Raw genomic sequence first — 72,089 nt, forward strand, 5'->3', positions numbered from 1 at the left:
AACAGGGACAATAGAATTGCAGAATATGTCTTTATATTCTTTATTTAGCTAGAGTGAGAATTTTTAACATCTATTTACCTCACTTGTACTTCGATATTAAGAGTTGTACAAATTCCTACTCTATTCCATTGCAAAATAACTGAACTGGATAATGTCAGGATGGGAAGATGCCTTTCAGTTCATGTAGGCTAGTGGTCCCCGCCATGCTGAAGGATGTGAAATTTTTAAAGTACATTTTCAAAGTTGCGGGTACACACACATACACAAACACTTTACATATAATTTCAATGACTTAAGTATTCCTTGGAAGACATTCATGATTTCTCATCCATTCATGGAAGCCCATTAGTGAAATCTTGTATGTACCAACAAAGAAATCTGGATATCAGCTATGAAGTTTACTCCCTATAACAGTAAAATGCAATCAATGTCATATTCATAAGTTTATCAATTTCCCCAAATTAAATTGCATCCACTTCTAGCTCCTACTCACGAGGCTAGTAGAAAAGTCCATCTCAATCTACATTAAGAGGGCTGCAGCATTCATTCATCTGGGATTGTGTCCTGGGCCTTTCATAGTGCAGACCACCAAGGGAGTTTACAATAGGTATGGCTGATGTGCTCATGGTCCGGGGCCAGAAGCTTCTCTTGCCGTGCTTGGGTAGGCAATCTTTCCTGGTGGCTCTAGAAGCTCTCACTCCTCATATTCTATTACATCAGCATCACCAAGCTACCTCATCAGAAGTATTATCACCTTTTGGAGGAAAAGAAGATGGTAACCATACAGGAGGATGGGGCACTGCTATTGGCTAATCCTTGAGGCACCCAAACCCCCCAATTCCATTCCCAGTTCTAGGGGACAATCTGTAAAAATTTTCTTAAATCCTATAGCTTTCACCTCCCCTGCTTCACCTTCTGAGATAATTCAGCATAAATCATGTCAATTGTTTTTTGCAAGATAGAAGGCAGTATACCTTAATTATTGAGCACCTTAATTATTAAGCCCCAGCTTTTTTTAAAGATTTTATTTATTTATTTATTTATTCATGAGAGATAGAAAGAGAGAGAGAGAGACAGAGGCATAGGAAAAGAGAGAACAGGCTCCATGCAGGGAGCCTGATGTGGGAATTGATCCTGGGACTGGATGCTGGGACTTCAGGATCCTTGTCCTGGGACTCCAGGATAATGCCCTGGGCTGAAGGTGGCGCTAAACCCCTGAGCCACCCAGGGATCCCCTTAAGCCCCAGCTTTAATGCTTACTGTGAATGCATAGGTTTCCCCAGAGCTGCCATAACAAATTACCACAAACATGGTGACTTAAAACAACAGAAATTTATTATCTCATGGTCTGGGGGCCAGAAATCCAAAATCAAAGTGTCATCAGAGTGGTTTCTTCCACAGGCTCCAAGGAAAAATCTGTTCCTAGCTTCTGGTGGTGGCCACAATCACCAGCTTTCCTTGGCTTGTAGATGTGTCACTCCAATCTCTGCCTCTATCTTCATGTCACTTTTCTTCTTTCATAAGGACACTTCTTGTTCAGTGTTGAACTTAATGCAGAGTGATCTCATCTTAAGATTTTTAACCTAATTACATGTACAAAAAGCATTCTTCCAAATGAGGTAGGATCCACAGATTCTGGATGCCATATCCTTTGGAGGATCACCTTCCATCTCACTACAACAAACTAAAAGCAATTTTTTTAACTGTACAATGTCCATTGTGACCCATTGTATAATGGGGATGATGATGATAATAGTAAACTCCCTATAAGTTTATTTGGGATAAGTGAGTTTATACATGTAAAACACTTAAAGAGTTCCCGGCAAATAGCAAATATTCTTTGCTAAACAAAATTTGCAATGGGGAGTTAACTACTGAATAGGTATTAACTCCTGCTCCTGGGTCAATTCAAAGCCACATTAACAAAACTCAAGATAGGAACCACAAAGGCTAATAAACCGTTTATGAAGTTGGGGAGTTGGATATGCACACTGGAAAGCACTCTACCACATTTCTGTAGCTATTTTGCCTTAGTACTGTGAGATAGTTTTCATGGTGGAAATGTCAATAACCTGGTATGGCTGCCTTTTATTTACCCCAAAGAAAATAAAAATTTCCAGTGATAGGACACTGGGATGCAAAGGGGATCTAGTAAGGAAATCAGATCCACACCAGATTTTAGCATAGGGAATTTAATACAGGAAACTGCTTAATTAGGGAGGACTAAAAAGCCAAAAAAGGAAGCACAGAGGTAACACAGACAGTAATAATAGGAAACAGCTACATCTCCCAGTTAAGGGAACAGAGCAGAGGGATCATTCCCCTCACTTCGTCTCATCACACAGACATCTTATGACCTCACATTGTCACAAGAAGGGTCAATACAGTTCAGTAAGTTATTTTAAGAGAGAAAGACCACATTCACATAACTTTCATGACAGTATATTGTTATAATTGTTCTATTTTATTATTAGTTATTGTTAATTTTTTAGTGTGCTTAATTTATAAATTAAACTTTATGATAAGTGTGTATGTATGGGAAAAAACATGGTATGTTTAAGGTTTGGTACTATCTGTGATTTCAGGAATCCACTGAGAATCTTGGGACATATTCCCATGGAGAAGGGGTCATTACTGTGTGTGTGTGTGTGTATATATATATATATATATATATATATATATATATCATGTGATAATATAATGAGTCTTCGATTACATTAAAACAAACTAAACTACAATTAGGAAAGCCAAGTCCTTCAGCATCTAATGCTATTAAGTGGCCCAGTATAGTAACCAAGGACTATCTGACTTTAAAGACCATAGTCTTTTTAATCTGAGTTACCATCTGGATATCAGAGCTAAAATCTGAAATGTTCTCAGCAATCTGGAATACTAGGAAAAACTTAAAAAGCAAGCATTTCCTATACCAAACATAAATGCAACAGTCTGCACCTGAACTAAAAAATAAAAATCAAAATTGTCAGGGAAAGAATATATGCGCCTGTATAGCCCCCAAAAGGATTAATGTGCTCTAGCCTATTGCAATCATAATATTAATAAAGTGTGGTCCAGCTATCAAAAAATAAATGTGAGCATTTTCTGCAGTATCCAAAACAAGCAACAGGATAACCCGTCTTTATTCAGCAATGGCCAAGTCACAAGCGGAATATTTTATTCAATTTGAAGTATTATATCATCAGAGGAATTTTGAAAAATTGGACTTAACTAGATCAGAGTGCACATCATGATGACAAGATGATGCCACCATCCTGATTTCTGCCACCTTCTCTTGCTTCATAAAGTAACAGCCTCCTGACTGGGCTCCTGGTCTGCCATGCATTATCCATCCTGCAGGAGGGCGATCTGTCTAAATATAAATATGCTCATGTTATATCCACTGCAGTTCACTCCAAAGCCTTGGGAATGTTAAAATCACCTAATTAGGCTTTAAAAGTCCCCTTCTTGTACGCATTTACTTCTTCAGACACACACACACACACACACACACACACACACACACACCCCATAGCTGGATCTTGCTGACTCCTACTTCCTATCCTTTGGGCATTGGGCTTTTACTGGGTTACTTTCCTTCCACTGACTTCCATTTACACGGTTGCCCTCTACCCACCCATTGCCTGCTATTCCAGCTCCTTCTTCTATGGGTAAACTCCGGCTTCACTTTATCTTGAAAGCTCTCGAGAGCTCCTGCTCCAGATTTCAGGGTTTCTTGGCCCCTCCTTTATACCTCTATACCCCTCTGAGCTTCCCCTATCTTAGAACATATCACACTTTGCTGTAATTGCCATTTTCTTGTCTCCTCTACCAGATAGAAAGTTGTATGAGAACAAGAACAAGGTTTGCTTTCTCACCATTTTGCCTCCACCACCAAATATAGTACTCAATGAATAATTGTGTCTTGAAAGTCTTCATTCTTGAATAAAAGATGAAAGGACTTGAATGGAATAAGGATATTTGCAGATAGGAATGTGAAAGCCATCTCCTGGGTATAAAGCAGTATATACTGATTTTCTCATTTAGACCAAAAAGTAGAATTAGGACCAATGGGTAAAAGTGAACTGAAAACGGAGTTTAATTTAATATAAGAAAGAACTTCAAATAATTTGAACAATCTGAAAAATATGGCATGCTGGTGTTAGACATAGGGATTCTCTATCATTGAAATGTTCAAGTTGAGAGACAGGTTCTTGGAAAGCTAATAGGATACATGTTAAATACCAGCTCAATAAATTGGTGGTTTTCTAGAGTTGAGCTGTGTTAAGAAAGAGTCTGAGGGACAGGAAGAAAAAAAATTACAGAAGTTATAAAAATTATTATAAAATTGATTTTATTTGTGTCTATTAAGAGCTTCCTTAGGATTGAAAAAATGGGCAGGAATGGTCCATTTCTGTCCTTCTCCAACCCTTTTTCTGTCCTCCTTACCCCCTCACACACAGAGAAATAAACATTCATAAAATGAGAATCTTAATAGGGAGACTATTGCTTTGTCAGTCAAATCTCACCCCTGTCATTGGTTACATTGCTGGGAAACTTTCTTTTTTGAGTTAATGGGAAAATTTAATGTCCACTGTCCCCTCTTTTAACTAGAAAATGGGGAGCTTCAAGTTGGCTGGCACATCATAATTCCTTACAGTTTTTGTCTTGAAACAGCAAAAAGTAGAAGCGGGTAGATCACTGTGGGCAGAAATGATGCTAAGGAATCATGGACTCAAAGAATACCCAATGGCTTGTGCCTGAGGAGCAGCACCCAACAAGATTAGTAGATTTTGCTAAACATTGGCCTTGATCACAAAGCAAGAAAATAAGTCTCAGCATATGATATTTAAAGCACGCAGTTCTCAGGAGAAGAGTATCAGAGTCCACATTAGCCTGGTTAAGGCTCCAGCTGTCCCCAATATTGAGGAACCACTCTGGTCTCTGCATTTTGTACATTAAATAAAGATCTTGAAGTAGTTAGGGAGAAGCTTGTTTATTAGCTGTGATGTTATTTGCTTTCAGGGCTGCCTTTTCTTACCACATTAATCTTGGGTATGCTGCTAATGTCTTTTCTGCATTGAAGTCAGGAGGCCGGTTGATATGAGGGCAGTGAACCATGAAATGCCTGTGTGGGTAATATATGGGGTCTGGCAGCTAGACTCTTCAGAGGCACAAATAGACTCCTTTCTTGTTTGATGGGAGTATTAAATGCATGGGTGCAGGTATGGCACATAGACTGGATAAGTACTAAATATTAAACAAACGCTATTTGTTATTATTGTCATATTAATATTATTTTTACATATCGTAAAGTGTCAAGAGTTTTGCTCTCAAATTTTAGCTTCTAGGACAAATATAGGACTTTGATCTATAATTTCAGGACTGAAATAGTCCATGCCAGGAAAGAAAGTATGATTTAGAGACCAGGTACAGATTTTGGGACCACATTTTTAGATTTGAATCCTAGTTCACCTACTTATTAACTATGTAAACTTGAGGAACTTATTTGCTTCTCTGACTTCTTGTAGTGATTGGATTAAGTAAGATTGTGCATGAAATAGACGTAGCATAAAATACTAAGTACCCATATTTGTAAAAAAAAATAAAAATACAAAAAATATTAAAATTTAAAGTTAATAATCTCATGTTTTGTACATTTATTTTTAGTTTTTTAAAGATTTTATTTATTTATTTTAGAGAGAAAGCATGTGGGGGGTGAGGGAAGGGCAGAGAGAGAGAGAGAGGGAGATGGAGGCCCAAGCCAACTCCATGCTGAATGCAGAGTCCACTTGGGGCTGGATCTCACAACCCTGATATCACAACCCAAGCAAAACCAAGAGTCTGATGCCCAGCCAACTGTGCCACCCAGGTGCCCCTATAGATTTATTTAGCTTTGTGTTTCCTTTCCTTTGATCAGTTCACCATGCTGTACCCGAAGCTCTGTTTCTAAAGGATCAATTTGACCACATCAGTGCCCTTCCTCAGACTCCTTACTGGTCTTCCTTTACACTCGGATAATCATCACAACAGGCAGTATCAGTGGTTCTGTGTGAGTACTAAGTGCTGTTCCCTGGAATCCTTTTGGATGGATCTCTTCTAAACCTCAAGTATTTGACCTCACCAACATCCAGTATTTTGCTGGATATTCAATGGAGATGCTCTGTATGTGTGCAAAGTTCTCTCTTTGCAGGTTTCTCCTCTCCAGTACTTGAAAATATAGCCACTCAGACTGTTTTCTTCAACTCAAGGATTCTAAAGGCTTTGCCTATTTGGCTTCTTCGTCCATATCACAGCCTGAAAATTTTCTCACTGGGACAACTGTAGGCTTCACCAAATTTTCTCCTACATCCTAGAAACCACTGCCCTTCATTACCTGTCTCCACTGTCTTAAAATCATCGTTTCATCTATTTTTTTCCAATTTTGCATTTGTTTTAGGTGTTACTCTATCTTGGCTGAAGGCAGATCTCTAACAGCTCACTTTTCATGGTACTTTCTCAGCTTAGATATTTTTAAACTTGATTGTACCAGACAAAAGGGCTGAGATCTTCTCATTCCTTTGCCAAATATAGGTGAGCCTAAATTCCCACCAGATGGCAACTTTCTTTACCATTTTGCATACTCTGCCTGGATTTCTGCCTTGGTTTCCTCCACTTCAGCTCTGCATTCCTAGTAAAACCCTCCTCAGAAGCCATGAAGACCAGTTCCTACTTTTTCTAGTCAGGCCCCACACCTTGCACATAGCCTGTGATCAGTATTTATCCCAGGATGTTACTGGATGTTTGGTTGTTGTTGTACTGCTGTTTTTGGCACTCCCTACCTAACACATTAATTTTTTCTGGATTGAGTATTCTTTAATACTTCTTATTTACTCCTCGTTTGGATATCCATTGATATCAATCCTTACCAAACCAAGACAGGCTATTTTATAATGCCCTGGACTCTTGAGCCAAATCTCTACCCCCAGTGCTCTGCCTGTGATCCATTCCCTTACCAACATGTGATCATGAGGATCCAGCATACTCTGAACTCTCAACTAAGGATACTGAGAAGCTAAACGGTGACAACTATGTGTTTTGTCCTAGGAGAAAAATATTCAGGTGCAGAGAAACTCCTGTTAAAGCTTAGTGAGTTGTCTAGTTAAAACTTCGTTTGCTATCTCAATTTACAAGTTAAAAAAAAAAAAAAAAAAAAGCAAACAAACAAACAAAAAACAGGGCCAGCCAAGTTTAATTGAATTTCCCAACATCACAGAGCTAATTAATGTTAATGGCAGTACTCAAACTCAGGTCTTCTGCATCCTAATTAAAATTTCTTTTCTTCTGGATCACAAACACTTAGATAGTTTTTTTGGTAAGCTATTTATTATTAACATTGTTCCTGAATAAGAGGGGAAAAACCCCACACATAACAACCCAATAATTGTGGCCCTCTAATTTTTTCTAGACCTGACTTAGATGGAAAACGTTTTCTTAAAGATTTTATGCGCTACCTTTCCCTAATTCCTTTCTATTCTGTAACATGGTACTCTACAAGGGAAACAAGAGAGAAACTCTTGGCTTCTGTTTTCATAATTCCTTCTGTTTTCTTAACTCCTTCTGGCAGCCATAACATGCCACAAACTTTCAGGCATCGTGTTCTGGCCATGCCAGAATTTTTAAGTTCCCACTTACCTAATTTGTACATGTCAGAGAAACAGGGCAGCTTGTACTATAAATCATTATTCTACAGAAAAATGTTTTCCAAATCTGAGAAGATAGGCCTAGTGGGGGTCCTTGATTTTCTCTTTTTCTCCCCATGTCAGTATGATCTAAGCCACGGACATGTAACTATTGTGTTTAGAGAGTTGGTGTGATTGGCACACTGAAGAAAATCCCTATGTCATCACTTTTTACACTTAAGATTATTGAAGAAGCAGCTACCAACCCAAGGGGACAGTAAATAGAAGTTGGGCAGTTGAGCTCAGTGGATCCCCACCTGGATTAAATCTGAGCAGAATTCAGAGCAGAGTAAATATTGTAGTTCTCTTATCCCTTCTTGCCAACTCCCGCCTCATTCCCTGGAGTGTGCCTGATGTGGCAAAAGTGTGAAAATAATCCATAATATCTAAATGAGATAGAGACAGGTTTGGGTCTAAAACATAAGTGTCTCCTCCCACAGTGTCTTATAGCTTGGAGTCACTGTGTTCCATTCAATGCAGAGCCATTCCAGCAACTCACAGGACTAACTCCGCAAGTTCTCAACTTTGTCAAATACTGCAATAACATTAAAGATTACAGTGAGGGCATAAGTGGAAGGCGATAGAAGAGCTGTGTTAGAAATTAGTTGGGATATTAAGGAAAAAAAGTGATTATGAAATAAAGAACTATTTAAAGTTATTTAATCTTGTGTAAATAATAGCTCAGTCTTCTCTTAGACACACACGCAGATCCACAAGTGATTCAAAAGATTTCTAGCCTGTCCGGCTGGCTCATCTTCCTGTTTTGTCATTTTTTATTTTATTAGGATCAGTGTTGGCTTTTGTAGCATTAAGCCTTGGAATCCTTATTTGTTAATATCTCCCAAACATTGACAACAGCAACAATAATTTTAATTGCATAGTTACTAAAATTAGGCCAGGCACTACCTAAGTCCTTAAACACCTGTACCCAGACAATAAGCAGGTAGATATAATTGTGCCATTTTTTCCAGGTAAGGAAATAGAATCTCAGAGAAGGTGAGTAACTTGCCCAGGGTCACACAGCTGGCAGGTGGTGGGGGGGTCAGGATTCTGTTTGATACCAAAGCCCTTGCTTTTGCAGTCACTAGAATTATAGCTAAGGGTAAATTATTCTTCCCTGCTCTCTCTGTTCTCCCAAATCCAAGGGTGGTCATCATTATTATAATCTTGGAGCTGCTTCAAAGACCGGGTGGCTCTGCAGATTCAACTACAGGATAAGAAAAGCAAACAAAGTGAGTGCTCATTTTCAGCCTTTATGTGGGTCTTTTCATCTTCAAAGTCCTTTGTGAATATTAAACAATTAATCCCCCCGGAAGCCCTCAGCACTGGGGGAAGCGAACGTTTCCATTAACGTTGATGAATGTCTATTGCTATTGGTGAAGTTCTTCCTTTCAGCCTGTGCTTCTAAAGCCCGAAAGCCTTTCCATATAAATGAAGCACATTTTCATTCACATGTCTCTCCCAGGTGTATGAGGGAGTTGCTGAGATGTCTAAACACAGGGCTTTTTAAGTACCTTTGAGGAGTTAAAAAGCTTTGCTGGTTCTGCTTCCTTAACACATACACACACACAACACAGTTTTTAGATAAATCAGAAAAGTTGATGGTTGTGTGTGTGTGTGTGTGTGTGTGTGCACATTGCTGGGTGGTTGTGTTTCACTCCAGACAAAATGGCACGTAGAGGTGACTTCTTGGTTGGAGCTAGAGCCATAGCTAAGCAGTACAGTTGTCTCTATGGTGCACCTGGTTAGCACATTTGGTTGCTAGCTGAGAGGTTAGTAGTTCAAACTCACCCAGGGATAATTTGGTCTTCTCTTCAGAAATATGTGAGCAATCCATTGCAGGAATTTATTACTCTTTTGTGAAGCACTAGTTCAGTGTTCTCTAAACTGGTCTGCTAAACCCCACCCCAGGTGCTTATTAAAACCACAAGTTCCAGGACCTTGAGATTCTGATCCCGTTGTTCTCCTGAGGTGCCTGAGAATTGGCCTTTAAAGACATATCTTCTGCCCCCAGGAAATTATTATTATCATTCAAGTTGGCACAGAATTTGTGTAGAAGGTAAAATAATTGGCTCCAGAGCCATGCTGCCTGGGTATGTGTCTGCTTCTCTACCTATCGACTGAAAAGTTTTGCAACACCCCTCTAAAGTAGCTGCTGGTGGCACCAGCACAGCATCCCACTGTGATTGTCTACATGCTGGTATCGGATATATATATATTTTAATTGTTTGTTTGTTGTCTGTCTTTCCTACTTCACCACCACCCAAACCTCTTCATTGCCTCTATGGTGGTGCTGTGTTGTATCCATTTAGCAAAACTGGAGCTGGATTTTTCAGAATTTCTTTTCTTTAAAGAACCAGGTTGGGGTGCCTGGGTGACTCAGTCGGTTGAGGGTTGAACTTTTGCTTTCAGTTCAGATCATGATCTCAGGGTCATGGGATCATGCCCCATGTTGGGCTCTGCACTCAGCACAGGAGTCTGATTGTCTCTTTTCCTCTGCTCCTACCCCCACCCTGCCCCTGATTGCACATTCTCTCTCTCTCTCTCTCTCTCTCTCTCTCTCTCTCCCTCCCCTTCTCACTCAAATAAGTAAGTAATATCTTAAAAAAAAAAAAAAGAACCAGGTTAGGGCTGGCTCTCAGAACATTTTGCTGGACATCTGAGAGGTGGGAGTGGGTTGTCACCATTCTTTGAAGGTTATCATTGGTTAGAAGTGGTGAGGAACAGAAGCAGAGGGGAGGAGGGTCCAATTGTACTCCGGTTTCCTCACTCCATGTTCGTCCCTTGCTGACTTACAGCCCTGCTGACCAACCATGGGCCTAATGCCAGATCAAGCTCTGAGAACTCAATAGAGATGGGGCTGTTAAGAGCCAATGGCCTTCAATAGATTGCTATATCACTCTGGGAGCTGGTCTTGCCCTTTAACAGTGAATGAATCAGAGCCCAGCAAACTCCTAATGGTTTTACTTTCAAAGAATTTAAATTCTATGGAGTATGAGACCTCGACTATCTGCTCATCATGATTTCCTCAGTACCTAGAATACAGCCTGGCACTCAGTAAGCTCTCAGTATCAGCAGAGTTGCTGTTGAAAGTGATAGCTTCATCCATGAATGGTGGTTATGATACTTCTTTCATTGAGTTGTGTGAGGACAGATGAAATAACATTTAAAGAGCTCAGTACTGTTCCTGGCAGATAATGCACAGGGATACATCGTTGTTGCTGTTATTCATTCTGTTGTTACGGCTTTGAAAAGATCAAATCCACCACAGGGAGCCAACAACATTATCCATACGTGTGTGATAAAATCTGTCTCAAGTCAGTGGTCTCCCAACTGCCTGGGTTTAGTCCTGCCATTGAATCAAAATGTCATCCCAGAGATGACATTATAAAGCTAGAGAGGATGCTAAAGATTTCCAGTATAGCACCTGTGTTCTAAAGATGAGGAAACAAGGACCTGAGAAGTGAAAGATTTGCCTGAGCTTATCCACTAGTTAGAAAGACATGTAAAACTAAAACCATGTTTCATTGAAGGAGTCCAGAGTCCTTTCTATGATCTTATGAAAAATAAAATTTTAAAACACTTTATAACTATGCATATATGTATGTGTGTGTGTATATATGTATAGAGAGATGTATACATATACACACATGGTAATACATATGCGTATGTATATTTTGTATGCATACTGGTATAGGGTTATAGGGTCCTGCTTTTCCTACAGCTAGGGTGATGATACATCCAAGTCACCTGGGACCTTACAGTTTATGCTTATGCTGTGGTTTAGTTATTAATAGTACCCCTTTCACTCTTAAGTGAACTTTCTGTGTACGCATTTAGAATGAGGTAGCCTACAGAGATGGACATGTGTGCATTGGTTATAGTCAACCAGAACATCGCTTTCACTTGGCAACAGTGACCACTTTGGGGATGAGTCCATGGTGTGATCAGAGCAGTAAACCTTATGCTGGGACTGCCGAGTGAGAAGCAGGCTCTTTCTTCTCCCAGATGGGCCAATCAGTGAAGATGCTAAGCATCTGACACTGCTCCATGCTTCTCCAGGGAGCCTGAACATGAAGCCAACATGAAACGAAACACAACCAGGAGATGGGAGAAACCAAATCCTAATTACTTATATTGCAAGTGCTTGATCAAGGCCTCTCTGAAGCTACACAAACTCCGAATGTTTCTGCTGCAGTTAGATAAGATGAGTTTTCTGGCACCTGCAATTCAAAGCATCCTAACTAAAGTACTGACTGAAAAACATAAATGTAATAAAAGGGATGGGTCACTTATGCCATTGTCCCAGTCCTCCTCCAAAATTGTTTCTGAACCAGAGTTGCCCCTCTGATAAGTTAGCAGGGGAGGTATGTCCCTGCATATCCTAACCTTCCCATCCCACCCCCATGCTGTGTAACTCAGTCAAACTGGACTTTGCAATACTGACTAAGCGTTCATTCATCAACACACATATGTTGAGCACTTTACAACCCCTAAATGTTTATCTTCTACTTGAGGAAAGTATTAAACTGTGGAATGGCAACTGCCAAACAACAGTGGAATTCCAAAAGCTCACTGCAGGCATTATGACTGACCCAGATTTGGTATGAAAGTGAGCAGAAAGAAGGCCTCAGAAGGGAATGGAGATGGAATTAACTTTGAGAATATAGGCAGGAATTTACCATCTAGTTATGAAATGACAGGGAGTTCTAGGAAGAGAGAAGGTACGCATGATCATACAGATGACAGATAGTTCAGGAAAGGCAGCCATTTGCTAGGAGCTTGGAAGAAAAGTCTAGAGAGACAAAACCGGAAGTTCCAGGACACCACACTAAAATCCCTGGATTTCTACACTGTAAGCAATGGAAGCACACCACATCCCAAAGAAGCCCCTGGTCAGTGTGTCCGGCTTCTGTTGGGCCACAGTAACAAGACGGCTTTGCTCTCCTCTTGACCAGTAGTTCAAGAAACTGCACACAGACTTTGCATAGCCTTCTTTACTGGTGTACCCCTCTGGCACCTGTACCCCTCAGAGAAGGCGGATCACACAGGATTCCAAACTCTTCTCTCCTCTCTGAATCCTTTGGCTAATTGATAGACAGCTTCTGCTTTATTTTCCTCCTTCCTTCTGTCCCTAATCAATTTTCTCTTGCTTCAGACTAATCCTTCCCTAAGCTCTCATGCCACGTCCCTCTCTTTCTCTTTTACAGATCCAATGATCAGATTTGCATTTTAGAAAGACTGTTCTATGGGCAAGAGTTTCGAGAAGGGAAAACGGGAAGCAATGAGAGATGGAAAGTTGTTACAGAAATGCAAGGGAGAGAAAAAGGAGTCATGGGGAGGATGGAGAGGGGAAGATGCTTTGCAGTGATAGCCACCACACATGTGGGATGGGATGCATGCATTTGGGGTCTGTGTATCAAAAAGCAGTTAGCATATGTTCTGAGAGAAACCTCAGCATGTGGAGGCTTAAATGGCATTCAGAATTGAATTTCCAGGCTCAGTAAATTTACAATATGCTTCCTCAATCCATCCCACCTCCTTGTTCCTCAGCTCAGTGAAATAGCTAAATAATTAAATGCTAAAATGCTTCTTGGATATGCTTTGTTGTTGAAACACATCTGCTACATGTTGGAGGAACCCTTCCTGGCAGATGTTCCTTTCCTTTGGCTTGTTTGTTTATCTATGGAAATGAATATCTTAAACCTCCTCCCCTGCTAAGCTTAATAAAAAGGAATCCTTTCCATACTCATCTCCTTCACTATGCCCCTTGTGGTCCTTTATCAAACTATTAAGGACATATGCTGTGCAACCAATTATTTTTTTTTTCCTGCTACTGCACTGCCTTAATCCAAGGGAAGGCCATCTTCAGCTCAGGACTTAGTGCAAGGGAACTAATTCACACACTGCATTCTCCCCCAAAGAAAACAGAGTGTCTGTAGTTGGGTGAAAAGATACTGGAAACCAGGACTCTAAAGACACTATGGTCTCTCTCATTAGCCCTGGTACAATGCAGTCTATTCTTTGAGCAATTATGTACTTCATGGGAGTTAGAGTTGTCCACTGATAAACTAGAAGATGGAGAAAACAAAAAATAAATTGAGACGCGATAGCCTATATTCATCCAATTTGGGGAATATTGGGAGCTGTGGAGATCAAGGAGTAGACAGGATTCAATATGTTTGCCATAAAGACCATGAACATAAAGGAAGATTTAATAAACTTATTGGAGACATTCATGGCCTCTGAATTTATTGAAACCCCTTGGTGAAGGAGTCACTAGGGAACTCTTAAGGAAGGCATTTGCTTTCTGTTTGTGCATAGAGATGGTCAAGATTATATGGGCTCAATAAAAAAACGTAACTAAGACATCTTTGAAACACAGATAAGGGAGGAAGAAAAGGAAATTTTAATTAAAGTCACATATGGTACAGCTTAACAGCATCAGAGACCATAGAGTCGGTTTTAAAATTATTTGCATGTGTCATAATATTGAAATGGGAGAAATAGATATCTTTTCCTTTAGGGTGAGATATGCGTTTGACTCATGAGTTTCATTTTGCATAGCATTTAATTTCACTAAGTCCTCAGAACCTGAGCTTTTAATCATGGTTGAGTTTCCTTCGAAGCATTTGGCTTCTATTTTATAGATGAGTGTCCTGCTGTAACAGAAGTGTTGTATTATAAAAAGCGCTAGTTGTCTACTTTTTGTTCCTGTGTGAGGAAAACTTATTTTCTCTCTAGATGTTTGTAGGATGTTTGTCTCCAAACTGGAAATTCATATGTCTGCCAGGATGTGTCTACATATACGCACATATGACTCTGATTTTGTGGAGCATACATGACCTCTATCCACCTACATGCTTTGTTGTTGGCTCAGAGATCTCCTACATACTCAGAGATTTCCTAAATACTTTCATTGCATTTATCAATTTCCTTTGCAGACACAACAATTCTGTGAATATGGGCAGGCCATTCTCTTTCCTAAACTTGTGTAATTTCTCTCGTCCTCTTTATTTTCCCATCTTTGTTTTCTCATGTTCTTCTCTACCATCCTGATTTGATTCTCCACACTCTTGTCTTTTCCGCCTCCATTCACCTTCATTATGGGTCTGGAATTCTGCTACCAGAATTTTTGGTATTTTTGCCTTTTTTTTTTTTAGCTCACCCAACCTTGTTTTCATTCTAGTCTATTCTTCTTTTATTTTAGACTACCTCTCTTTTGTGAATGTCTGCTCCTATTGAATAAATATTTTTCTTTTTCTTGGTTTATTTGATGGAATATTCAATCTAAAAATTTTCCATTGGGTCAAGATTTCATTTTCAGAAACATGTTCTTGTATTTTTCTCTCCTTTTTACAATTTTATATGCCCAATATTTTCTTAATACTATTTACCCAGCCTTGAATAAAGCAAGGTATCTGCAGACCAGGAGTTTACCAGTAATGTGTGGATTTCTCTAACTTGACTACCTGTTTGTCTAATGTTGGATTTCCATTTCCAATCTATAACTGGAGTGATGATGGGCAGGACTTCTAAGCCATTTTTTTCTGGTTTCTGAAAAGATATCTAGGTAACATGCCTTTATTTTATCAAACTGGGAACCTTTCCATCTGCACTGCACACAGGATATATTCTAATCTCCAAAATGCACTGTTTCTACATATCTTTTGTATTTGCTTTCATTACTCACTGTTGACAGTCATACTTCTAGAATCCAAAAGTCCTGACACTTTCTGCTTTGCTTTGTTCTTTGGGGATAAAAGACATCGATGGATGAGGAGATAAAGATAACTGATTACCCACTGGGGGACAAGGGTGTGTGCATGGAATCAGTGCTCATGCATTAGAAGTATGCTTGTCTTGTTTTAATTTTATGGATACCTGAATGTCTTCATCAGGAGAATAATCTAAGATGGGAGAATTTCCTTCTAATCTTCTTTGAAGCACACTTTGAACATGAATAAAACTATTTGCTGAAGACTGGGTAGACTTTTTTTTGAATTTTTATTGCAATGTGTTCCATTGAATTTAAAAGTATTATGAATCTTTTCAAAATTTAAGTCTTAATTTCAGGAAGGATGCACTTTTCCCTTATTCACTGTCATCATGGGCAGCAAGAGAATGGACGAAGCTGAATTAGGAACTGCTCAAATGCCAGATGCCATTTTAAACTGGAAGGCACCCAGCAATTAGCATCTGCTCAGTGCTTGGAACATGGTAAATGACTTACATACAAATGAACCTTTGGGATATTACCCATTCATAATGCCGGCACCAAGTGTAATATAAATCACCTAATTTCCCTTATATCAGTCCACATTTTGGCTCTAAGCCAAAGGCTGCAGAATACTAATTCCTTTAAAAAAAGATAAGATGAGGTGAAATCATAACTGTCATCACAGATTTAAAGATGAGAAATGGATAAAGAAGGAAAAAACTCTTCTATTGTGCACATGTAATTCTCATACATGTAATTTTCACAATCATGTATGACTCGTGACCATGATCCCATTTCTGAGATGAGGAAAACAAAGTGCAGCAGTTAGTAACATGCTCTAGCTGACACAGCCACAAGGTGAGAACCAGAAGCATTAATTCAGACCCAGATTGGCTGGCTGAATTCAGAGGTCAATTGCTGACTCTTAAGTACCTCACTTACAAACTCAAGAAGCACTGGAAGGATTCCTCTCAAATGTATTTCTGGTGACCACATGCACATGGTACAAAGAAGTCCTGCCTTTGGGTCTTTACTGTCCAATGGAGACACTTATTCTTGCCTGTTGCAGTCTCTTCTTCCCTGGCCTGACATAAGCCCAAGAGGGAGAGAGAGAGGCTAGAGGCTGAACAAATAAAATCCTCCACTGCACTTGACACTTCTCTTCTCCTTTATTGTCCAGTCCTGGTCTTTGGACCAAGCATGGGCTAATGTCATCAAATACTTGAAAAGAATAATTGTTCTTCATACGTAAAAACTAATTCACCTACATTTCATGAATATTTGGATTTTCTTTCAGTGGATACAATGTTTTCTGCACTGCCTCTTCCATCCTACCACACCTCTACCCTTTGGGGATCGGTGTTGTTTAACTGAAACTTGGGCATGGAGAAAGGGTGGGTGCAGAAAGGTCTGGGGGATACAACCCTTTGTTAAGGAAAAGAGCGAATGTAACTGACTTACAACTCTGCGGAGGAAAGGAAATGTTGCTTAGAATGCAATGAACAGAAATCTCACAGAGGAAGACATAGACATGGCCAACATGCACATGAGAAAATGCTCCGCATCACTTGCCATCAGGGAAATACAAATCAAAACCACAATGAGATACCACCTCACACCAGTGAGAATGGGGAAAATTAACAAGGCAGGAAACCACAAATGTTGGAGAGGATGAGGAGAGAGGGGAACCCTCTTACACTGTTGGTGGGAATGTGAACTGGTGCAGCCACTCTGGAAAACTGTGTGGAGGTTCCTCAAAGAGTTAAAAATAGACCTGCCCTACGACCCAGCCATTGCACTGCTGGGGATTTACTTCAAAGATACAGATGCGGTGAAATGCTGGGACACCTGCACCCCGATGTTTCTAGCAGCAATGTCCACAATAGCCAAGCTGTGGAAGGAGCCTCGGTGTCCATTGAAAGATGAATGGATAAAGAAGCTGTGGTCTATGTATACAATGGAATATTCCTCAGCCATTAGAAACGACAAATACCCACCATTTGCTTCGATGTGGATGGAACTGGAGGGTATTATGCTGAGTGAAATGAGTCAATTGGAGAAGGACAAACATTATATGTTCTCATTCATTTGGAGAATATAAATAATAGTGAAAGAGAATATAAGGGAAGGGAGAAGAAATGGGTAGGAAATATCAGAAAGGGAGACAGAACATGAAGACTCCTAACTCTGGGAAACGAACTAGGGGTGGTAGAAGGGGAGGAGGGTGGGGGTGGGGGTGAATGGGTGACGGGCACTGAGGGGGGCACTTGACGGGATGAGCAACGGGTGTTATTCTGTATGTTGACAAATTGAACACCAATAAAAAATAAATTTATTATTAAAAAAAAAGAATGCAATGATGAGTCTTCACCCAACACATCAATTCTGGACCACAGCTGATTTAACTTCTTTCTTTAGAACAGACTGGAAGGTAGGAAGTGGGGCATGCTCTCATGTGCATTGGCCTGCCAAATTGTGTGCCACTAGATGTTGTATAAGCTGTCCTCTAAAATCTAAAGAGAGGTGAGACACTTCCATAACATCTTTTATGATCAATATTTTTATATCATTCTTACCACCAGTGTGTTTTTTAAAAAAGATTTTATTTATTTATTCATGCAAGACACACACACAGAGAGAGGCAGAGACACAGGCATAGGAAGAAGCAGGCTCCATGCAGGGAGCCCGATGCGGGACTCGATCCCAGGACTCCAGGATCACGCCCTGGGCTGAAGGCAGGTGCTAAACTGCTGAGCCACCCAGGAATCCTCCCACCAGTGGGTTTTAAAGAATCTGCTATCATCATCCCTTGGTGGTATGTGAGCAGGAAATAGGCAGAGACCACAGGATATTTCTGGCAATACTATTATAAATGATTAAAATTCCTTCTCTTACTTCCTCCAGCTTCTTCTGTCTTCTCCTCCCCATCTTGCTATGCTTCAATCGTTCTTGCTCTGCTTGGAGGTTCCTATAAAAGTGCTGCACCTGTATTCTCAAAACTCATTTTAGAGCAGGGACAAATAAAAATTAAAACCATTTCTGGAGAACAATCACTAATTCTCCCACAATCATGGGAGATCCCTCAGGAGTAAGAAAGAGCTACCTCTTGTGTTTTTAAATAGCTAGCATGTCATCCATTCTCCTTGGGCATTGCCCTAGAGAAGATGTTTCCAAGAATTACACCTTTATCAGCTGTGTCTACAGAGCATCTAGGAGTTAGATGGAGGAAAAGAAAAACAAACAAACAACAAGTTAAAAAAAAAAAACAGAAATCAATCATCTGAGTACTGGTTCCATGTACACTAAGTAAATGGATGTTTGATTTTTTTATTTTTTAATCTGGATGCTAGATCCCCACATCTGATTTATTGCTTTACACCCCAAAGCACCTAGCACTCTGTCTTGCACCTGGCATATACACCCAATAAATATTTATTGAATGAATAAATGCATGAATGAAGATAATGCATGGATGTGGGCAACTGATGACATTATAGGGAAAGGACTTGAAGATATAAAGCCTTGAGACTCTCTTTTTCATTGACAGTGATAAAATTTAAAGAAAATGGAACTTCTCAGAGTTTTTTTTATTAGGATTTTATGAATTCCCTAATGCAATATTCTTGATCGCCGCATGCTAGACAAAGGTAGCAGATGAGGGATAGTCCTTTAACTCAGATGACACTCAAGTTAGAGTTGCAGGACTTATACTAGAGTCTGTGTGTAGTTCATCTATATGTCTAAATCAACAACTGGTTACATAAAAACAAGGAATTAAAGGAGATAATATCCAGCATTATTCTGTATGAAGGGCAGCAGGACAAAGGTCAAGAGGTTAGGAAGAATGAGGAAACATTTTAGCCAAATATAAGAAATGCTTTTCCTGCAACATGAGCTTCCACCCAAGAATGAGAAAAGCAGTTCCACAAAGCAGTTTTTTCCTCTGGCACTGGGGACATTCAGCACATTTATTATGTATAAAGTACCTAGAGTAGAGCTTTGACATATAAGAATATTATAGAAGCATTTCTTCAATAAAACAAAAGCTGGAATACCTGAAATACTGAGTAGATGACTCCTGTGTTTTCTAAAAGTCGGCTTATGTGGTGGCTGGGCGATTTTGGATGAAAGTCACAAATAGGCTCCAGGATTTTGGGGCCCTAAGAAAATTTTACTGAAAGGCTAATTCAGGAAAGTGGACCCATAGGAGTGAAGAGAGACCAAAGAGTTGGTTTGGAAGGGGACTTAGGAAGATCCAGAGGCTCCAGTTCCCATCTCTGCAATGAATGGGAACTCCAGCTATTTCCAGTCTTTTCACCATACTAATTCATTTTCAAGTCCCAGAAAGTGGAGCACCTGATGGAAGGACCTCATCTCTTGGGCCATGTATGCTACCTAGGTTGCTTGATTAATTGGAAAATCAGACTATGGCAATTCCAGAGATAATTCCTCAAGAAGAAATGAGAGTATGATTTCCAAAAGGAAGTGTAATAGATACTGGGTAAGCAAAAAAACCTCAAAGGCCCATTAAGCCTCTTCCTGTGGAGGCTAAAGGTAGAAGCCATGGGACTAGGTAGGGGAATATTAGCCGTTCCAGTGAGAGATAAGGGTGATGACTGCTGGTGTAGTGATGAGAAGTGGTCAGATATATTTAGACAGCTGTGATTTTCCTGTGTTTTTCCCTGGATTTGAGGGGAAACAAGGATTTATTAATCTGGAGGCTTGAATCATGAAACTTCTGGCATTTGGTTGACAGTTATGAATTTGTTTGTTTTTGTTTTTGTTCTGCTTTGTTTTGTTTTGTTTGTTTTAAAGCCTACTACTTCATTTTGTCTCTGCTGCTTGGATTATCACTTTTTTATTATTTAAAATTATGGAATGTTGCAAGCAATAGTATTTGAGGTTAACCTTCACCAATAAGACTTTGGAACAATTAAAAAAAATGGTTGGTTCTGCAGAGCTCTGGTAATAAAACATTACGAAGTCCCACTGGATGGGGTTCATCACCCCCTGATTCACTCCATGAGCATTTTGTCCACAGATAGACCATTGCCTAATAATTTTTTCTGATGATGACAAGGAAGACTGAATTCATAACTGGATATATGCACCTTCTCTTCCTAACGTGCATCTAGTTACTCTGGGTAGAACAAAGTCATGGGCTTGGGAAGCAGCATTATCTGCATTGTCCCTTGACTAGGGGCTCTGTAAACAGACATCTTGCCTGAATCCTGTGCCAGCAATATATTCATTGTCAAACTCGCTATGCAAATAACTGAACCCATATACATGTCTCAGTTTATTTCATTGTAACCCTCCATATGTGTGGGTGAAGTTAGATAACACATGTAATCAGACAGGCACCTATTCAGCCCTCACAATAGAGGACTATAGTTGACATTTTTATTAATATTAATATTACAACTAACAATAATGTCACCACTGTTACGTTATTGAGTATGATCCATTTCAGACACCCACGGCTGGTCCAAGGCACATTTGTAAAGATGGCCAACCTGTTCTACCAGACATTTTTCTTCAAGAAGAGAGGAAAAGTACCTAAAATATAAGCAAAACACTCTAAGAGAAGTGGAGGGAGAGACCTCAGAGCCTGCCATTCTTTATGCTCAGAACACCTTGGAAATGGTTCTACTACCCTGTGCAAAACAGAAACTTTTAGACTCTCAAGAATAATTACAGTTGATGCAAAACAGAACAAATGAAAAACAATTAATAACCAGAGAAGCCCCATTTTCTCTTTCCATCCAGGGCATAGCTTCTTAAAAGACTTTTTCTTTTCCGAATAAAATCAGATGAAATCAGAGAGGAAGATGAACCATAAAAGACTCTTAACTGTAGGAAACAAACTGAGGGTGCCTGAAGGGGAAGTGAGTGGGGGGATGGGACATTTGGGTGATGGGCATGAAGGAGGGCACATGATACAATGAGCCCTGGGTGTTATATGCAACTGATGAATCACTAAACTCTACCTCTGAAACTAATAAAAACAATTAAGTCTTCTATTAAAAAAAGACTTATTTTCTTATTATAAAAATACTATCCATAATCTATCCAAACAGAGAAAACACTACTGGATTGTGCTAGCTAACCACCACATTAGCCAATTGCTGTTGGCATTTCCAGTAGCACTTTGTATGTACATAAATCTGCATAGAAACAGATTTGAATGGAATGCAACTGAAATGCTTTTGGAAATGAAGGGGGTATAGGTTATAATTTTGAGTGGGTTAGCTCTCGATACCCCATTAAGTGGAAAACCACTTAGGACATAGATCCCTTTTCAGGCTACGAAGTTATTTTGAGGGAATCCAATCCCTCTGGACTGTTATGGTCGACATGAACCACAACAACACTTCATCTTGTAAAACCTAAGGCATTTCCACTGACTTGATTCGCAGAATGCTGTGCTACAGGGGTATCAGTCTTGCATCTCTCCTTTAGTGACCCTTGTTTAATTGGGGCTTTAATAAAATCTCAGAGTGTTTCAGTTTTGTAGGAGTTATTAGAATATCTGGTTCCCATGACTACTGACATACAATGTGCATTACATTGGACATTACATTGGACGTGCAGTATTCTAGAACCTTTGTGAGGGGAGGAAGTAGCAAATCCATTCCACGGATGAAGAAAGCAGAACCCAGAGAGATGACAAGATTTGTCCCAGTTCACACAACCTTTAAGTGGCACAGTAGAATAAAAGCCTACCTTTTGACATTAAAATCTTCTCTTTGCTCCCTATGGTTCCTGTTTCATTGTTTTGAGCTGAAGTTGCCATTTGCCTCTTTCTAACAAACACTTTGGGTTCTGAAATTGGATTTCCAGGCTGCTGATTCCAATGACTCTTGCTTGAAATAGGCAGCCATTGAGATGGCCTTTTAGGAAACCAAACAGCCAAAGTGGACAAGGCTCAAAGAAAAACGAAAACAGTACATTCATTTGGGCTTCCTGCCCATTCTCTGAATCATTCAGAGAGGATCATGAAGAAGAGTAAAGGCGCATTTTACTGTTAATGGATTTTAACTCACTTTTAATTCAACAGCAAATGGAAGCATCTATTGTTTTTGCAGATCTAACATCCCATTATTCCTCTGAAGTACCACTGGCTGACTGTTTTTATCAATGTTGGCATGGATACAAGTCTAGTAAAATGCAGAATATTTTAATACAATTTACATTTTCTTCCCAATTACCATTTAATTCACTTGATACTGGCCACATGGCAAACTTGTCCACATCCTAGACACCAGTTCTCTAGTGTTTTTTTATTTGAGCAATAACATTTAACACAATTTACTTAATTGAAAAATAATATATGTACACTGAAGCGCACTTGGAAAATATGGTAACTTATAAATTAATAAAATAAAGATTGTTGTGGTCCAACTATCCAGAAACAAAGACAATTAATAGTGTATGATGTGTGATATTTTTACTATCATAAGCACGTATTTTTTTAACAAAGTTGAGATATTTTCTATATAAATTTATAACCTGCTTTTTCAAACTTAATAGTATATTGTAAACACTTATTTAAGTCATTAGTGTCTCCTAAGACTTTATTTTTTAAAGCTGATTACTTGGCTTCATAATTTTAAAAACTAATTTTTCATTGTTGGATATTAGTTTTCTTATTTCTTAACTTCTATAATAATACTCTTAACACATCATTGTACACAAATTTTTGTGCACAGCTATTTCTGTGAGGAATGTTTTTGGCTGGAAATTCAAAAAAAAATCTATCTACTAGTTCTTAAATGATATAGACATTTTTTCAAAATAACAAGACGTTTGGAAGTAGAAAGCCCAGTAGGGGCACCAGGTAAACGACACCAAAGAAAGACTCAAACTCTTTCTGTCTTTTTCTGTCCCTGGTCTGAGTATTTGCTTTTTATTTTTATGCTTTTGGAGCTCATTGTTGCAATATGGCTACCATAGCTCCAGGCATCACATCTGTACTCAAGGAAAGACGTAGTGGGAGCTAATGATGTTGGCCACATTCCAACAGTGTGATATCCATGTATTCATTCTAGATGCAAAGAACTCTGGGAAAGTGAGTATTAGCTCTTTTAACATAGATATAAAATGAGGTCATGAGGGAACGGAGTTGGCAGTAGGTGTTAAGTTGGTGAACCAACGATGTCTGCCATAATCTATAATATAAAATAAGAATTTTCTCTCTATAGAAAAAAAACCCCAAGAAGGGATACCTTAGAATTTCATTTTTTCTCTGATATAAAAGAAAAACTTATTCATCCCAGAAAATTACAAAAACTCAGAAAATCATGAAAAAGAAAATAAAATATTTTATAACCTCACCAAGCAGACATAACCAGCCAATCTTCCAACAATGCCATATATGCATCTAGTCTTTATCCTGTACTAGCTCAGACAAGTCTATGTGAAAACAGGAATTAGAGGTTGCTGTAGTAGACATGATTACTAGTCCTAAAAATCCAGATGAATACCTGATGGTCAGGCTTTCAAGTTCAGCCCAAGCAACTCTTTCTAATTTTGTACTTGATAAAACTATATCTACCCCAATAAGTTCATTGACTGTCATGGAAGACAAACATTAAAACAAATAGATATATATATTTAATAATACAATCATACACAAAGTATTAAAATAGTACTGAGCAGAAGTAGTTCTTTCGGGGGGGTGGGGAATGGTTAAAAAAAAAAAAAGCTTCCCAGAGAAGATGATTCTAGAATAAGTTTTAATGTTTAATTGTTATTTTCCATTAGGACAATAGTCAGTTGTAGTGATAGAAATGATCGGTCAATATTCAGAAAACAGCACACGGAACGCTTACAGGGGTGAAAACAAAGATTACGTATTTGAAATTACATATAAATGAGGGTTTGACAGATTACAAATTTTGAGAGATGGCTATTATAAGTAAATCATTCTGGAAAGAGAAACAAGACTTTATTCTTTTTTTTTTTTTTAAATTTACTTATGATAGTCACAGAGAGAGAGAGAGAGAGGCAGAGACACAGGCAGAGGGAGAAGCAGGCTCCATGCATCGGGAGCCTGATATGGGATTCGATCCCGGGTCTCCAGGATCGCGCCCTGGGCCAAAGGCAGGCGCCAAACTGCTGCGCCACCCAGGGATCCCAGAAACAAGACTTTAAAAAGCTTAGCAGTTCATGCAACAGAAGAGCCACTCTCTTCTGCACAGGTGTTAATAGAGTCTTGAGGTAGGGGCTGAAGCAAGGAGGTGTCTTGACCATATTACCTGTTAGAAAGATCACTCTATCAGCAATGTCTCCTCTAGATGCACAAGACAGGCAATCCGTTTAGAATCCATTGTGACAATAGGTTTTACCTCCTCTGGAAACCTCTTTTTCTGAGAAAACAGCACTGAGGAACTGCTAGTATGCACTCCATGATCTGACAGTCCCAAGGATAATCACCAACGTCCTCCTCCTCCTAGCAGTAACGGTAATATCTTGAACAACTTCCATGTTCCTGTCACCAGAACTAGGAGCTTTATGTGTGTTATATCACAAGAATTCCAAGGAGCTGCTTTTAAAACTATATTCTTGGATGCCAGTGTTCTGGATAATTGCAGTCATGACATGGGGGCTGAGTATGTCAGGCTCAGTTCCTGCTCCACCTCCACCTGCAACTTTAAAGGAACAGTTATTTATTTTACCTCATCACAGGATAAGGAGTTTCTCTACCTCCACCTCCTACCTGGCTTCCAATACCTTTCCACCTCCTTTGTTGGCGGGCCATATAGTAAATTGAGACAAAGAAAAGAGGTGGTTTATACTATAATTCAAAGTGTAGAAAAAAACCAAACTGTTTTAGCTTAATAACATCAAAAAGCCAGGGGTGGGAGGTCCTGCAAAGCTGGATCTAGTAAGAGTCTGGATTGTCTTAGGGATGATTTGACTTTGCAAAGGAATATTCTCTTCACCTGTCTTCTCCACTTATATACAACCCAAGCGAAAGAATCCTGAGTCTAAGAGGACAGGTAGTATGGCAAAGCATCTGGGAGAAGCTAAGGATAAGAGAAGAGGGTTTTAGGAGTCAGGGGCATGGTAAGGGAGGAGTTGAATGGAAGGGAGACTCAGACAGGAGGAGCAGGCAGTTAAAGCTAACGGATCTCCATCCTCTCCTAGGAGCTGGCAGTCTGGTTAGAATAGAATCGAGAACCATTTCCAATTCTCCATGAGTTCCTGGATTATTATAATAGGAAAAATAAGCCTAAAGAAGGGTCAGGGCTACATGGGTGCTGGCTGCAGACTCTCAGAGACTAATGAATTCTTCTTTTTCTCAGTTTTCTCATCTATAAGATGAAGATAACAAATACTACATACTTCTTACATTGATGAAAGAAAGAAGATAAAATAAGTTAGGAGCTTTGATTTGTGCTTTGGGGTCAGCAGACTCTGTGTAAAGGACCAGATAGTAAATATTCTCAGCTTTGCAGTCCATACCATCTCTATCACAGCTACTTAACCTTGTTCTTACCTTGTCCTTGACTGAGGGAGGCAGCCATAGACAATATGTAAACAAAAGTGTGTAGTTGTATTCCAATAAAACTTTATTTACAAGAACAGATGATGGGCCAGATTAGGTCTGCAGCTTTAATCTATGGGCCCATAGTTTAGAACATTACTGGATTTAACTGTAAATGATTCATAAATATTAACTATTATTAATTGATCACCATGTCTTTCCAGATTGTTTCCATTTGACAATTAGCCAACAGTAAAAACTTCTACAATAATGTCCTATAGCAATTTTCCAAAGTCAAGGACATAATAAAGTGATTACTTTATATTGGACTTCCCTATAAAATGTACTTTTATAAACAAGTCTTGCTTTAAAAAATATATGTGTGTTAAAACTGATAGACTAGATTTGACCCAGCTCCCTTCTACTGCCACAAATGCTAATAATCCCAGATATTCACAACTCTTCTCCATTAAGATTTAGGTTTCAAGACTTCTTTGTAGGATGTAGGCTTTGGCACAGCTTGTACATGGGGATAGAGCCAATTTTTAACAAGACTGGTTCTCCTCAGCACCATTCTTACTGCCATCACTGTTACTATCATCCAGAAAATTCTCATTTCTCAAAGAGAGCACCCAAATTCCAGGAGCTGGTTCTGCCAATGTCTCGGCATCTTTCCAGTGGGCCCATCTGTTTGCACTGCTTGGTCAAGGCCTCACAGCTCAGAACATATGGCTGGGACTTCTCTTCTTGGAGAGTGGAAGCTGACAAATACTTGAGAACATGCATTTGGTGTGGGGAGAATGTTGGCTCAAAGAAACTTGGTCTATTTGAAAGCCTGAGGCTCATAGGGAAATTACCTGAAGTCCTTGCAGGGGCAGAAGAACTTTCCATTTTCACAGGACTAAATGGAAATGCTTATAGATTAGTATTATATTATTCCATCTGTACAAATACAAAAAAGTTAGTTTCAGAAAGTTTGAAGGACTTGCCCTAGTTGAAACTCTGATAAAGTGGCAAACACTGACACTTGTTTGCAAGTATTCTGTACAACAGGGTTCTTACATTTACTTAATCAGAATATCCCTTTTTCTGGCCACTCCACATAAGTAGAATTTTACTATACATTGGAATATCAAATAGCTTGTGAATCTATGTTGCAGGAATCAATCTAGGCATAAATAAGGCTGGACAAAATACATGGGAAAAACCCTGGAGATGGGTGCAAAGTAGGCAAATGGTTTATATCTGAAAATGAACATTTAAGTAATAGGACACATTTTTATCCATTTGTCAGGCTAAGTGCACCTGCAGTCCTTTCAAGAACTAGTTATCTTTGAGGATGAATTAATGAACAAGGCAGCCATGGTCCCTGCTCTCATGCAGTTTATGGTCTAGTTGGAGGTGATGAAGTCTAGCAGGGCCCCAGGATGATGGGGTTGAAAGGTTAACTGGAGAGAGGTTAATGAAGGGTCTAGAGTTACGAGCAAAGTTAAAGGAATGGGAAGGAAGAAGGAAGTACTTTTGGACTTAGAGTAGTGGGGAGCTCATACCACCTCTAGGACTGAAGAGGCAAGAGGAGGGGTTGGTGTGATCAGAGCCCAGCAAGAAAATGAAACCTCATAACAGGGCCACTTAGCAGGACCCATGGCTGCAGAGTGCACAGCCAGAGACAGAAGACCACAGCAAAGCAGAGAGGGAGTAATTGGAAATACATTTTCCTGCTCTCCCCAACCTCTACCCATGGATCCTCAGTAACCAGGGAGCAATAACACCTGTAGCCTGTGAAGTCAGCTTCCTGAGCCACAGAGTTAGGTTGAAAATATTTTTGGGGGTGAGGAAATTGAATATTAAGAATAAATGTGGTATATTATCAAAGTCTAGTACCCACGAAGGACATTCATGCTTATTTAAAAGAGATGCCATAATGGAAATAAATGAGCATTAGGGTTACCTCAACATGGACAAGAACCCCATCTCTGTCACTTTTAGAATTGGGGGATATTGGGCAATTTCCTTAATCTCTTTGTTCTGATTTCCATAACTGTAAGATGAAAATAATAATACTTTCTTTACAGGATCTTTATAAAAAATAAAAGAAATAGTTTTTATTTAATACTTGGTATGTAGGAAACTTTCAAACAGTTCTTCCCTTATATTTTTTTATACCATTGCATCCTTATTACTGTAATAATTCCAGGAATTTATAGCACAGCAAGATAAAATTCAATGTTGGACATAACTAGCAAGTATTTTAACAAACTTAAAAGTGTTAAAAACAATCTTTCAAAATGATAGCAAAAGTAAAATAATGCCGGTCTTAAAAGAGATTAAGGAAACCAACCCAAAGATTACAATCATCTAAAATTCCACTCCTTAAAATAGCTTTTTGATTTTTTACATCAGAGCATTTTGGACAATCGTTTAAAAATGTTGTAAAAGTTGCCATCCCTGCGGTGATAAATGTGCTTCTAATCTCTCCTTACTCTGCTCCTCTCCTGCAGAGTTATTTGTCCAAAACCAGAATTGATTATATCACTTTCCTCTCTTAAACCTATTTCCCATGTTCCTATAGTACAAAGTTTAAACTCCATAGCAAGACATCCAAAGATTTTCCTAATCAAACTCCAAAGTATAGTTCTAACCCAATCTTCTAGCACTGCACACTACAGACCAGCTTCACTGAACTACTCACACTTTGCAATACATTTTCATACCTCTTATTGTTCTCTCTGCCCATACCTCTCTTCTTGGCCAAGTGAAAACTAACTCATCCTTCGACTCTTGACCTCTGTGTTCTCTTGGAAAATAGGTCATTTGCTTTATTCTGTTCCCATAATGCTTTATTATAATCTTAATTCCTCCTTGTATTACAATTTCTTGTATCTCTGTCTTCCTAGGCAATTCAACTTAGATTCATAAATGCAGAGTGTGTATGTGCCATATACAGTAAATACCGTCTAATTAAATAATTAGAGTTAGGAGGAATTCAATATGGTGGACTTCCAAAGGAAGGCTAATGTGAAGTGAATATTAAATTTGTAAGGTGAGGAATATGGGAGCTTTGATAAAGGAAGTGCCAAGACTACTGCTTTGAGAATGAGACAGAGCAACAATGTTTTCATGGAAGGGCATATAAGTAGGATACAATTTAGGGAGAGGCAGTGAAAGCTAAAGAAAGTAAGAACTACTGATTTTTAATGCTTCAGTTTCCCCAGGCAGCCTTCCCTGGCCACTTCAGCCTTAGGAAATTGTCCTACTTTGGCTCAGTTCTGCTGCTCCCACAATCATTTAGCATTTCTGTGGCCATCTAGAGCTGTTGTTATTAACTCTCCCTTTCCTCCTCACTAAATTACAAGCTTCCTGAAAGCTGAAACCACATTTCATATCAACGTTAGTGAATTGTTGAAAGACATGATGAAAGACTTTGAGTCCTAATCCAGAACATGACTATGTTGGAATGGACAATGGGGAGGCAGTGCCCATCCCCCCTTTTCTCTCCCTCCCCACAAAAAGGAGAAAAATGCTCATTTATTCATTTACTTGATCTTTATCAAGCACCTGCTGCATGCCAGTCCCTATTGAGGGGGTGGAGATATAACAGAGAACAGGACAGACAAAATTCTTGACTTGATAGAGCCTAGTCTTCACTGAAGGAGACAAAGGAGGAGTAAACAAATACAAAGTAATATATTTCAAAAAGTGGTAAGGGTTATGAAAACAAATAAAGTTGGATGAGGGGCTTAGAGTGATGGGGTAGCAATGTGAGAAGTAATTTTCAATAGAATGATCTAGGAGACATCTCTGTGCAGGTGCTCTATGATCTGAGATGCACATATTATGAGGAATGAGGTCACATAGAGATGGTACAGTTACAATATACCAAGACTTTCTCAACCAATTATTGAAACTGTCCATAAGCTCATTTAACAAGTCTTTCCAAGGAAGATCTAATTTAGGGAGCATAATTTTTTCTTCATAATCACTCAGCATCCATTACCAATTATTTCATTAGTTTCTGAATATTTTCTTTTATTACTTTGTCAAGTACTCACTAATTTCTGAAACTAGAGATTTGGTTTATGTTAACTTCCAGGTTATTTTTTTCCACAGACACATCGAAAATTATAATTTCCTTACTTAATTATGTCTGTTTTCCCTTCCTTATAAAGTTTCATTGTAACACTGATTGGCCATCTACAAGTTTGATGGATGTCACTGAAAGGCAGAAGAGTGAAGGTCATATATTGGTTCCGGGACACATGGCATTTGAAGTGCATTCCCCTCAAATCTATTCAAGAAATATCTGTTGAAAGCCTTCTATGGGCCAACCATTGTTCTACATGATACATCTGTGAACAAAACCCTCAAATTTCCCTCCTTTCATGGAGCTTACATTCCTATAGGTGGAGACAGACAATAAACACAGGACATATATAAATTACATCATATGCATAAAAAGTGATGAGTGCTATGAAAAAAAAAGACAATGTTGAACCATATGTGAAGAATTGGCTGGGATTTCTGGTGCTATGGAGGACCTTAGGCTTTACAGAAAGAACACTGTGCAATGAGAGAGGCTTGTGTGGGTGGAGTAGAGAGAGCTAGAAGAAGAGATGTAGAAGACAAGGAGAGACGGGCAACAGCAATCAATCCTGTAAGGCCATTGGCTTGTATTCAGAGCTTGTGTTCTTTATCAATTTGCTGTCTTTCAATATTAGCCTGAAAATGCAATTCTAAGGTAAATAGAGCTAGTGAGCTCCCTGATTGAAGTTATATACCACTTTGGAGTTGACAATGTGTTTTTACATATATTAATCATTTAATTCCCTAAATCAAGTTAATATTATTCCAATTCTTCTTCTCCTTCTCCTTCTCCTTCTCCTTCTCCTCCTCCTTCTCCTCCTCCTCCTCCTCCTCCTCCTCCTCCTCCTCCTCCTTCTTCTTCTTCTTCTTCTTCTTCTTCTTCTTCTTCTTTCTTCTTCTTCTCTCTCATTGAGAGAGAGAGAGAGAGTGAGTGTGAGTGAGGTGAGGAAGGGCAAGAGAAGGGAGAGAAAGAATCCCAAGCAGCCTCCACACTCGGCATGGAGCCAGACATAGGGCTCAGTCTCATGACCCTGAGATCACAACTGAGCTGATATCAAGAGTTGGATGCTTAACTTACTGAGCCCCCCATTCACCCCATCTTATTCCAGTTTTATTTTTTTTATTCCAGTTTTAAAATGAAAAAAAAAACCAAGCCTTGGATGTATAACTACCTTGGTTTCTCTGCTAAGATATGGAACATCAACATGTAGTCATATCCAGGAACATCTTTTTTTCTAAGATTTTTATTTATTTATTTATGAGAGACACACAGAGAGAGGCAGAGATATAGGCAGAGGGAAAAACAGGCTCCCTGTAGGGACCCCAATACAGGACTTGATCCTAGGACCCTGGGATCATGACCTGAGCCAAAGGCAGAGGCTCAACCACTGAACCACCCAGGTGCCCCTCCAGGAACATCTTATTGGAACAATGTCTTCTACCTCCACCATTACTTTCCTATAACCAGCTACATTCTTGTCTTCCTAGAACACTTCATCTGCCATTGAACTGACTGACGTGGTCTTCTCCTTCCTTACTACAGCAGTAGCCAAGCAGACTAGGTAGTACCCTTATTTCAATGAGTTCCCAATTACTAGTTTAGTTTGCAGGGCAAATGAATGGATGGGTTGTTTCTCTTTTTCCACCTTGGCACAGCCCCATCTCTCCTCTTTCGGATATAGCACATTCACTCTCTTTTATCCTTGGTCCTGCTGTGGGTCCATTGCATATGGTGCTCTCTCTGCATGGAAAAAAATATATATCACTCTTATGCCTCTAATTATTTCTACTTTTCATATCTCAGCTCAATCCTTTCTTCATATTACCCCTTCCTTGCATTCCTGGGGTCTCAAAAACATTTTTTCAATGAAAGAGACTGGAGTCTCAGTAAATATTTGTTAGGTGAATGGATACACAAATGAGTAAAATTCTGATGTAAGGGCCACTATTCTTACATGCAAGTATTTAATCAAGCCTATGATTCATACAGAAGGGTAAGGCTGAAGGAATCCTTGCTAAACAGTAAGAATAGAGCCGTGCACAGTTAGTTAATACATCATTTATTTTTATAGCAAATGTGCTAATAATACAGGGATTCAACACATATTTGCTGATTTGTTCATTAAGGTAAAGTTGCAGTTATGTTCTATTTAAGCACAAAACCTACACTTGTATAGGCAATATATAGCTTACGTTGTACTTTGACTTACTGTAGCTCATTGAACCCTATGATGTGGTTGTCCATACAACATAGCCCTGGCTGTCATTGGCTTAACTAAGTGTTTTATCAATGTGCCAGTGATTTAGGCAATACAAACTTAAAATCATTCAAATTTTGCTGAGACAAGATCTTGAAACTTGTCTTTCAGGAATTTAACTAATCAGGAAGACTAATCAACCATTTAATATTCTCATGATATTGTGGCTTTGTTTTTCTTTGTAAAAAGGAAATTTAAGCAAACTGCTGGTGAAGAGAAGAGGAGGTATTTAAGAAAGTGGTTTTTGGCTAGAAGCATCTGGGTGACTCATTGGTTGAGCATCTTCCTTTGGCTCAGGTTGTGATCCTGGGGTCCAGGGATCAAGTCCTGCATCAGGTTCCCCACAGGGAGTCAGCTTCTCCTTCTGCCTATGTCTCTGCCTCTCTCTGTGTATCTTTCATGAATAAATAAATAAGTTTAAAAAAAAAAAGTAGTTCTTGGCTGGGTGCAAATGATTGGCTATAGTGACATTGCCTGATGTAATGTTGAAAAAGCTGGTTTATCTGCCTTTTCACCATCTTGAGAAAGTGCCAGGATCAGAACATATTTGACAAAAAATTAAATAAGACACTATTTTCCCTAAATTTTGTGAATAGGATATAAACTGCTTATTTCTCTTTTTCTTCCATTCAGTTCTTTCACATGTCACAGCTACTCCTCCACCTCATACTTAAGCCCCCTCTAATTGGACATCTACTCAGCAGGGTTCCTTTGCCACAGTCCTTCTCTCTTCCCATTTTGTCTGGGTTCTGCGTTCAATGTCCGGAGTGTGAGATTGTGAAGTTGTCAAGCACTCGGCAACCCGGAAAGCAGGGGGAGGTAAATATTTTATGAACTCATCCAGAATTCTCCTTTAATGGACAGAAAGAGGAATAAACTGGGACATTTTCACAATAATTCTGTTCTATTACATATGAATTTTGAGCTACAGAAAAGTGAGTACTTTCTTGGTGAATGCTAAGCAATTACAAAGGAGAGTTCCCATGTAGGGAGGAAGAAATGCATGCTCAGAAAAGGTGTGTAAATTTGACACTCTTTTCCTATTATGTCAATGACAATTTTGTTACCTTCTTGTAGCACAGTAGAAAGAGAATTACTTTGACTCATTTTGTCCTTTTCTCCTACTTGCTTTTGACCTTGAACTTACTCAAGACCTATGTTCTTTTCTATAGGTTGTCACCCTGTCACCCATTTTGCATACGAGTGATCTCTCTTAATGGACCCAAGCTCTGTTTTTTTTAGTTTTTGTTGTTGTTGTTGTTGTTGTTGTTGTTGTTTTAGAAATCTAACTGGTTTTTATCTTTGCTGTTACTGGATCAGTAATGTCATGTCATTCACGGATGCTCCAGATCCATGACCAAGAGGGAACAGTACTCTATGTCCAAGATTCAAAGCTAGTAGAATGCAGAACTGGAGCTTGAATTTGCAAGCACTTCTCATAACAGCTTATTTCATGAGCTCTTAGAACAAAGTTGTAGGGTGAATCAATTTGATCACTGGTTTTTTGTCTTTGTTTTTTTCTTTTCCCTTTATCAAATACTTGTGCACCTTATGATTTTCTCCCTTACTCTCTTGACATTAAACTTAATACTTCCAACCACTTGCATAGCATCGCCTCTCTTATTCTGTCCCAAACTGCTACCTGCTGAGAGACTTGACTCTTTCACTCAAGTTCTTTTACTTTCTTCTCATATAGGTGTGGGAAGGTAGCATGGAGTGTGGATTTTGGAGGTAGGTACCCCAGTTTGATTTCCAGCTCCACAGTGTGCTGGCATTTGAGGAAAAAGCCTAACTCAATGTTCATGTTTGTCAGGCAATAAATGTCTGATTCACTACCACTCCATCCCTGTTACATCAAAGCAATTTCCATGGTGATCTCCACCAGGTGTCAACTTATTTCCATGACTTAACATCGTTTACCTTTTAATTGAAAGTCTGTAGAAACCTCCAACACAGAAGACTCCACTTTATCCAACAGACCTTTCTAAGATGAGAGAATGCTCTCTATCTGCATGTCCAGTATTAGCCATTGGCCACATGTGGCTATTGAGCACTTGACATGTGGCTGGTACAAATGAGAAATTGAATTTTTACTTTTATTTTAATGTTAATTATTTTAAATTTAAATCTAAATAGCCACATGCTGATTGGACTACAGTACTGAATAGCACAGTCTTAGATGATAAAATTTCAGACATTAAGACAGGTTTGGGGATAAACATCTATATGAATGGGTAACTTTCCAGCAACTATTATAGTTGTACCCACTCTGTCCATTCCTCAATTCATCAATATTACATGACTATAAAACTCCAAAGTTGTGTTATGTTTGAGTATACATAAAGTTATTATTGTTACCAACTTTAAAAAAAATATGTCTTTATTATTTTCCAGTTATCTAGATTGCTCTTTTATTTTCCTTTGTTCAAGAGAGATGCTAAAATAAATTCAGGGGAGAAGCCGGTTTAGAGTCATCATTAATTTCATTTAGTAGATTGTCTCTTCAGCCCCTGTTGCTGCTTCTTTCTTTTTCTTATAAATGCATTTTCATTCCTTTAACTCTCTTGGGGTAGGTTTAACTCACTATTGATGGTCTGATCTCAGCCCTTTATTAAGTCAGAATCCTGCAGTTTGGAAGTTTTCCCTGGTGGAACATTTGCTTTGAATAAGGGATGTATTCCCTATATTTCTTCTGCTTGGATGGGGCATTATTTAATAAATTACTGTTTAGATTTTATATATAGAAGTTTAAATAAAAACTGGAATGAAATAACTCAAGTTTTATTAAATTTTCTGTATACACATTTTATCAGGGTCACACATGATTTGCTTCTAAGACAGTGAGTTACTTATCACTGGAATTATCAAAGCAAGGGTGTGAGGTCAAACTTCAGGTATTCTAACGATATGAATCTTGGCTCTAAGGTCTTGGCACTTAAATGGGTTTGACGTTGTGATAACAGAATATACGGAGTCTCGCTTCCATTTCTTAGACTTTGTCCAGATACAAGAATCTCTCATATTGTGACAGTTCTGATTTTGCTTCTGGTTTGTCTGTTATTTTACCTCTCTACTGCATTTTTTCCTGGATTTCTTTCAAAAGGCTGTCTTCCTCTGCCAGTTGAATGAGTAGTCGGTTCCCCCAAATCCTCTTCTCAGCATTCTCCCCATATCTGTCCCCATAATGCTCCTTACCTATCACCATGGTTCCATCTGCCCCACGGGCAGTGGTGACTGCTAGACATCTCCTTAAGCAAAGTTCCTCATGCACACATAAAATTGCCTACTTAGATGTCTCCACCTGGCTGTCCCACAAGCACTTCACACACAATGTATTGTTTAACTCAGTGTCATCTTCAAACCACCCAAAGTATCTGCTCCTCCTACATTTCCAATTTAGGGAGTACAAGCAGGCGACCAGTTACTTATGCTCAGGACCTGGGAATCATCTTTAACTTTCCTCCTTTAGATCTCTCTTCCATCTAAAAGGTCTCCAAATCCTGCTCATTCTACTGCCATTCATTCATTTATTCACTCAGTAAATATTTATTATGTACATGCTCTGGGCCATATATCCTGTTGGATGCTGTGAGTGAAGAAGTAAATAAGACAGACACAGCCAGTGCTCAAATGAAGCTTACAGTACAGACTGAGTCATACAATTAAAATGAAGCAAAAAGACACATAAACAAAAGTAATTTGCAATCCACACCCCATAGTGCATGGGCCAGAACTGACCCAGCCTGTCATGCTCCTAGAAAAATTCCCCCAAATTGTCCTGAATTCTTATTTGTACATAAAAAGAACACAGATATCAATGCTCTGGAATTCTTTCCAAACAGATGACTGCTTGTCTATGCAAATTGCTTGAGTTTGCATCATTTGTGCACTGAAGAAGCTCTTCCTTGAAGACTCATATTACTTGTACAGTTCATTTAACCTAACCTCTAACTCCACACAAGATTCACTTTTACAATGGCATGACCTGCTTTTGAGCCATCAAGCACTGGGTAACCTCACACCCTCGCAAGGCAGATCACTGAATATTTAATAACTTTGCCTGTTAGAAAGTTCTCCCTAAAACTCCTTTCCACTGTCATTGTTCTGGAGTTACATAACACATCTGATATTTCTTCTTGTGATTGCCTCTTAAATACTAGAGGATATTTATCTGCAACTTATATTCTACACATCAATTTTTCTCACTTCTTTTACCTATTCCTCATGGAAATGATACAGTCCCCAGATTTTGCACTGGCCAAATCCTAATGGCACTCTAGTTGGCAAATATCCAGATTCAAATGTGGTATCTAGAACTGAACACAAAGCTCCAGATGTGATATGACTCCTTGTGATTACAATGCTGATGATGACAAAAATCATAAATACCACTATTTATTATAGGCTTCCTACATGCCAGGCATGGAGAGAACTTAATTATCTTATTAATATTCACAGTAATTTTATAGGCTGCATACTCTTGCTATCTCCACTTTAGCTGACATGGAAATTGACATGACCTAATTGGTGGCAAATGGCTTGTAAGTGGCAGAGGCCAATGCTTGTCCTAGCTATGTGTATCTTCAAAGCCTATGTTCATAACCACTTTTTTGTTCTCTTTCCTCTGTACAAATAAAACATGTCAAGCAACATTTCTTCACTTCTTTGTGCCTCTGTAATTTCAACTTGTAGTCTAACAACTCTTAATCTATAATCTTAAAGTGACGATAATAGCTGCCTCATAGAGTTGTCATAAAGATAAAATGAGGTAATATATATTAAATACCATAGGACTAGCATTAATTTAAAAATGTGAAACTTTTTTTTTAGAGAGACAGCAGCTGGGGGAGGGGCAGAAGGAGAGAGAGAATGCCAAGCAGGCTCCACACTTAGCATGGAGGTGACACAGGGCTTGATCTCATGACCCTGAGATCAAAAACCTAAGCTGAAACCAAGAGTCAGATGCCCAACTAACAGAGCCACCCAGGCATCTCTAACAATGTGAACTTTTATTGTTACTGCCATTATTGTGCCACATTGCTGCTATAAGAAGTGGGGTATAGGTATCCCTTAAGACCATTACATTAAAGGTAGCTGCACCACAATGTTTATAGCAGCAGTGTCCACAATAGCCAAACTATGGAAAGACCCCAGATGTCCATCAACAGATGAATGGATGAAGATGTAGTCTATATATATATATATATATATATATATACAATAGACTATTACTCAGCTATTTAAAAAAATCTAAATCTTGCCATTTGCAACGACATGGATGGAACTAGGATATTAGGCTAAGTCAATTAAGTCAATCAGAGAAAGACAATTATCATATGATCTCACTCATATGTGGAATTTAAGAAACAAAACAGAGGATTATAAAAGAAGAGGGGAAAAAAATAAAACAAGATGAAATCAGAGAGGGAGACAAACCATAAGAGACTCTTAACCATAGGAAACAGACTGAGGGTCGCTGGAGGAAGGGGAGGTGTGGGGAAGGGGTAATTGGATGATGGGCATTAAGAAGGACACGTGATGTGATGAGCACTGGGTGTTATATAAGACTGATGAGTCACTGACCTCTACCTCTGAAACCAATAATACATTATATGTTAATTAATTGAATTTAAACAAAATTTAAAAAATAAAACTGCATTTAAACTACTCCTATCTGAAAACTAAAAATATCTAGCGATGGCAAGTATTGATAAGAATACGGAGAAATGAACACTGTCATCCACTACTGTTGAGAATACCATTTGATAAAAGTGCTTGAAAAATAACTTCATATTCTCCAGTAGAGCAGGTCACGAAGTGCTATCTCTATAACCCAGCAACTCCACTCACAAGTGTATGACCTAGGGAGTGTGCCCATGTCGCCAGAAATGTCCACAAACATTCTTAGCAGGAAAAAAAAGAAGTTAATCTAAATGTCCATCTACAGGAAAATCCTGAATAAATTGTGGATATTCATAAAATAAAATATTAAATACCAGTGAAAATGAAGGAACTACAGATACATACAGCGACAAAAATGGATCTAACACATACAATGTTGAGAGAAGAAATGTTCCAATCACTAGATCTTGTGTCCCTAATGTCTCTAGATGCCACAAGGACAGGAAAAAAAAAAAATATGGGAGAGAGGAAAAACAAAGACAAGATTTCTTTGGAAAAACTATCTATTAAATTTCATTCTTGTAGAGCCACATACATAGTAGTTATTAAAGGATATAAGAAATACTGCAATGCATATTCAACTTTAATTACATTTTCATGCTATGTGTTAAGAGCAAAAATAACAACCTGTGGCAGTCATTTTGGAAAAAAATGTAATCAAATTTATGATTGTCCATCTGGAAAAATTTTATAGCCTGCATATCATCTCAGAATTAAATTAAAGTTTTGAGTAATAATATTATTTTTCCAGCTCCTCAACAGATCTCACTGTTGACCACAGTGAAGTTAAGTGCTCAGCCACAGGTCTCTGTTTAGGAAATTGTTTCATGGGTACTTGTGCTATATACATAGACTTATGTCATGTCTTTACTTGGCCCTCATCATCTATAAGAAAAAGTCCAGGATCATTAACTGAAGGCCAATAACAATCAGAATTCAGCTATCTTAAACATTTAAACAAGGGCGAGTTATTTACAGAATCATCGGAATGGCTGGAGGAGCAGGTTCTAAGGTAGAACTGTAATGACTTCCAGAAAAATACCAGAGATTAGGCCTAGTAAGGAAACCTACAGGGATTCAGGGCATAACTGTGTTAATCACTGGCTCTTCCATGATCCACCATTGGAAAATAGCCAATCTAATGGTTGCTCCAGAACCCATATCTCACCTTTCTAGGAGCTGCCAATGCTGCTAGGACTGATAACTCCAAAGCCACACCTTGTCCAAAGGATCTGCACTTTGTAGACGCCCTCACGGAGCTAATATCTAGACCAATGGTCTACACATGACCCCAAAGTCTCCATGTTCATATTGCTCATAGACACTTCAGAAGGAGCCATTGTATTCCCACCTCACTTTTGCTTTCTAAATCTTTCACAGTTCCACCAGACTGGTTGAACCCAGATCCTATACAAACTCTTGCTACAGAAGAATGTTGAAAATATAGGATTTGAACTATGTCCGTTTCTGGACATGCCAGAAAGACTGAGGAAGGTATGGTGAGTAGCACTTTACTATGCCCACCATACAAACTTTTCTTAGGACTCAGAGCCAAAGAGACAACAGGTAGAGAAGCAAAGGGAAAAAAGATTTTGCTTCATAAAGCAGCTTAGCATGCCTTGGAGATCTGTTCAATTATGAGATTTTTATTTATCAATTTAAAAACATTTTCTGCAGTGATGTTTCTTTGAACTTTTCCTGTATAGCAGCCACTCTACATGACTTTGATATTGGGCTAATGCTTTTTGCTTTCTTGGTAGGTTTCTATAGCTATCAGTATACCAACCCAATAGGATTATACTCTAGTCAAATGTCTAAAACAAGATTTTTTTTCCTTAGGAAATTCTTATCTACTCCAAAGTCTAAAGAAGGAGGATTGTTCACAGGGCCAAAGAAGAACGAGAAAGGAGGCTAAAAATCAAATAGACACATTGTGAAAAGAATCAATGAATGAAGAACAAAGGCAAAGAAAGAAAAATGAGAATTTCGTATTATTTCAACAAACTTATCTAAGTTCTCAAGATTAATTTTACCAAAATGGCTGACTTAAAGCATGAAATAGATTAGTGTGGTTTGTGGCAATAATGCTTAAAACACAAAATCAGAACTAATCTCAAAATGCTTCTTTTAAAATTCTTACATTAAAAAAAAATCCCTGGAAGTAAAGCTGGGTGGGAAATAAAATCAGCTGAATTCAAATGAAGATTCTAATGCTAAACATCCAAACATATCTGATTTAGTAGGTCTGTAGGTCCCTGGGGCTCCAGAGTATACGACTTAGTAAGGACCTTACATATAAGAGACTTTGTATACATAAGGGACCAATGCAGGTGGTCCCTTCACCACCTTTTGAGAAATACTGTTTTGGTTGTAAGAGAGAGAGTTGACAGCCATTTTCTCCAGCTGGAGAAAAGCCTTTTATAGAGACTGGGAACCAGAAAGAGCCTGTCTTCGCCTCGTCAGCAAAGATCACAGATTGGTTCTCATGGTATGGTCCAAGAGGTGATGTGCTCTTTAATATGCAGGTGCCTGGTGTCTGTCTCAGCTGAATCAGAATTTCTGAAGTCAGGATGGGAAATGGGCTGTTATTCAAGCCCCTTACACAATTAGAATGCATAGTAACATCTGGAAATCACTGCCACAGATAATGCAGGAGGCACTTTTTCCCCAGAACTCTAAATTCACTGAAGGAGCAATGAGACATTTTAATATGTGGTGTCCAGCAATGACCTCATAATAATGTATTTCTAAATAAACTGACAATCATTGAATAAAAAAAAACAGCCTTTATTTCCATTTCTATGTATAAATTTGGGAATAATACAACTAATGCAGGAACTGTGATCTAAAACAATATTTTACTCTGTTGGTAATCTCAAATCCAACCTCTGGAGAATTGCTAGAAGACAAAGATATTCTCTATAGAGTTGAACTTGCCAAATTATCGTAATGATGAAAGTTTGAAGTGACATTCTATTCCCACATTTTTTTTTTTGCAAATGAATCTGTTACTATGCTATGTACTGACCTTATGAAGATATCCAATAGAGCAGATTGTCATCATCAGGGAACATTTTCATGCTTAAAAACAAAACATAGCATCTTTTACTTACTTGTATACCAGAGAAAAAGATCATTACAGCAAACACTTGCTGCTCTAGTTTTAAAACAAAATGAAAGGGAATACAGTTGTGTTTCAACATTGTGTTGTTTACTATGCCTATTAAAAACCCCAGATGAAATTCTGAACTTTTATTCTAGTCTTTTCGTTAAGATTATTTTGTTCTCCATCAAAACCATAAGTGTGTTGCAAAATCCATCTGCCTTCACTGAGCCTAAATGTAACTACATTAATCCAAGCTGATAGCTGCATGTGAATACAAAGCTGATGTCATTTATGAACAAGCATCTTAGCATACTGTTTTAACAACTTATTCTTCTCAGCTTGACAAATATAAACATTTACATTACAAGGTAATTTACATTTAAAATCCCACACCAACAGCTGATAAGAGAAGATAGAATATTGAGTTTTGGCACATAAATAAGCTTTTCCAAAACAACAAAGAGGATTCTAGTAATGGCTTTCATTTAGACAGCATACTTCACCCATTGGGAATTCTAACTAGCACACTTCACAAAAACACATTGGGGAAGTTTGTACTTTTATAAATAAAAAATGATGAATATGCCTCCTATCCACACTGATTTTGTGTGATGGGTCATTTGAACCCAGAATATTAATTGGCTAATGTTCCAATGACTCATTTTTCAGAACTTATGCATGGAAGTATAACTTCACAGCAACTTATGCTAGGACTTAGGAGGATATAAAGAAGTATGGATTTAAAACCAAGACAATAAATATATATGCATCTATAGTTACAGGACCACACCTAGAGTATGGCTCCTTTGTAAATGGCCAAACAGCCTTGTCCAAGTGTAGAAAATTATTAATGTCCCTTTAAAAAAAAAAAATGACGTGAAGCAGTTGGATCTCAGTGAATGGGGGTTTGTAGTTGTCAGAATTTTTAATTCTGGTTTTAATAAAACCAACCAATAATTCCTACTTCAAATATTTGGTAGAATTCACCAGTGAAATTGTGAGCATGATTCTTCCTGTTTGGGAAAACTTTGAATTATTGATTCAAATTTTTAAAAATTGTTAAAGTATGTTTTGTGAACCTATATGTGGTTGGTCTTGATGAATATTACATTTGAGCTGGAGGAGATGTATTTTCTGCTGCTGAACTACCCCTAAAGTAAGAGCCAGTTTAGACCCATCCTAGCAAAACAGATCTTAAGGAGATCTAATATAGCTCTAAGGTATGGAATAGCCAGCCAGAAAGATGCCCAACAGTCTTTAAAGCAAGATAACAAAATCAAAACTTCAACAATGTAAATCACTCCTTTATTATGGTCCCTATTATAGATTTTCATAATTGATTGTTTTTCCTATTTTTATGGAAATTTTTGTTTTCAGTTTTTAAAAGTTCATTTAAATTTGTTGTTGTTGTTGTTTTTAAAGGTTTCATTTATTTATTCATGAGAGAAGAGGTAGAGACACAGGCAGAGGAAGAAGCAGGCTCCCTGTGGGAAGCCTGTTGTAGGACTTGATCCCGAGACCCCAGGATCATGGCCTGATCCAAAGGCAATGTTCAACCGGTAAGCCACCCAGGTGTCCCCAGGTAAATGAGTATGGCTACTACGAACATCCTTGTGTTGTTCTAGGTATACATATATGAAAGACTCTCTAGAGTATATGCCTAGAAGTGAAATTACTGGTTCTAGGGGTATGTACATTTTTACTTTTTGAGATAAGGTCAAATTATTGTCCAAACTGGTTTTGTCAACTTACACTTCCACCACTATATAATTTTTTGGTTGTTCACTACCCTTATCAACACTTGTTAGAATAGAAAATTTTTACTTTCCAATTAGTGAGTCTCTCTTTTTTGGTAATTTCTTTAACTAACTTCTTCTCCCTCCTACTGTTACTATCTTGTTTTGCAGTAATTTCTCTATCTTTAAGTTTTACCTAAATGATTACATTTTAACAATTAGGTCCCAGGTTAGACCTAGAAAAAAAAAAGTAGTCATAGTTTTGTCTCCTTTTATAGAAATTTTATTCTGTACTAAATACTGTTCTAAGAATCATGCATGCATTTATTATTTTATTTAATTATCAATACAATGCAGCCCTTCAAAATAGATGCTATTTACCATTATTATTCCTACTTCATACACTTAAAAAAACAGTAGCTTAAAGATCTAAAATACTTTCCGAAGGCCACAGAAGGTCATCGGCACACAACATATTGTTTGTAACTACAGCGCCAGTGGCAAAACTGGATTGGAAGCCAGTTTTGATTCATTTCAAAACCTTAGCACTTTATACAAGCTTCACTGATTGTCGAAAAATGCTTTTGTATTAAAAAAACATAAACAAACAAAAAAACCTAGATTCCATTTGATAAATATTTTACTAACACAATTCTTAGAGGAACTTCCTCAACTTGATTAAGAATATTTACGAAAAGCCTATAACTAACATCATACTTAATGGTAAAAAACCAGATGCTTTTCCCATAAGATAAGAAACAATGCAAGAATGTCCCCTCTTACCAACTCATATTCAACATTGCATTAAAAGTCCTAGTAATGTAATTATGCAATAAAATGAAATAGAAAGTAAATTAATTGGAAAGGAAGAAATAAAACTGTCTTTGTTTGTAGAGCTATAATCATCTATATAGAAAATCTGAAAGAACTGACAAAAAATCTGATGGAACTAATAAGTGATGATAACAAGTTTGCAGGATATAAGATTAATTCATGAAAGCCAATTTCTTTTCTAAATACTAGCAATGAACAATTGGAATTTGGAATTAAAAACAACATTATTTATACTTGAACGCCCTCCCCCAAATGAAATGTTTTGGTTTAAAACTGACAAAATATGTACAAGATTTATATAAAGAGCTCTACAAAATTCTAATGAAAAATATCAAAAAGATCTAAATAAATTGAGAAATAGTTCATGTTTGTAGATAGGAAGATTCATTATCATGAAGATTCAATTCTTTCCAGCTTGATTCGGTGAAATCTCAATCAAAATAACATCAAGTTACTTTCTGGGTATGGACAAAATAATTCTAAAGTTTAAATGGAAAGTATATACCTCAATAACCAACATAATATTGGAGAAGAAGAATGAGGCTGGAGGACTTCTACTAACCAACTTCAATTCTTACTGTAAGGCTACAGGAATCTGAACGGTGTGATATTGATGAAAGAATAGACAAATTAAAAAAAAAAGAATAGACAAATAGATCATTGGAAGAGAATAGAAAACCCAGATATATACCCATATAAATATAGTCAACTGGTCTTGACAAAGGAGCAAAGGCATTTCAATGGAGAAACAATAGTCCTTTCATCAATTAGTGCTGGAACAACTATAAATCCATATGCAAAAAAAATAATAAAACAAAGAATCTAAACACTGATCTTACATGTTTCACAAAAAACTAGCTCAAAAAGAATCATAAGCTCACATGTAAAATTAAAAAATATAAAACTTCAAAAAATATATAAAACTTCTATGAGATAGAGGATGGGAGAAAATCTGGACTGCCTTGTGTTTAATGATGAGTTTTTAATACATTAAAGTCCATGGTTAGTAAGTGATAACTTCAGCCTTAATGGGGAGATTTGGAGCAGAATCTGCCTATTTATTGGAGGCACCCCATGTTGGGCAGAAATGGCCTGGACCAAATGTCCCTGTCACACTCAGTCCTTGGCTGGAAACTGCTCAAGAATACCCAGTCCTTGGGAATCCCTGGGTGGCTCAGTGGTTTAGTGCCTGCCTTCGGCCCAGGGCATGATTCTGGAGTCCCAGGCTCGAGTCCCACGTCAGGCTCCCTGCATGGAGCCTGCTTCTCCCTCTGTCTCTGCCTCTCTCCCTGTGTGTGTATCTTTCATGAATAAATAAATAAAATCTAAAAAAAAAAAAAAAAAAAAGAATACCCAGTCCTTGACTTGAAAGAAGAGGCAGACCATGAAGGCACCAACAGCTAGAGGCTGCCAAATAGCTGCCCTTTTTGTAATGAAATGGCAAGGTCTTTCTCAGGTGAAGGTCCAAGCATGCACCTTTGTGGCTGCCCCAGATATGTTGCAAGTGTCAAGAACTGGCCATCGGAATGAGTAATTACACTTAAAAATGTTATCCAGATCTCCCAATTCACAGCCTAGTTCTTTAGTTCCTAATTTCTTTTTTTTTTTTATTGTCCAATAAACAGGTTTTATTTTTTTTTAAATTTTTTATTGGTGTTCAATTTACTAACATACAGAATAACCCCCAGTGCCCGTCACCCATTCACTCCCACCCCCCGCCCTCCTCCCCTTCTACCACCCCTAGTTCGTTTCCCAGAGTTAGCAGTCTTTACGTTCTGTCTCCCTTTCTGATATTGCCCACACATTTCTTCTCCCTTCCCTTATATTCCCTTTCACTATTATTTATATTTCTTTTATATCCTAAGCACATATCTGCCAGCCCATATGGGGATCTTCGTCAACGTATATTTGTCTTGGCAAATATTAGACTTTCTATCCTGAAGCTAATTATCAGAAGAGCAATCTTTGGCTGGGTATCCCAATGGCTAATCATCTCACCAGTACCGTTAGTATTATCCACACATTGGCTAGTCTTCTCTCTAATTACAGTTTAAACAAGTGCAATTTGGAACAAACCTTGAGGAATATTCATTTCAATTTTATGTGCAAATAGATTTTTTTCATGTAATTTATTTTTGTTTTGAGTTTCATGCCCCCATCCAAAGATAGGCTCTGGTCTTTTTGCAACTACATTGATGTTTAATGCTTTATAAGGACATAAGGGTAACAATCTCAAAACATCTATGTATTATTTTTCTCTTATAGTGTCCATTCATGAAGCTTTTTATTGGTCATAATTACAGCAAAGATGGAATCAGATGGATCTTCATTTTTAAGCTCCTTCTTTTCTGCCTTTACCAAGTTCTTCTTTCCAAAATTCTATTTGTGTTTTTTAAAATATAATTACATTGTCTTTTTTTCAAAAATGCAAATGCAAAAGAACACACCAGTAATTGCCTAAAACTTTCTTCTACAATTACAACCTAGTATCACATACGAGCTAGAGAAAAGGTGGGAAGAAATAACAATGGTTAAAGTCTAGGGAAGAGAAAGAGAGTCTATACTTTTGTTGATTTAGGATAAGGCACTCTGCTTATGACATCATGTAATGATGCTTAAGAGCTTTAGGAATATTTGTTCAGTCAGGTCCAACTGATTTTTATTAAGGATACATTCGGAACAGAATGGTCAAAATAGGTGGAACAAAGATAAAGTCCAACTCCATAGTTTCATGATGGAAGGATCCTTCTGAACAAGATATTTGTTCTGTCCGCATTCGGGCTGGAACTGTAAGATATGAGAAGTCACATGTGCCCAAGACTAAGGATTCCTTTTCTCATAGTACTCTGGGAATAGGATGATGTCTGCCTTAAGCTTCTCTTGCTTTCTAACTATTAGAACAAGAAGAATTGTGCCTTTGTTATTGGTAGATGATAAAATGATCACAGAAATTATTGATTTTATTAATCTATATATTCTTCATACTATTTAATCCCCATCTGCCATGCCTGCCCTTGTTCCCATCCACATTCCTACATTTGAATCTCTAGCTCTAGGTCCTGAAAATTCTGGGATTAGGAAGCCAATCCTAAATTTCTAGATTTCCCAGTATTTCTGTGACCCTTTTTAGGCCAGAAGTTGGAAATTACTGTGGCCTAAGTTCTACCCTTTTTCTGTATCATTTAATTAGAACATGAGAGTTTTAATCTTAGATGTCCCTCAAGAGTCAGTTCAAACCCTATATTTTCTAGAAAGCCATTCCCGGCTAATGTAAGCATATATGGTCTTTTCTTTTTAGACCTGGCACTATAGAATCCAGCACTAGAATGTGAGTTATCATTTTTCACTGATTGCTTCATGAACTTAAATCCTACCTCAAACATTTGACCCAGGGTTCAATTTACTTCACACAAAACTCGAGTTTAGTTTTTAGTTAGCTTGAGTTAACTAAAGTAAAACTCATTCAAGGATTTCTTGAAATGCCCCTGAGATGATGGTTCTTAACAAGAAGGACACATGAGATTCAGTTTAAAGAATTACCTTAAAAGACCTAAGGTGCCTACGGACTCTCTTCAGAGATTTTGTTTCAATAGATCTGAGGTAGAGCTCCTTTGGAGTCTGTATCTTAAAAAATTCTCCTCACGTAGTAAATGTGTACACCCCTAGATAAAAACTACCACTTTAAAGCTGTTGGAAAATACTGATATGGTTTTAGTTTCCTGAGTGAATTCTGACCAGGGTTGCCATATTTAATAAAAATGGCATATTAAATAAAAATATAGAACATCCAGTTGAATTTTAATTTAAAGTAAACAATTATTTTTTAGTATGAGTGTGTCCACAAAATAGCATGATTTAGACCATAATCCTAATCTTGACTAACACACAGGCCCATACATATATGAAAGTTTATTTATGATACAAATATTCATTTGTTTATGATTTATGATACAAAATTTTTTATGATACAAATATAACTGTAAATCTCTGAACATAGGAGGGACAAATTAATAATTGTGCTAAGGAAAAAGATTTTCCTTAGGCAAATAAATAAAATTGTAGTACTACCTCACACTATAAACAAAACTTAATCCCAGATTGATTAAATTTGGAAACAAAACTTTAAAACTTTTAGGAAAAAATATACAAAGATACTTTATGTTTTCAGGATAGGTGTAGATTTCTTTACCAAAGATATGGAAGGGGAAATCCAAAAAATATTGATAAATGTGACTATATTAAAATTAAGAATTTCTGTTCAACAAAGGACACTACAAAGAATAAGAAAAGACAAGGATGAAATATTGAATCTTATATGTTCAACAAATGATTAGTAACCATTATGTATAAAAAAATTCTCAAAGCACTAAGAAACAACTGAGTAGAAAAATGCAGGCAAAAATGCAATTCAGAAAATACTAGTCTATAAAAAATAAATATGTGAAAGGGATCCTCATTCTATTATTTATAGTATGAAAGAAATGGAAATTCATAATAATAGCTAATAATAATTAATAATAATATAATTTTATGTCCATCAGATTGGCAAAAATGAACAAGTCTGACAAGATGAAATGTTGATGATGTGAATTGAGATATTAGTAAGAATGCATATTGATAAAAAATATTTCAGAAAAATAAGTTCACATTACATTGGAAAGTTGAAAATTTTAATATTTTATGTTCCCTGAGTTCCAACTCTAGGATAAAGCCTACAGAAACTCCTGCTAGATAGCTCAGAGAAACTCTTCTATGTTCACTAGGAGACATTTTCAGAAATGTTTGCAATAAAGAAAATACCATAGTGGATAAATGCACCACAGCTACCTGAAGCAACATAGATGAATTTGAGAAACAGAATATTAAATGAAAAAAAACAAAAACAAAAACAAAAACCAGAAAACCCAATATCAGAAGACTATATTTAGTAGGATACTTTTTTAATGCACAAAATACTTTCATATTTGATAAAAAAAATTAGGAGAGAAGACAAAAGGATTCAATATAAACCATAGGATGGTAGTCAGCTTTAATAGGGAGGCCAAAAATGGCATCAAAAAGTATGAGGTGCTCTTATAGATAAAATAATCTCAGTAATATTCTATATTATGTATTAGAATCATGGCGGTTTATTTTATTATGCTTTTTAACACACTTATCTGTTAAATATATTGTGTTCTATTGATCTAATATCCCAATAAAATAATAGTGAATAAATTGACATCCTTTGTTCCAACTTTTCAATTTTGTTACGAAAACTTTGTGTATGCTAAAAAAGAGTTTTCAATTCACAATAAGAAATACATTTTTCATTGTGACCTAATAATACATGCACACATATATGCACAGTGTCCTAAAACAAAGTGTATTTCACATTTTTTGTATGGAAAGATACATACTTGGCATTGAATTCTGAAAGTTTTTATTCTATTCTCTTTGATGCCTAAACAGCTTACTTTAATGATTTCAACCTATAGTTGGAAAAACATTGCACTAATATTTACCAGTTTTGCTGGCTGTTATTAAATATTATTTAAGCAAAGTAATCGGTTGTCTAGTAAGTTTAAGAAATTATAGGTTAAATTAGCTGATTGTGAGGTCTTAAATGATTTCTATGTTAATATGCAATATGGCTATCCAAATAAGGGAACTGATATTCATTTCCAAACTTAACTGATCTTGGAGCAATCTGTGGGCATACAGAACATACTCAAGAACCTCATCAAGAAAACATCTCCTGTTTCACTCTCCTTTCATTTCCCTATCTCAAAATGCTTTGTTTCACTTGTGATTTCCCCAAACACAACACTAATAGTGAAGGCTGCATGAAGCATAGCATTAAAAGTACCCTTAATTAAAAGTAGTGAAAAGCAATACCATGACCATCTACCCATAAAACTATTGGTGTCAAAAAATCTCTCATCTTCACAAAACATCCAGTGACACTCCTCATCTTCCCTCATTAAACCTAACCTACCTGTAGAAAACAACAAGAAAGAAATCATTTCAAAATATCTCATTCAATTTGGTTGTCTATTCAATGTATTGGTTTTTACAATAGTTATCATTTTCTGCCTTTTAGTGGAAATCTGTAAGGGTTCATTGATCTTAGTAAAATAGACTTTTGTGTAAGGACTGTTTATATCGTAATTTATATGGGATAATGTGCACTAAGTTCCAAACAACTGACTTACAAATGACTTACAAATGCATTTTGGAGAGAGTCATCAATAAACTTGGGTCTGCCTAATACTCTGGAATCTTAATAGATTAAGCCATTACCAATGATTAAATTCCTTTATGAGTATTTCATTTGGGGGAGGAGTGGAAAGACTTGAACTCTCTAGACTCAGGCGTGCTGTCACAGCTGGAGAAGGAGACATTTCAGGAGGACACTTCTTGGTGGAGTCTCCAAAAGAAAGTGGAAGGTTACCAAATTGCATATTTCATTTTATCTATTTGTTAGTTTTCTATTTTATTTTATACAGGGAAATATCCTGCTTCAAATAGAACACAAGATGAGTCTCATTTTCTGTGACATGGGGAGGCAAAATGTTTACCATTTGGAGTCTAGGGCTAGTTCCTTTAGGATCATTGAAATTTCATAAATATGTCTTTTCTCATAAGGTTTGACTTCAGAACCTTGACTTTCTGAGCAACCATTGTTTGTGTCCCCCAACTCAGTGATGCATTAAAGCTGGAATTACTGGCTCACAAGAGCTCATTATGTGCATCTCTTCAAGTTGGCTTAGAATCCGCTCTTTTGGGAGTATTTATACCACATAAATTATTAAATGCTACAAATTGACTTCTTCCTCCTCCTTCTCCATGTCCTCCTCTTTTTTTTGTCTTCCTCTTCTTGATATTCTCCTTCTCTTTCCTCTGCTTTTCCTCTTCTTTTGTTGATGAGTTGGTTTGCCAGCACATGGCTGCCTGACATTGACCACCTACCTGCATCACCACAACTGTCTGACATTGTGTGAGTTACTTATTTTCTCTGAACCTTACTTTAATAGAAGAGAAATAATTGCTTCTCTTCTCTTCCTGAGGCTTGACCTGAGGCTCAAACAAATGTCTGTGCTTATGTTTTGTAGAAGGCAAAGAACCATGAAAATCAGCCTTATTTTTACCTGAATCCATTCTGCCTTCTTTATACCTGGTCCTGAGCTTCACTTTGTAAATCCCTCCTTTTATATGGTTCTTATTGTGACAGACTGTTACTTTTGCAACTCCCAGTTAGACACACCTCAAGCTATTTAAGCCCCGGTGTCATCCCCTCCCATTGGTTCTGTGCTGATCTGTGTGACAGACCTTGACCAATGGAATGAGACAGAAGGGATGCTGTGCCAAGTCTTACTCAGCTTTTAAGGACCTGGAAACCTCTTTCATTTTGAGTCAGGCAAAATGTAAGACACTGTCATGCTGTGAAGGGAATTCAGCTAGCCCTGTAGAAAGATTAAGTGAAGAAAAACGGAGATTCTCACCAACTAACCCAGCAACCAGCAGGCATGGAGCAAAGAAGCCATCTTGGGGGTTTCAGCCTAAGATGTTCTGTGTGGGACAGAAAAAAGCCATTTACACCAATCCCTGCCTAAACTACAGAATTGTGAGTAAACAAATGATTTTTTTCTTGGTCACTTTTAAGGCACTAGGTTTTAGAGTGGTTTGTTGTCTATTGACAGTGAAAATATGCATCAACCTTCAAGCTAGAAGCATCATCTCCAGCGATGATGAGTAGCTTGTGTAAGGTCACAGAGCAAGTGAGGGTTGGGTTTAGGCTAACATCCCAGTGTTCATACTCTAGCCCTGTACTCTCCATATTACTCCATTTACTAGTGAGCATGATTTCAGAGAATACCTAAAATCTTGATTGCGCAATTAACTTAATTTTAAAGATTTTTTTTCCCACTGTGACCAGTTGAAGATTGCATTTAGTTGCTGCTTAACAGTGGACTTGGGAAGCTACATGGTTTAGTGGACAGAGAGACACTGAGAGAGTATTGTAATCCTAGAGTAGTTGTATTCATCAGGATTCTCCAGAGAAATAAAACTAATAGAATTCACACACACACACACACACACACACACATACACACTAAATTTCATGACTATATGAAGAGTTTAAGGAATTGGTTCATGTAATTATGAACGCTGGTGAGTCCAACATGTGTAGAGCGGACCCACAGGCTGAAGACCCAGGAAAAAGCTGATGTCAAAGTTCATGCCCAAAGGTCTTCTGCTGACAGAATTTCTTCTTGCTCAGAAGAGGTCAATCTTTTTTCTATTCAAATCTTCAACTGATTACATGAGGCCCACCCACATTACAGAGGCCAATTTTTTTTTTTCTTAACAAGGGAACATTATAGTTTTCCTTTTTATTTAATCAAAGACTGGTGGATAAACATAAATACAGCACAATTACTCCAGATCGTTCTTCATATTGTATACACACAGACCGATGAACATATACAGAGGCTAACTTTACTTAAAATCCACCAATTAAAATATTAATCTCATACAAAAAAAAAAAAAAAAGCAACCTCACAAAAACAGCCAGGTAATGTTTGACCAAATATTTGGGCACCATAGACCAGCCAGGTTGACACAAAAAATCAACCATCACATTAGTCATTCTCCAGCTATGAAGCCTGGGGCCAGTCACTTAATTTTTCTGAACTTCAGTTCTTTAGTAATATGACAGGCATTTTCATACTTTCCTCACAGAGTAATACAGATGACGAAATGGGGTAAAGCATATGAGGCTTTCAGTACAACATAAGCACACTGGCTAGTTTATGTGGTGATGGACCTTGCAGGGCATGTGAACACAGATGGCTTGTGTGCTAGGTGTTTAAGAGGTTGTTCTAGAAAGGAAATGCCACTGTGAGGCCCTTTCTTGCTTTGTTTCACAGGACTCTTCTGTCAGAGAAAGGCAGTGTGAACGCATCAGGAAATCCTTCTAAATACACAGGTTGCATTAAAATGCAATGTCATGATGGTCTCTTTTCATAAAGTGGGCTCAATAGCACAGTGTTGGGTTTTTTCCCTTCAAACATCTTTCTTTAAAGAAGGGGAAAAAATACCTCATTCATTCAAATTGCTTTCCACTTCAAAGTGTATGTGACTACCAATGTGGTTCCAACCTCCAAAACACCCTGTTTCATGTTAATGAAATTAGCATTTCATTCCAACTGTCTCCCTTCTGAGATTGTACATTGACTCTGCCTTCCACTCAGAGCATCACCTGTCATCTCTGATCAAGGTGCCTCTTGGTCTGGGTCCTCTTATGCCCCAGTGGCATCCTCCATGCACAAATTGAGACTCGTAATTCCTAGGACTCAATCTGTAGGGATTAAAATTTTGCACAGCGGTTTGGCGCCTGCCTTTGGCCCAGGGCGCGATCCTGGAGACCCGGGATCGAATCCCACATCGGGCTCCCAGTGCATGGAGCCTGCTTCTCCCTCTGCCTGTGTCTCTGCGCCTCTCTCTCTCTCTCTGTGACTATCATAAATAAATAAATAAATTTAAAAAAAAAAGATTTAAAATTTTGATTCTTGCAGAAATGAAAATCCCCAAAAGCTCCGGCATGATAAAGGAGCCCAGAGAAGTTTAATTGAATACTGTTGGGGGTCTGCATGTGTTCGTGTGTGTGTGTGTGTGTGTGTGTGTGTGTGTGAGTGCAGTAGGAACAAAGTGATGGCTTTGCATATGAAAAAGGGACGGGAGGATCCAAAACATAAAGACAAATTTCCATCACTTGAAAATCTCACTTGAGATTGGCCATTCATTGAGCCCAAAGAACTAACTGAGCGTTCTTTGTTCCAGAGCCCTCTTGGGAAAATCCTGGGAGGTAGGCTCTGCCACATGGGAACCAAAGACTGTACACATTCTTTCAATATGGGAGGGGCAGACCCAAAGGTTCTGGAGGAGTGTTCATTATTGGAGGGGTAAATTCCTTATTGAATAGGACTCCCACTGGCTTTATAGGCTCTGTGTGTAGTTGAACCATTCACTGGCTAAGAAAAAAAAAAAGTCATAGGGCAAGATTAGCTTGAATCCCACCCAGATTCCTTAAAAGAGGTGGCATGTGCTCTCTCTGGGTGCCTTTTAGCTTTGGGAGGAAAGGCCAGCAGAAGAGGTATAATAATAATTGAGAATCACATAGCTCTTTTGACAATTATCCTAATTGATTCTCAGTTGATTCTCATACCAATCTTGTGAGGGAGGGAGGACAGAAATGTTGGTTAATCTCTCTTCTAGAGAAGCCAAATGCCTTGCCCAAGCCAAGGACTGCTAGACTGAAAATTTAAAAGTACTTAGTTCTTGTTCAATTTTTCCCATTATAACAGGCATAGGACAGAGATTGCAAATAAAAATTCAACTAAAAGTGAGGAGCAAGCATTTTATTAAAAATCTTGTCTCTGGGCAGAGAAAGAAAATAATTTTCAGCCCCTCAGATACCACTAGGGTAACACTATAAAGCACTGCACAGCATACTGGAGAATTTAGGGTGATTTCTTAGCCTCAGTAGTCATCATGGAAGCACATATTTAAAATAATAATGATATATCATTTCATACACGTATACACATGTACCATTAGGTTGGCAAATTTTAAAATTTCATAATGCAACATGTTGACAAGAATAAGAACACACAGGAACTGTTATGCAAGTGTGGGTATAAATACATATGAGTGTGTTGGAGAACAATTTGATAATATCCAACAGAGATGATGTGCACACCCTATGACCTAGTAATTTCATTCCTAAGTGCTTTTTCTGAAAAAATGTCTACATATGTACATAAGGCAGCATTTACAGGACTGTTCATTACAGCACTGTTTATAGTAGTTGAAGGTGGATTTTAAAGTTGAAATAAACCTATCACCATTCACTTATTGTTTTATCCATCCATCCATCTATTTATCCTCATGTGTGAGTGCATGTGTGTGTGTGTGTGTGTGTGTGATATGCTAGAGGAGATTCTAGGTTTTTGGATATACAGCAAAGACTAAGAAAAAGCTCTTGTTCTCATTTAAATTTTGGTAGAAACAAGCAAGAAATGAGGAGACTAATATATAATCTTAGTAAGGGAAAGTGCTATGAAGCAAATCAAGAGTCAGGACCTAGAAGACACCTTGGTTGGAGAGGAATATATTTTAGATGTTTTGGTCAATCTGGCAGTCCTCTCAGGGCAACATTTAAGCAGGTATTTAGCTGAATGTGGAGCGGGAGCACATGAATAAAACACAACTACCTGAATGCCTGGGGAGTATTACATATTAGGGAATGAAATCCACAGGGACACAGGCTCTGAGGTAGTAATGTATTTGGTAGTTTCTGAAGCTTAGATGTGTAGCAGATACCCAAAGATTTAGGAGTAGTGGAGAATAAAAATAATTACAGAGAAATTCCATTTACTAATGGATTTTCTTCAATATGGTATTCATCTCGTTTCAGTAAGTAATGCAAGGTAATAGAAAAGGAAAACTGTCACCTAAATCTAGGTAATTATCAAGTGGACCAAGAATATCAGTGACAACTGATATTTAATAACTACTTAAAATGTGTTAAGCACTATACTAACCTTTTTTTCATATATCAATTCACTTATTTGTTCATAACAAATGTAATTGTAAGAATCTTTAATGTGGGCACTAGTACTCTTGTTTTACCAATGAAGAAATTATGGCTTGAAATGTTTAAGAAACCTGCTTAATGTGACCTACTTAGCAAGCAGCAAAGGCAAGATATGAACCCGGCTCAGTCTTTTTTATAGGCTCACAGCCATTCCATCAAAAAACCAGAATGTTGGTATTAGAAGACCCGTTTGGTTTCTTGGCAAGCCAGATAACACCATCTGGAAGGCATCCATTTTGACTCTCATTTACCCAGAGGCCATGTATGCAGCCCATCTCCTTGAACTGACCATCTGCTATTCCTGGTCCAAGAAAGGCCAAGACATACAGCTGAAGGTAGGTTATCTCTAGAGTCTGAGGTATTGTTCACAGGGCTATCACTTTGAGAATGACTGACACTCTGCTTCATCTTCCCTTCAATCTATTTTCCTACAAATTTAGAGACTATCTGTAACAAGCAGTACCCAGCCATTGGTCAGGGAGGACAAGAATGACAAATCAGTTTTATTCCACATGTTCACTGCAATCACTAGGAAAACAGAATTGAGAAAGATTCTGAGGATTATACAGAATTCTGTTAGCAGATAGAACAAGTGGGACAACTTAGTTTAATGAACTTGATCTATAGGCACTCTTGATGATCTCTCCAGCAGAATAAAAGGCTTGTAATATCTCATATTAGACATTCTTGAACATGCGATTTAGTGCTATTCTGTAACCAAATTCAACGTTGCTCCAGCTGCAATCTCATCTTTTGCAGCAAAAACCCCTCCCAAATACCTCCTCGAACCTTCTTCACAGGTAAATTTTATTCAAAGCACATCTCTTGTCCCTTTGGTTATTGTTTTCTTCATTTGTCCATGACTTTCCTTGTTATACTATAACAGCAAGGGGCTCTGTTACCTAGGCAACCAGGCACAATGTCTGTCCTGGTTCATCTTTGTTGAGACTTGTCTACACTTGGAGGGACTCTTGAAGTGCTCTTGATCTACCCTACTCCTAAGGCTACAAGACATAGCAACAGTGAAGTTTCCTTCCTCTCTATCAGACAAGGGCTCTGTCACCAATCAGACCACATTCACCATGAGTTCTAGTACTGTATCTTTTAATTTTCAATATCTCAATATAAAGTTAAAAATTTTATAAGCCCTCCTATCATTCCTAAGATCTCTCACCTTATCCAATGGTGGATTATAATTTTATAACTTTAACTATATATTTTAATGCATTTTGTTACTGCTTCCTGAATCCTATATAATTCTTTCCTCTGATACAGAAGCTTCCCATTCTGATTAATGTTTCCAAACACATCACACTATCTTCAGAGTTTCTGTCTTAATTAGAATGCCAGATTTGGAAAGATTCTTAAGATCAACCATGACTACACCTTCACTTTATAGATGAGAATAGGGCAAAAGGAATGGACCAGGGCCTAGAAGCTACATTAGAGCTATACATACATTGGAAAACTAGGAATTCATTAATTTGTGTATTCTTTTTGTCATTTGGAATATATATGTACTGTGTGCCAATCTGTGCCAATCCCTCCCTGTTCTAGGTATTAAGAAATGAGCAGCAGCAACAACAACAACAACAAAACAAACGAAAGTTCTTAGCCTCAAGGAACACTCTAATCAAAACAATCCAGAAGCATAATCAGGAAGCAAACTCTGAAAGTCTTAGGGCTATTCTGACCAAATTCTAGATTTGAGTATGCACACCTGCATTCAGAAACCAAAATTAAGGTCATAAGATGTGAAGTAAGGAGTTATGGTTTTAGTCTCATGAGTCAATAACTAGTTAGATTAGACAGTTTGCTTGATCCCTCTGATCTTACCTAAAAAACAGATTAGATTGGATTAGATTGTCTTAGAAATATCTCTTATAAATCCAGAGAGTAAGGATTTCTATCAGAATCACATAGGAAACCTTAAAATAACTGAAGTATCCAGGCTGCACACTGGTCTGATTGAATAACTCATAGAGATGAGGCCTCAGTAGTCAGAAGGTCTTCTGATGAGTATTTGACTCCTGGTTTTGATCATCATGAGTGCCCCCGACTGACTGCTTCTTATCCTAACTAACTGCCTGTTATTTATAACTGTTCCCTAACATTAACCGTTACGAAAAATAAAAAAAAAATTAATTTGAACAAATTTGGGAAAAGCCTGAATGTTCAGCAGCCATGGTAAAAAGTAGTTAGCAAACAGATTTTATACTTGTTTAATTAACCAAATATAGTTCTATAGCCATGCTAAAAGCAATCACTACAACTGGTTTTATACTCATTTAATCAATCAACGATTCACTTCAGTGAACAAGCTTCCTAAAACCAACTAGTCAGGAATAGCTCTTTACTTTTGAAAGTCAATCAAGTGGGCACACAAAATTCCTATGTATATCCATTCAACAGCAATCTCATCTATGTAATCATGTTTTTAGAACTGATTTTAATCTGCTCAATCCTGCTGAAAGTCCACCAGCGACTGAACATCATTCTTCCCAACCACTACATAAAGCCAGAAGTCTGCTTTGCTCAGAGAGATTGTACATGATGAGCATAGCTCTCCCTTACTTAAATAAGCAATAAATTCAGCTTTTGTGTTTTCATTTCAGATATTGAGTGGTGATATTGTCTTTAGGCACCTCTGGAGCTACCATCAAGATTACTGTAAGCTTTCCACAGAACCACTGGATCAACAGTAATATTCTTCAGTTTTCTTGTGCAAATTCCATTGGCACCTCAATGTGTGTGTTTGTGTATGTGTTTTGTGATTGTATAGCTGGGGTTCTTTGGTCCTGGATTATCTTTTTTTCTGTTGCATGTTTAAGCATGTGTTCCACATGTAACAGATGAAGGCATAGGCTTAATCAGTCTCCAACCTGTCTTGCCCATTCAGGAAAGTACATAATTTTGTTTATTTCATTTTCCAAGGTACACACTTGTGTTTTGATCATATAGTCCATTCTCAGCCTCTGCATGGTTAGGGAACCTAAAATTATTCATAATTATACATTCTTGACCAACTGTAGTGGTCTTTTTCTTGTTTGTCATGAGTTTATCTGTAGCAAAGCTATAACCTGCTCCTGGTGGAACAGCTGCTTCCCTATAAATTCTCACAACACTAATTTTTGTGCTTATCTTGGTGAATGGCAAAATTATTTTTACTTTGAATAACAATAGCTGTTATGTGGAACTTTTTTACATGTCAAAATTTAGAGGAGCTTCAGAAAAAAATAGGAAGCAAGAAAATCAATCATTCAGTAGTCAGCTTTTTCAGCTTGTATGCTGACTTCAAATAAACAAAATGCTGACTTTAAGAAAAATCTCCGACAAAGGCTCCCTTGCTCATTCCTGTTCAAACTTTTGAAATCTACACTTCTTCTTATCTATCATATCTTACCCTCCACTGTCTTCTGTTCTTTCTTCTAACCTATGTTTGCTTCCTATTGGACGGGTAGTGTTCTCAGGAAAGGAACAATATTATTGTACACAATTTCTTTTAATTCTTACATCAGAAGGCAGTATTAAAAGCTGCATTTAGGTCCTGATCTAGAGAAAAGTTGAGGGCTATATTAAAATTTCTCCTAAGCCTAGAAGTTTGACCGGAATCTGCAATAGAATTCAGGGTTTTATTAGATATATCTTGTCCTGGGTAGTCATAGCTGTCCTAGTTTCTTCACTAAATTGTTAATTCTTTAGACCAAGGAGGGAAAATCCAGGAAAGAATTCAAATAATCATGTTACACTTATTTTTAAAATGGCCCTGATAAGGTATAAATAAATAAATGGAGATATACCACCTAAAAGCAATTTCAGAAGGCTTTCTCATAGAATTAGATTGCATAAAGAACAAAAACTGTAAGCCAAATAAAAGCAAATGAATAGCAGTCTTTAAAAAAAAATAGTCTTGGGATCCCTGGGTGGCGCAGTGGTTTGGCGCCTGCCTTTGGCCCAGGGCGCGATCCTGGAGACCCGGGATCGAATCCCACGTCGGGCTCCCGGCGCATGGAGCCTGCTTCTCCCTCTGCCTCTGTCTCTGCCTCCCTCCCTCTCTCTCTCCGTGTGACTATCATAAATAAATAAAAATTTAAAAAAAAATAGTCTTTAAAACTCAAGAGTTTTAAGTAGACACAACAGTTCAAGAAAAGAGAAGCTTGCCTTCTTTTTTCATAAATAATTTCATACTTGAATTAGGGGACTTTATCAGAAAAAAAACTAAAACAAAATGGGTAATTCCCAATTTAGAGTATCTTTAACATGTAAGTGAATATTTCCAAAGACTATTAGAAAGTAAACAAGCTAGAACTCAAAACAAACTTCAGTTTAATATGTAGAATTTACCTTACAAATGGAACTTCCATATAAAATGTATTGAATAATTATCATTAAAAGTCTTAGGAAAGTATCCTAGGTATGATTAATATTTCTATAGTATATATGATTGAAGAAATAAATAATTAGCTATAATTCCAGAATTCTTGTGGGGACAGAAACCTGATGTACTGAAATAGAGTAATTAGTGTAGAATGCATAAGAACCCAGATCATTTTTCTCAGATTATCATAAAATTCTTTTTTTGGATTTATTAATATGATAGACCATATTCTAGAACTGTTAACTTAAACACATGTTACACTTCAAAGACCACTGCCATGCCTTGATCCAGGAGCCAACAATTGCCTCAACAATTGCAGACTCAGCTAAACTATTCAAAGTATCTTTAGATTTCATACCAATATTACCTTTAAATCTGATAGTATCACACACAACATAATCCCCATTCCTACCTAACTGATAATCACCAACAATTATTTTGCTAGGTAACTATGTAATAATGAAATACTGTTACTATCCCTCAATCTAAAAAAATATCCTACATTTATCTAATGAAAGAAAATGTCTTGATTGTGTTTCCATGGTTCAAGAAGTATCTATGGTCAGAATAGGTCTTTTGGATGCTCCCATAAGTCTTGACTTAATATATTTTTGTTCCTAGGTCTTATCTTAAAAATGAAAAGGGATAATAGCAAGCAAGTTCAGTCTCTTATAGAATCTAATCCCTTACTAGAAGCCAAATTGACTCAAATAACTAACATGGTCCTTTCTAGAACACATCAAATTGTTAAAAGTAAAAGGGTAAATATATTCTAATTTTGAAATAGTTTGACTAGCTTAGGATGATGTTCAAACTAAGAAGTTTCCTTCCCCTCCTCCCAAATTACTATTCTCAAGAAGGAAGCTCATAGTAAAAGAAAGAACATTAAAGTTACATAAAATGAAAAATTGCTATGCGAAAGGTGGAGGATCATACTAAAAGAGATACCATTAAAGTTACATAAAATGCTTAAGCATATCAGCTTGCTAGTATGCTTCCCTAAATATAGTCCTTACATATGAACTCTTAAAATACTAAGACAATTCCAAATTAAAGTTAAAGGACTCTACTAGTGACAAAACTTTTGAGTCAAGGGACACCTGGGTGGCTCAGCGGTTGAGCGTCTGTCTGCCTTCAGCTCAGGGTGTCTGGGATCAAGTCTCGCATTGGGCTCCCTGTGAGGAGCCTGCTTCTCCCTCTGCCTGTGTCTATGTGTCTCTCATGAATAAATAAATAAAATCTTAAAAAAAATTTTTTTGAACCAAATTCTAAAAGAAAAACTGGAAGCAAATGGGTTTTATAATCCATAAAAAGTATATCCAGCAAAGCCAAGATGGCTGCTTTCTAACACTAAATGAAACATCAAATGAACACTTGCCAAAGTCTTCCAGGAGATATGTCCACCAAGGAAAACTGTCCACAATATAAAACACTGATGGGGAAAATTTTCTAGAAGATGTGGCCAATCCATGCTGTATCTATAACAAAGAATTATAAAGGTTCGATATAGAATGGAACCCTTATCTAAAATATTCCATACAATTGCCTCCTGACAGCTTCATACCATCATGAATATATGTTTCATACCAATGTTAATTTGTATGAAAGGGATGAAGCACTCTATTTATTTCTGAAAGGGATAAAGCACTCTATTGTCAAAAGTCATATCAGGGATCCCTGGGTGGCGCAGCGGTTTGGCGCCTGCCTTTGGCCCAGGGCGCGATCCTGCAGACCCAGGATCGAATCCCACATCGGGCTCCCGGTGCATGGAGCCTGCTTCTCCCTCTGACTTGTCTCTGCCTCTCTCTCTCTCTGTGACTATCATAAATAAATAAAAATTTAAAAAAAAAGTCATATCACTCATTGTGGATAAAACAAAGCAAAGGAAAACAAAACCACACAAACAACAACAATCATAAACTTTGTGTTCTCACATGTGGTATGACAGCTTATATAGACAGGGATAGAGCAACACGTTAGTGACAGATATTTGGGAATTATACATGGCCCTGCCCCTTACTCTGAAACATTGCTGTCATTATCAGCCCGAAGACTCTGAAAACATGGACAGGATCTCAGAACTGTGAAATTTGCAACAATTAGAGACTTTAAGTCTCTCTGGAGAACCACTGGAAATAATTGGTCCATGGAAGCCAATAGCTAATGTCAAGTTCACTGGAACAAACTGATGACATAAACAGCATCCACCTAAATAATCAGTAGGAAACAATATCCCAGATAGCTGAAATCACTGACTGTCACACTCTGTGTACTTTTTGTTTACTATAATTTTGGCTCTATTTGCCTATTCACCAGCTTCAGTTTATATACTTCTAACTTGGAACTACCAACAGTAGAATCAAGAATTTGGAGAGAATTATTTTCTTTATTTTTTTGAGAGAATTATTTTCATAATGAAGCCTATAAATTATGTTTCCAGAGTGCCTTTTAGTCCCTTCTCATGAGTGTTTAGTTATACTTGCTTGTTTTACAGTTTTTCAATGTGTTTCCTCAAGTCTTAAGTTCTTCTGTGTAGTCTCTATACATGTAAATGACTTCACAACTAATTCAAAGACAAAATGAGATGAAATCATACTGATCACATTTGAGCTAAAAATAATACCTTTGTAATTGAAGCATCTTCAAGGAAAATCATATATATATACACACACATATACTGTATGTACTACACATTATATAGTATAAGAAATGTCTTTTATAACCCACAGTTCATAACATGGTGCCTAAGATCTATTTTATTTATTTTTTCTTATTTAAAATCAAGTTAGCTAACATAATAGTGTATTATTAGTTTCAGGGGTAAAATTTAGTGATTCATTAGTTGCATGTAATACCCATGCTCATTACATTAAATACCCTTCTTAATGCCCACTACCAAGTTACCCCATCCCCCTACCTACTTCCCCTCTAGCAACCCTCAGTTTGTTCTCTGTTGTTAAGAGTCTCTTATGGTCTGCCTCTCTGTCTGTTTTTATCTTATTTTATTTTTCCTTTCCTTCCCCTACATTCATCTGTTTTGTTTCTTAAATTCCACATAGGAGTAAAATTGTATTTGTCTTTCTCTGACTGACTTATTTCACTTAGCATAATACCCTCTAGTTCTATCCACATCTTGCAAATGGCAAAATTTCATTCTTTTTGGTGGCTGAGTAATATTCCATTATATATACCTCACCTTCCTTATCTATTCGTTTGTTGATGGACATCTGGGCTTTTTTCATAGTTTTGTTAGTTTTGCTATTGTGTACAATGTTGCTATAAACATTGGAATTCATTTGTCTCTTTAATTCACTATTTTTGTAGCATTGGATAAATACCTAGCAGTGCAGTTGCCAGATTGTAAGGTAGTTCTATTTTTAACTTTTTGAAGAACCCCCATACTGTTTTCCAGAGTGGCTGCAGTTTGCATTCCCACCAATTGTGTAAGAGGGTTCCCTTTTCTCTGTGCCCTTGCCAACATCTACTCTTTCTTGAATTGTTCATTTCAGCCATTCTGACTGGTGAGAAGTGGTGTCTCATTTGTGGTTTTCATTTGTATTTCCCTGATGATGAGTAATGCTGAGAATTTTTTCATGGGTCTGTTAGCCATTTGTATGTCTTCTTTGGAGAAATGTCTGTTCATGTCTTCTGCCCATTTCTTTCCTGGATTTTTTTTATTTTGGGGATGTTGAATTTGATAAGTTCTTTATAGATTTTTGGATACTAGCCCTTTACCTGATATGTCATTTGCAAAAGTCTTCTCCCATTCCATAGGTTACCTTTTAGTTTTGTTGACTGTATCCTTTGCTGTGCAAAAGCTTTTTATCCTGATTAAGTCTCAAAAGTTCATTTTTATTTTTGCTTCCCTTGCCTTTGGAGACATGTCTAGTAAGAAGTTGCTGTTGTCAAGGTCAAAGAGGTTGCTGCCTTTGTTCTCCACTAGGATATTTTTTTAAGATTTATTTATTTGTTTGAGAGAGGGAGAGAGAGTGTGTGTGTGTGCGTAAGCAGGGGGCATGGCAGAGAGAGGGAGACAGAGAAGCAGAAGCAGTTTCCCTGCTGAGCAAATTCCCAACATGGGGCTTGATCCCAGGATCCTGGAATCATGACCCGAGCTGAAGCCAGACACTCAACCAACTGAGCCACCCAGGCATCCCCTCTCCTAGGATTTTGATGGATTCCTGTCTCACATTTAGATCTTTCCTCCAGTTTGAATTTATTTTGTGTATGGCGTAAGAAAGTAGTCCAATTTCATTCTTCTGCATATGGCTGTCCAATTTTCCCAGCACCATTTGTTCAAGAGACTGTCTTTTTTCCATGTGTTATTCTTTCCTTCTTTGTCAAAGATGAGTTGACCATAGAGTTGAGGGTCATTTCTGGGTTCTCTATTCTGTCCCATTGATCTATGTGTCTGTTTTAATGACAGTACCATACTGTCTTGATTAGACAGCTTTATAATACAGCTTGAGGTCTAGAATTGTGATCCCTCCAGCTCTGGTTTTCTTTTCAACATTACTTTGACTATTAGGGGTCTTTTCTGGTTCCATACAAATTCTAAGATTGTTTGTTCCAGCTGTGTGAAAAATGCTGATAGTATTTTGTTAGGGATTCCATCAAATGTGAAGACTGCTTTAGGTAGCACAGACATTTTAACAATATTTGTTCTTCCAATCCATGAGGATGGAATGTTTTTTATATTTCTTTGTGTCTTCTTCAATTTCTTTCACAAGTGTTCTATAATTTTCAAAGTACAGATCTTTTACCCCTTTGGTTAGGTTTATTCCTGGTGCAATTGTAAATGGAATTGATTCTTTGATTTCTCTCTCTGCTGCCTCATTGTTGGTGTATAGAAATGCAACAGACTTCTGTGCATTGATTTTTATATCCTGCAACTTTGCTGAAATCCTGTTATCAGTTCTAGCAATTTTTTTAGTGGAGTCCTTTGGGTCTTCTACGTAAATGTTGCCTGCGAAGGGTGAAAGTTTGACTTCTTTGCCAGTTTTGATGGCTTTTATTTCTTTTTGTTGTCTGATTGCTGAGGCTAGGACTTCCAAGAAAGGATGCTATATTTTATCAAATGCTTTTTCTGCATCCATGGAGAGGACCATATAGTTCTTATTGTTTCTTTTATTAATGTGATCTATCATATTGATTGATTTGCAGATGTTGAACCACCCCTGCAGCCCAGGAATAGATCCCACTTGGTCGTGATGAATAATCTTTTTAATGTACTGTTGGATCCAATTAGCTAGTATCTTTTTGAGAATTTTTGCATTCATGTTTACCAGGGATATTGATCTGTAATTTTCCTTTTTAATGAGGCCTTTGTTTGGTTTGGGGATCAAGGTAATGCTGGCCTCATAGAATGAGTTTGGAAATTTTCCTCCCATTTCAATTTTTTGGAACAGTATCAGAAGATTAGGTATTAATTCTTCTTTAAATGTTTGGTAGAATTCCACTGGGAAGCTATCTGGCCCTGGACTTTAGTTTGTTGAGAGGTTTCCTATTACTGATTTAATTTCTTTGCTGGCTATGGATTTACTCAGTTTTTCTATTTCTTCCTGTTTCAGTTTTGGTAGTTTATATGTTTCTAGGAATTTTTCCATTTCTTCCAGATTGCCCTATTTGTTAACATACAATTGCTCATAATATTCTCTTATAATTATTCGTATTTCTGCAGTGTTGGTTGTTATCTGTCTGCTTTCATTTATGATTTTATTTCTTTGGGTCCTTCTTTCTTTTCTTTTTGATGAGTCCAATTAGGAGTTTATCAATCTTGTTAATTCTTTCAAAGAACCAGCTCCTAGTTTTGTTGATCTGTTCTACTATTTGTTTTTTTAAAAATTTCTGTATCATTGACTTCTGCTCTAATCTTTATTATTTCACTTCTCCTGTTGGATTTAGGCTTTATTTGCTATTCTTTTTCCAGCTTCTTTAGGTGTAAGGTTAGGTTGTGTGTTTGACACTTATCTTGCTCCTTGAGGAAGGCTTGTATTGCTATATACTTCCCTCTTGGAACTGCCCTTACTGTAACCCAAAAGTTTTGGACTGTCATGTTTTCATTTTCATTTGCTCCCATGTGTTTCTTTAATTATTCTTTAATTTCCTGTTTAACCCATTCATTATTTAGTAGGAAGTTCTTTAACCTTCATGTATTTGTGGTCCTTCCAAATGTTTTCTTGTGGGTGATTTCAAGTTTCATAGCATTGTAGTATGAAAATATGCATGGTATGATCTGAATCTTTTTGTACTGGTTGAAGCCTGATTTGTGATCTATTCTGGAGAATGTTCCATGTGCAGCCAAAAAGAATTTGTATTCTGCAGCATTAGGATGAAATACTCTGCATATATCTGTTAAGTCCATCTGGTCGAGTGAGTCATTTAAAGCCCTTGTTTCCTTGTTGATCTTCTGCTTTGCTGTGAGAGGGGTGTTAAAGTTTCCTACTATTATTGTATTATTATCCATGAGTTTCTTTAAGTTTGTTTTTAATTGATTTATATATTTAGCTGCTCCTAAGTTAGGGGCATAATATTATAATTATCAGATCTTCTTGTTGGGTAGACCCTTTATTATGATATAATGTCCCTCCTCATGTCTTTTTACAGTTTTTGGTTTAAAATCTAGTTTGTCTGATATAAGGATGGGCACTCCAGCTTTTTTCTGATGTCCATTAGCATAATGAATGGTTCTCCACCTCCTCGCTTTTAATCTGGAACTGTCTTTGGTCTAAAATGAGTCTCTTGTAAGCAGTATATTAGTGGGTCTTGGCTTTTTAATCTATTCTGATACCCTATGTCTTTTGACTGGAGCATTTAGTCCATTTATATACAGAATATAACTGAAAGATATGAACTTAATGTCATTGTATTATCTGGAAAGTTGCTGTTTCTGTAGATTGTCTCTGTTTCTTTGTTACTTTTGGTCTCTCTTTCCCACTCAGAGTGTCCCCTTTAATATTTCTTGCAGATCCAGTTTAGTGTCCATGAACTCCTTTACTTGTATTTGTCTTGGGAAGTCTATCTCTCCTTCTGTTCTGAATGACAGCCTTGCTGGATATGGTATTCTTGGTGCATATTTTTCCCATTTAGCATGTTGAATATATCATGCCAGTCCTTTCTGGCGTGCCAGGTACCTATGGACAGGCCAGCTGTCAGCCATATGTGTCTACCCTTGTAGGTTAAGGACTTTCTTTCCCTAGCTGCCTTAAATATTCTCTATCTTTGTATTTTGCAAGTTTCACTACGATATGTCATGGTATTGACCTGTTTTTGTTGATTTTGAGGGAGTTCTCTGTGCATCTTGGATTTGAATGCCTGTTTCCTTCCCCAGATTAGAGAAGTTCTCAACTATAATTTGGTCAAACAAACCTTCTGCCCCTTTTTCCCCACTCTTCTTCTGAGACTCCTATGATATGGATATTATTTTGATTTATGGAATCACTGAGTTCCCTAAGTCTAGCTTCATGATCTAATCGTTTTCTTTTCCTCTTCTTTTCAGTCTCATTATTTTCTACAATTTTGTCTTCTAAGTCATCTATTCTGTCCTCTGCTTCATCAGTCCTCACAATCTGTTTTGCCTCTCAGTTATAACATTTTTTATTTCAACCTCACTAATTTTTATGTCTTTTATCTCTCCAGCAAGGGTTTCTCTGCTGTCTTCCATGCTTTTTTTAAGTCCAGCTAGTAGTCTTATGTCTGTTTACCTAGATTCTTGTTCAGATATTTTGTTTATATCTGTTTTCAGCAAGTCCCTGGTTGTGATGTCTTACTGATCTTTTTGGGAGAGAATTCCTCCATCTTGTTATTTTGGCTAAGTTTCTATCTTTTGTGTGTTATGAAAGTTTACTATGTTTCCTTCACCTCAGAGTAGTGTTATATTAAAAAGAGTTCATACACTGCCCAGAGCCTGGAACTTCAGGAAGTGTTTCTGGTGTGTACTGTGTGCACTCTGCTTTTGCATTTTGGCTGCTTTTTCTCACTGGCCAGTTCTCTGCAGAGTTCCTACTTGCTTGCAGTGGGGAGTGCTTGGACCTTTATCTAGGTGTGCTTTGATTTATTTGTTGAAAAAAGCCTGGGAAAAAAAAAGGAAAGAAAGAAAAAAAAAACACCCCAAAAAAAAAAAAAAACAAAAAACAAACCTGCTCTAAAAAAAAAAAAAAAAAAAAGAGAAAAAGAAAGAAAGAAAGAAAAGAAAAGGAACAAAGAGAAAAATTCTCTCTCTCTCTTTCTTTCTCTCTCAAATAAATAAATAAATCTTTTTAAAAAAGGGAATGTCTGGATGATGCAGTCAGTTAAATGTCCAACTCTTGCTTTTGGCTCAGGCTGTGACCCCAGGGTGGTGAGATTGAGCCCCATGCTCAACATGATGTCTGCTTGAGATTATCTCTCCTTCTCCCTTTGCTTTTCCTGCTCATGCCTGCTCTCTCTTTCTCCAAAATAAATAAGTAAATCTTACAAAAAAAAAAAAAAAAGCTATAAACCTGATTGCAAAGGAAAGGAAAAGAAAAATAAAATAAAATAAAATAAAATAAAATAAAATAAAATAAAAAAGCCTGATCCAAAAAGAGAGAGAAAGAAAAGGAAATAAAAAAGCAAACTACAGACACACACAAAGGACTATAAACCTGATTGCAAAGGAAAAAGAAAAACAAAGACTTTTTAAAAAGCCAGCCTGGTCCTATTTCCATCAGAACTGAAGAGGTTGTTGTGAAACACTATATGATCAGTGGACTTGGTGCATGAGGCATGACCCCTGCATTGCTCTTCTGGGAGAGAGTTCTACTGCACTGGCTCAGAGTCACTCCTGCCCCATTAAAAACAAAACAAAGCAAAACAAACACACACACACACACAAAAAAAAACCCAAAAATTTGCCAAGCACAGTCAGTGGGCTTTGATGTCAGAGGCTCCCAACTCCACTAGGGACCACCATGTTGCTCTCTTATGTCCAATGGCATTGGTAGCAGGGATGAAATGGCAACAGCCACATTTTCAGCTAGGACAGGGGTTCTCACACTGCCCACTGTTCAGAAAGCCCTCACAGAAAAGTGAGAGCCATCAGTGTGCCCAGCACCTAGTTCTCCTGTGTTTTATCCTTGGCAAACAGCTGGGATTCAAAACTCCAAAACTTAAAGGAGCCTATACCACTCAGATCCACTCCCTCTTTTGGGTTAGAGGCTCACTGCACTCTAACTAGTGTCCTTTGTCCCAGAAAAACAGTCCCTCACCTGCACAGGGTGTGGATTCTATGCTGTGGCACCAACAAAAAGCAGTGACCAGGTTATCCAGCCTCTGTGTGCACCTTTGTTAACTACTGATGAAAGGTTATTTGCTGGTGCCTGCAGGGTCTTTTGTCTTTGGAGAGGCAATATACCCTCTTCCAAATGTACTCTAGGAAGGGGAAGGATCTCTCCCAGTGCAACTCCAAAGATCCCTATATCTTTTTGTGTATATTTCCCCCCCTACCCCTAGTACCTCCTTCTCTCCAGGAGTGTATGCTAGAGCTCCTTTCTGGTGAAAGTTCTGCACTTACAGAATCTCTGAACTTGAGCTCCACTCACTGTTTGCAAAAACCTGTGCCACTCAGTTCCTCCAGCTCTCTAGTCTCTGGTTCAAGAGGTTTTCTCAACCTCTCTGTCTTCTCTCCCATTTCTTCCCCCATGGTACTGGTTCCCTACCTTCTACAGCATGGCAGCTTTTCACTCTCCCCTTAATTCACTCTCATGCATCTCATACCTGCCACACTGTCTTCTCCAACCATGGAAATCCTTCTTCCAATCCTCGGATCAATTTCCTGGGTGTTCTCAGTGATGTGACCTCAAATCAGCTATTTTCCCATGATGGGGACATAAAATCTCTTTATTGACATGTTCAAATTAGTAAACTACAATATCCTCCCCAGATCCTGAATATATAATGTCCTGAATGGAGAACTAATGAGTTCAGTTGAGGATACTTTATTGCCAAAAATAAAGATTGATGGAAGCATCTATAAAACACAGTTGAAAAAATAAAATTGGCTGAGAAGAATAAGAAAAAGCCAATATGTCTTGGTTAACAGGTTATTAGTGAAAAATCTAAGTAAGGGGAATATGGTGTTTTTTTAATAATATTCCTAGGAAAGGAAAAAACCTTTTTTTTTTTAAATTTTTTATTTACTTATGATAGTCACAGAGAGAGAGAGAGAGAGAGAGGCAGAGACATAGGCAGAGGGAGAAGCAGGCTCCATGCACCAGGAGCCGGAGGTGGGATTCGATCCCCGGTCTCCAGGATCGCGCCCTGGGCCAAAGGCAGGAGCTAAACGGCTGCGCCACCCAGGGATCCCGGAAAAAACCTTTTGATCTTTTTTTGAAGGGGAGTGAAGAAAATCAGAAAAATACAATTACAGAAACATTGTAGAGAAAAATATATATGAAAAAGTAAGGAAAAAGGTAGTAGCTAAAATAATTTTGGAAAAAAAGAATGGGAAGAGTCTGTCTACCTGTCTACTATCAAGACTGTGATATTGGTAGAGAGGTAGATATATAGATCAACAGAGCAGAATAGACCCAGACTGAACTGGAAATAGACCCACACGGACAAATCTAACTGATTTTTGGTAGAAATGCAAAGAAATTCAGTGTGGGAAAAGCCGCAGAATCTAAGGCTAGGCAAAACGTTCTTAGACTTGACAAGAAAAGCAATGCATAAAATGAAAAAAAAATTAATAAATTGGATTTCATGAAAATTAAAACTTTTGCTCCATGAAACATATTGTTAAGAGGATAAAAAGGTAAGCTCTGGAGTGGGAGAAAATATTTGCAAACCACATATCTGACAAAGGACTAATACCAAGAATATATTGAAACTCAATAGAAAAAAAAAAAGCAATCTTCCAATTAAATTATGGGCAAAAGACATAAAGACACATTTTAATGAATAAGATATACGTACAGATGGAAAATAAGCAGATGAAAACATGTTCAAAACCATTAGTCATTAGGAAAATTTAAATTAAAAACCACAATGAGTGAATACCATGTATCTACCAAAATGACTAAATTTAAAAAAAAAATTAGTGACAGCCCTAAATGCTGGCGAGGATGCAGAGAAACTGAACCACTCGTATATTGCCAGTAGGAATGTAGAATGGTATAGCCACACTGGAAAACAGTTTGACAGTTTCTTAAAAACTAAATATGCACCTACCATGTGATCCAGCAATTGCATTTATCTCAAAGAAAAGCACGCACATACAAAAAAAAAAAAAAAATCCCCCAAAACCTGTACATAAATGTTCACAGCAGCTTTATTCGAAACAGCCAAAAATTAGAAACAACCCAGATGTCCATCAATGTATGAAGAGTTGGACCATCTGTAATATATCCATACCATGGAATACCATTCAGCAATAAAAAGCAACAAACTATTGATATATGCAAAAACCTGGGTGAATCTCCAGAGAATTATGCTGAGTGTAAAAAAGCCAATCCACTAAGTTTATATACCGTGTGATTCCATTTATACAACACTCTTGAAATGACAAAATTATAGAAATGAAGAACAGATTAGTGGTTGCTAGTTGTTAAGTTGGGGGTGGTGGCTGGAGAGAAATGAATGTGACTGTAAAAGGGAAACATTAGGAATGCTTATGATGATGAAAATATCCTGTATCTTGGCTGCATCAGTATCAATATCCTGGTTTGATATTTTATTATACACTTGACTCTTGAACAACACATGGGTTTGAGCTGCTCAGGTCCACTTATACGTGAATTTTTTTCGATTGATACAGTCCAGTACTGTAAATGTATTTCCTCTTCCATATGATTTTTTAATAACATTTTCTTTTCTTTATCTGACTTTATTGTAAGAATACAGCATATAATACATGTAAACAGACATATGTATGTTAATCGACTGTATGTTATCATAAGAGTTCTGGTCAACAGTTCAAGGGTCAACTGCAGTTTTGAAAGCTTACCATTAAGGGAAAAGGGGCAAATAGTAAACGATATCTCTATTATTTCTTTATTTCTTACAATTGCATATCAATCTGTTATTATCTCTAAGTAGAGTTTATTTTTAAATCAAAAAGCATTCATTACCTACCAAATAATTGGGTTCTTTTTAGAAATACTATTATCAAGAATGGTTTAAAATTGAGGTGCCTTGGTGGCTTAGTGGGTTAAGTAACCAACTCTTGATTTCGGCTCAGGTCATGATCTCAGGATCCTGAGATAGAGCCCCAAGACAGATTCCATGATGAACAAGAAGCCAATTTAAGATTCTTTCTCTCACTCTGCCCCTACCCTCCACATTCCTGTGCTCTCGCTATCTTTTTCTTAAAAAAAAGAAAAAAAAAAGGGTTATAATAAAAATATTTCTCTGGTTCTCCTTCAATCAAGTTTAAAGACCCAGGATACTCCATTACTCTCAGCTGACATAACAAAAAACAAGGACATT

The 72,089-nt window shown here is 37.5% G+C and overlaps 1 long non-coding RNA gene across 1 annotated transcript; it reads right to left on the reverse strand.

The window, feature by feature from the left end:
• Positions 1-20,798: 20,798 nt before the first annotated feature.
• Positions 20,799-21,971, reverse strand: LOC144282874 (uncharacterized). Its single transcript, XR_013351283.1, has 2 exons — positions 21,844-21,971; positions 20,799-20,994 (listed from the first exon to the last, which is right to left on the reverse strand). It is a non-coding gene; the product is annotated as an uncharacterized LOC144282874 (long non-coding RNA).
• Positions 21,972-72,089: the final 50,118 nt, after the last annotated feature.

The sequence above is a fragment of the Canis aureus genome, chromosome 14 (assembly GCF_053574225.1).
Source record: "Canis aureus isolate CA01 chromosome 14, VMU_Caureus_v.1.0, whole genome shotgun sequence".
NCBI lineage: Eukaryota > Metazoa > Chordata > Mammalia > Carnivora > Canidae > Canis > Canis aureus.